Raw genomic sequence first — 72,089 nt, 5'->3', positions numbered from 1 at the left:
ACATAATAGTGTTTGCAGGGGCCACTAAGGGACATAATACTGTGTGCAAGGGCCGCTATGGGGCATAATAGAGTGCGCAGGAATACGTAGGAGGGGGTCGGTGGGGGGGGCATGTCAAAATTTCGCCACTGTTTTCAACTATGGTACAACGTGAACCGAAAGATTACTGCAAAAAGTAAAACAGTATTTTCCGCTTTTTGTCACAGATATACAGTATTACTAGCCTGCCATCCCAAGTAAAGAAATGCTCGGAAAATAAATAGCCCTGTGTCCAAGAAGAAATACTAAATCACCTTTAATGGTTAGAGTTTTTCCAGTCCATTAGTTCTGATCAATCATTGCTGCCATACAAGTAGTATAGTTAGCCTTACAGAAATAGTGTTATCATCCCCAGTAATCTCTAGCTGTACATGGATTCTATGTACCTTTGTCCATTTCACGCCCCACATTACTTATTTAACTGTTTTGTTTTTTTTCACAATAGGTAATTAGAAAGTGACAATCTAATATTTTGCAGAACACTGTACTAAAATAGAGCCTTTCACTTTGTCATTGTGGGGGCAGGAGAATTAGGGTATAGAACAGGGGTAGGGAACCTTTGGCTCTCCAGCTGCTGTGAAACTACAACTCCCAGCATGCTCCATTCACTTCCATGGGAGTTCCAAGAACAGCAGAGCAAGTATGCATGCTGGGAGTTGTAGTTTTGCAACAGCTGGAGAGCCGTACGTTCCCTACCCCTGGTATAGAACATCCTGAGATCAATAATAGATACTTTTTCCTAAGGCTAAGCTCACACCTGCACCCACATTCTGTTTGGGGTTTCCGTCCCCCGAACCCACTAAAAAATGCAGAGAGTGCAATATGGTGGCTCAGTGGTTAGCACTACAGCCTTGCAATGCTGGAGTCCTGGGTTCAAATCCTGTCAAGGGCAACATCTGTAAGAGTTTGTATATTCTCCCTGTGTTTGTGTAGATTTCCTCCCACACTCCAAAGACATACTGATAGGGAAAATGTACATTCTGAGTCCTATATGGGCTCACAATCTACAAAAAAAAAAAAAAAAAAAAAAAAATTTGCGGAGAGAAAAGGTATGCAAGCAAGGCTTTTCTCTCCACATTTTTCAGGAGGAAACCCAGCAGACCCCATTATAGATTATGGGCTTTCCGCGGGTAGTTGCTTTTTAAGCATGTTAGGTTTCTCTTTTTTGGTTCCACAAGTGAACCTGAAGAACGGAAACCAATGCATAGGTGCAAACATCTTAAGATACATACATGCACCAATGTCAGATTTCCTACAAGTGCCCACAGTGCTCATGTAGCAACACACACATGGCCCCTCATAAACAGACAGCCAAATAGGTTCTGTAAGATTTTAAAAATTACCTCTTGGAGGTCTCTATGTGTATTAAAACCATGTTATGGCCATAGTGGACCCGCTGTGCTACCAGACTGGTTTGGTTTTGGCCCACCTCTAAGCGAGTTATCCCATCAGACTACCTGGTTTTCACTCTTTGATCCCATATGGGGATGTGCTCTTTTCTGCGGGAAGTCCGGTAAGCTGCCTGGCAAGCTTGATAGCAGCTTGCCAGGCATATGGAACTGTGTAGCTGAATATCAAAGAAATAGAATAAAATGCATACTACAGAGTGTGCACAGAGACTAATACAAGAGGATTAGGTAAACCGCTAAAATCAAATAGGGATCGAAAATGGACAAACACAGATAACAGGAGGCCCAGGGGTCACAGGTAGCAGGAATGAAAACAGACTAGGATTAACAAAGGGCATGATAGAAAAAACAGAGTAGCGTAAAAGACAGAATCATGTGTGCAGATCAGGTACAGGACACATACAAGAACAACTCACACATAGCTCAGACACTGTGCTAAGGGCAGAGAAGGTATCAATATTTGGGAGCAGGCAGGGATTGGTTAAAGGGGCTCTATCACTGGGAAAAGTCATTTTTAACCGGTTAAGGACCGCTGGCCGTAAAATTACGGCCAGTGATCCTGGTACCTAAAGACCGGCCGATTGTAAAAATACGTCCGGTCTTTAGACTCCATTTTAGAGGGGATCGCGCGTCCCCCCGGCGACAGTCCCGCCCCCACTACCGGCGCGGGACTTGGTGAACATGCCGGGGACCGATCTGATTGGTCCCCGGTCATGTGATCGCTGTGACAGCAAGTCACAGCGATCCGTTCTATTTACTGTAGTGACGGCTGCTTCTAAGTCTCCTCCTTCTCCTCTTCTTCTTACACTTAGTTTCTTTTGTGAGGAGAAGAGAAGAAGAAGCGATATTTTAGAGCAGCAGCTGTCACAAAGCACTATACTTTGTTTCCACTGCCCAAAAACCCATCGATCACCCCATCCACTGCCCAAAAACCCCTAATTCCCACCCCATATCACCTTATACATAGATCATATATATATATATATATATATAAAAAAATAAATATATATATATATCTCTGTATATCAGATCTAGATAGGGAGATATATCTATATATATATACCCGCCATATAGGTATATATATATATATATATCTGTCCCCTGTATAGCGCTAACATATTCTGCGGCGCTTTACAGCCACTGTGCCAAAGAGGGCTCGCAGTAATCAGCTCTCTAGCTAAATACATACCGTATAAAATATATATATATATATATATATATATATATATATATATATATATACCCGCCATATAGGTATATATATATATATCTGTCCCCTGTATAGCGCTAACATATTCTGTGGCGCTTTACAGACAGTCAGCCAAAGTGTCAAAGAGGGCTCGCAGTAATCAGCTCTCTAGCTAAATACATATATATATATCTACCGTATAAATATATATATATATATATATATATATATATATATATATATACCCGCCATATAGGTATATATATATATCTGTCCCCTGTATAGTGCTAACATATTCTGTGGCGCTTTACAGACATTGTCAGCCAAAGTGTCAAAGAGGGCTCGCAGTAATCAGCTCTCTAGCTAAATACATATATATATATATCTACCGTATAAAATATATATATATATATATATATATATATATATATATATATATCCGCCATATAGGTATATATATATATATATATCTGTCCCCTGTATAGTGCTAACATATTCTGTGGCGCTTTACAGACATTGTCAGCCAAAGTGTCAAAGAGGTCTCGCAGTAATCAGCTCTCTAGCTAAATACATATATATATATCTACCGTATAAAATATATATATATATATATATATATATATATATATATATACCCGCCATATAGGTATATATATATATCTGTCCCCTGTATAGCAATTATGGCGAGGAGGTTTTATACTAGTGAGGAGGCATACGCCATTCTTTGGTCAGATGCATCAGATGCGTCTGACACTGAAACATTTGCAGACAATGAAAATGACAATATAAGTGTCAATTCCGATATGTCTTCAGGGGACGTTCTCCCTGATGACATTGACTCTTCAGATGGTGAAGGTGCAGGAACTAGCAGTGCGGCAGCACACAGTGACACTTTCCCACTAATTGATGTGCGTTCCCTCCAGTGGGCACCTGCTCCATCTTTTGCCCCTAGAGTCCACCCATTTACTGCATCTCCTGGCATAACAGTGGATGATTCCCAGTTTACCCACATGAATTATTTTAGTTTATTCATAAGCGACGACCTCCTCAATGAAATTGTCCTTCAAACGAATTTATATGCCACCCAGTACATAACCCAAAAACCTTCCTCTGCCCATGCCAAAGATTGGACACCCACAGATCTAGTGGAAATGAAAAAATTTTGGGGCCTCACCCTAAATATGGGTATTGTAAAAAAGCCCTCAATCAGATCATATTGGTCAAAAAGTCCCGCACAGTCAACCCCAATATATTCGGCAGTCATGTCCAGGCTTCGCTATGAGCGAATAATGAGGTTCCTTCACTTCAGTGATAATTCACAGGCCCCCCCAAGTGATGATCCAAACCGTGATCGGTTATTCAAACTGAGACCCCTCATAAATTATTTGAACCACTCCTTTTTACAACATTACACCCCAGAGCAAAACGTCAGTGTGGACGAATCCCTCCTTAGTTTTCACGGCAGACTGAGCTTTCGCCAATATCTCCCTTCCAAACGGGCAAGATATGGCATAAAGCTATATAAGCTTTGCGAAAGCAGTTCTGGCTACACCGCCGCCTTCAGAATATATGAGGGACGAGATAAAAAAATTAATTCCCCAGGATGCCCCCCAAATTTTCCCATCAGTAGTAAAATAGTGGTGGAGATAATGCAGCCCCTGCTACACAAAGGGTACCACTTGTATTGTGACAACTTCTATTCAGGTGTGGCCCTATTTAGACACTTGCATTGTGCAAGCACAGGAGCATGTGGAACCATGCGCAAAAACCGAATTGGTTTTCCGCAGCAGCTAGTGGGGAAGGGCATACAAAAGGGGGAGTCCTGTTCTTATTCTTGTGAGGAGCTGTTGGCGGTGAAATACAGAGATAGGAGAGATGTATATGTGTTGAGCACAATACACCCCACAGGAACAGTGGCAGTGAGGGAAAGAGGGGCAACAGCAGACAAGCATAAGCCAATAAGTGTGTCCGAGTATAACAAACACATGGGGGGGGGGGTGGATTTAAGTGATCAAATCTTACAGCCCTATTTGATAAAAAGGAAAACCAAAACCTGGTACAAAAAAGTGGCCATCTACCTAATACAAATTGGAATTCACAATGCCTTTTTACTTTATAAAAAGAAGGGAGGCACCGACAAATATCTGGATTTCCAGGAAAAAATAATTCACAACCTCCTTTTTGACCCTCAGGACCCCATAGAGAACCCCCAGTCTGAAAATGTCAAACAACTAACTGAAAGGCATTTTATCAGTCTAATTCCCTCCACAACAACACGAGCTAACGTGCAAAAAAAATGCCGTGTCTGCACCAAAAATGGGCGACGCAGAGATACCCGTTACTTTTGTCCCTCATGCCCCTCACAACCAGGCCTGTGTATTTCTTGTTTTGAGAGATACCACACTGTTGTTCATTATTAGAGCTCTTCCCCAGAAAATATTCCACTTCTAATTTTGTGGTTGCCACCAAGCCCCATTTTTTGCATAAACCTGCAAATTCCTATTGTTATAAACTCTAAATTCCCTAAATTATACCCCTAGATGAATACATTGGGGAACAAAAATACTAATTACATTTTTTGCATAAACCTGCAAATTCCTATTGTTATAAACTCTAAATTCCCTAAATTATACCCCTAGATGAATACATTGGGGAACAAAAATACTAATTACATTTTTTGCATCTTTTTCAACATTTCACAAAAAATCTAGATACTCTAAGAAGATGCTAAAGCACTTATTGAATGCCTGCAAACTATTCTAGCAAAATCTGGCCTACAAAATCCAATTAGCGCTCCATCCGTTCTGAGAGCGACCGTGTGCCCGTACATTCGGGTACCAGCACATATGGGGTATTGTCACGTTCGGGAGAAATTGGGTAACAAAATGTGGGGTGCAATTTCTCCTTTAACCCCTTGTGGAAATGCAAAATTTGGGGTAAAGCAACATTTTATAGCAAAAAATGTCATTTTCCCATTTGCTGGGCCAATTCTGTGAAACAACTGTAGGGTCAAAGTGCTCAATATACCCCTTGATAAATTCCTTGAAGGGTCTAGTTTCCAAAATGGGGTGATATTTTGGGGATTTCCACTGTTTTGGCACTTTGGGGGCTCTGCAAAAGGGACATGATGCCTGCAAACTATTCTAGCAAAATCTGGCCTACAAAATCCAATTAGCGCTCCATCCGTTCGTACATTAGATTACCAGCACATATGGGGTATTGTCACGTTCGGGATGAATTGGGTAACAAAATGTGGGGGTGCAATTTCTCCTTTAACCCCTTGTGGAAATGCAAAATTTGGGGTTAAAACAACATTTTATAGCAAAAAATGTCATTTTCCAATTTGCTGGGCCAATTCTGTGAAACTCCTGTAGGGTCAAAGTGCTCACTATACCCCTTGATAAATTCCTTGAGGGGTCTAGTTTCCAAAATGGGGTCATTTTGGGGATGTTTCTACTGTTCTGGCACTTCAAGGGCTCTCCAAATGCAACATGGTGCCTGAAAGATATTCCAGCTAAATTTGCCCGCCAAAATCCCAACAGCGCTCTTTCTGCTCTGGACCTTACAGTGTACCCATACATCACTTTACAGCCACATGTGGGGCATTTCTGTAGTTGGGGGAAAATGCGTAACAAATTGTGGGGTGCATTTTCTCCTTTAACCCCTTGTGGAAATGCAAAATTTTGGGTTAAAGCAACATTTTATAGCAAAAAATGTAATTTTCCAATTTGCTGGGCCAATTCTGTGAAACTCCTGTAGGGTCAAAGTGCTCACTATACCCCTTGATAAATTCCTTGAAGGGTCTAGTTTCCAAAATGGGGTCACATTTTGGGGGTTTCCACTATTTTGGCACCTTGGGAGCTCTGCAAATGGGACATGGTGCCTGCAAACTATTTTATCAAAATCTGGCCTACAAAATCCAATTAGCGCTCCATCTGTTCTGAGAGCGACCGTGTGCCCGTACATTAGGGTAACAGCACATATGTGGTATTGTCGTGTTCGGGAGAAATTGTGTAACAAAATATGGGGTGCAGTTTCTCCTTTAACCCCTTGTAAAGATGAAAAATTTGGGGCTACAGTAACATTTTATTACGAAAAAAGTAATTTTTCATTTTCACGTCTCAATGGTAAAAAAATCTGTGAGACACCTGTAGGGTCAAAGAGCTCACTATACCCCTTGATAAATTCCTTGAAGGGTCTAGTTTCCAAAATGGGGTCACATTTTGGGGGTTTCCACTATTTTGGCACCTTGGGAGCTCTGCAAATGGGACATGGTGCCTGCAAACTATTTTATCAAAATCTGGCCTACAAAATCCAATTAGCGCTCCATCTGTTCTGAGAGCGACCGTGTGCCCGTACATTAGGGTAACAGCACATATGTGGTACTGTCGTGTTCGGGAGAAATTGTGTAACAAAATATGGGGTGCAGTTTCTCCTTTAACCCTTGTAAAGATGAAAAATTTGGGGCTACAGTAACATTTTATTACGAAAAAAGTAATTTTTCATTTTCACGTCTCAATGGTAAAAAAAATCTGTGAGACACCTGTAGGGTCAAAGAGCTCACTATACCCCTTGATAAATTCCTTGAAGGGTCTAGTTTCCAAAATGGGGTCACATTTTGGGGGTTTCCACTATTTTGGCACCTTGGGAGCTCTGCAAATGGGACATGGTGCCTGCAAACTATTTTATCAAAATCTGGCCTACAAAATCCAATTAGCGCTCCATCTGTTCTGAGAGCGACCGTGTGCCCATACATTAGGGTAACAGCACATATGTGGTATTGTCGTGTTCGGGAGAAATTGTGTAACAAAATATGGGGTGCAGTTTCTCCTTTAACCCCTTGTAAAGATGAAAAATTTGGGGCTACAGTAACATTTTATTACGAAAAAAGTAATTTTTCATTTTCACGTCTCAATGGTAAAAAAATCTGTGAGACACCTGTAGGGTCAAAGAGCTCACTATACCCCTTGATAAATTCCTTGAAGGGTCTAGTTTCCAAAATGGGGTCACATTTTGGGGGTTTCCACTATTTTGGCACCTTGGGAGCTCTGCAAATGGGACATGGTGCCTGCAAACTATTTTATCAAAATCTGGCCTACAAAATCCAATTAGCGCTCCATCTGTTCTGAGAGCGACCGTGTGCCCGTACATTAGGGTAACAGCACATATGTGGTATTGTCGTGTTCGGGAGAAATTGTGTAACAAAATATGGGGTGCAGTTTCTCCTTTAACCCCTTGTAAAGATGAAAAATTTAGGGCTACAGTAACATTTTATTACAAAAAAAGTAATTTTTCATTTTCACGTCTCAATGGTAAAAAAATCTGTGAGACACCTGTAGGGTCAAAGAGCTCACTATACCCCTTGATAAATTCCTTGAAGGGTCTAGTTTCCAAAATGGGGTCACATTTTGGGGGTTTCCACTATTTTGGCACCTTGGGAGCTCTGCAAATGGGACATGGTGCCTGCAAACTATTTTATCAAAATCTGGTCTACAAAATCCAATTAGCGCTCCATCCGTTCTGAGAGTGACCGTGTGCCCGTACATTAGGGTAACAGCACATATGTGGTATTGTCGTGTTCGGAAGAAATTGTGCAACAAAATGTGGGGTGCATTTCCACTTTTAACCCTTAGTAAATGTGTAAATTCTAGGGCTAAATGAATATATTAGTGATAGAAATTGAAAAATGTAAATTTGACCTCCATTTTGTTTTAATTGCTGTGAAATGCTGAAAGGGTTAAAAAACTTTCTACCTGCTGTTTTGGATTCTTTCAGGAGTGCAGTTTTTAGAATGGGGTGACTTATGGGGGGGTTTATTACAGAGGCCTTTCAAGTTCCCTTCTGAACTGAACTGGTCCCTTGAAAATTGTGTTTTGGAAATATTCTTGAAAATTTGGAAAATTACTGCTTGACTTGTAAGCCTTATAATATCTGAAAAAATTTAGAGTGATTAAAATTTGATTGCAACATAAATGAAAGACATGGTTAATTAGATTTATGAAAAAATTTGGTTGGTATGACTTTCTATTTGGAAGACTTGCAATTTCAAAGTTTGAAAACTGCATTTTTTTCGAAATTTTCGCCAAATTTCATATTTTTTAATAATCAAAGACATAACATACCGACCAAAATTTACTATTGACATGAAGTACAATGTGTTACGAAAAAACAATCTCAGAATCACTTGTCTATGTTAAAGCGTCTCAAAGTTATTGCCATTTAAAGTGACACATGTCAGTTTTGAAAAAAAAGGCCTGGTCTTTAACATACTTTTGGGCCTGGTCCTTAACCGATTAACTAATAACATCCTTGCATAGCCTTTACAAAGGCTATTCCACACCTACCTTTAGTATATAGATTGCCTCAGTGATTTCTGAATAAGTCATTTTTTATTCATATGCTAATGAGCTTCCAGCCAGCACAGAAAGTTCCCAGCAGCACTCGTCTCTTCTATTATCTCATATGTGTGTGTGCTAACAGGAAGCTGAGTCATCATTATCATCAGCAGCAGCCTGTGCGTAGGAAACAATAGCAAAGGGGGTGCATGATGCATCGTGCACCGGTTAATTAGCATATGAATAAAAACTGACTTATTCAAAAATCACTGAGGCAATTTACATACTAAAGGTAGGTGTGGAATAGCCTTTCTAAAGCCTAATCAAAGATGTGATTAGTTAAAATTGACTTTTCCCAATGATAGAGACCCTTTAAGGAAATACCTGCAAGTGAGCTCGTAAGATTTTCAGATTGGAGGGAGGAACCTAATGGAGCTGTAGTTTATTATTTATTTATTATACTTATATAGCGCCATCATATTCCGCAGCGCTTTGCAGATATTGTCAGTCACTTTCCCATATAGGGCTTACAATCTACATTCCCTATCAGTATGTCTTTGGTGTGTGGGAGGAAACGGGAGTACCCAGAGGAAACCCACACAAACACGGGGAGAACATACAAACTCCTTGCAGATGTTGCCCTTGGCAGGATTTGAACCCAGGACTCCAGCGCTGCAAGGCTGCAGTGCTAACCACTGAGCCACTGACCACTGCCCCTGTTGTTGTGAAAGTGATAAAAGAAAAGAGAGAGACACCGACCGCCAATAGTGTAGTATTCCTGATAAGATGAGGCAATAGGCATAAATTAAAGCCCCTTACCTTGTTGTGTTGTGATGTGACAAATCACAACACTATTAGCACACAAAATTAAAGCGTGGTGCCAGCAGCTAGTCCCCTTGCGACAGCCAAGGCTCGCAAAAAATTAAATGTACAGGTGGCCCTCAAAATCCAAGACCAATCGGGTGGCAGAGGAGTGGGGTAAGGCGCACAGACCTATATGCACTTGAGAAAGGGCTAGTGCCTGAAACGCGTAGTGCCTTGTCAATAAAGTTTCTGGAAGAATTTATGTCCAGCTGGTTTGTATGCGCCTTACCTCACTCCTCTGCCACCCGATTGGTCTTGGACTTTGAGGGCCACCTGTACATTTGTGAAAGAGATGTCATGGGTAGGCCAAAAACATTTGACCAGCTCCTTCAGCATATCTCCCTGCTCCTTTCTCCTTTTGTAAGGTTCTTTCCCTCCTGTTCAACTGACTTTCACTCTGAAATCTTTTCTGATGGCCACATTCCAGCACAAAATAGAAGTCTGCTGAGGAGAGAAAGGAGAAGGGAATGACATTTTGTGTGATCTCTTCCATACATTGCTTCAAAATAAGTTTCTGTTTTTTTCCCATCAAATGAAAAAATGAGAAAGGTAGCAGAAAGTGAAATTTGCTTATTACCGTGAGTGGTTTTGGTCTTTTTTTCACCTCTTCACAGGGACTGAGCAGCAGATATTAGCAATGTAGAATTTTTAATACTGACAGGATCTGTCAAAGGAAACTCCATCTTCCTTTGGTGCAGCAGTGTCTACAAGCAAGTATATACATGCCAACATTACCAATTCATTGAGGAGATATTAGTCAATTTCTACATTTCCCATCTATTCCTGAGTGAAGCATCCAGGTCAGACTATGAACTGGCATCAGCTATTTTAACAAAAAGTTATGGTTGCCCTTCGGCTGTACAGATCTTGGAACGACAGTACTGAATTTTTCTATGTATGTCACTGAAATCTGTGGAGTATATCAACAATGTGCTCACTGCCCCATAAGATACCTTGCAATTACCAATTAAAAGATACTGAAATAGCAGGAAAAATGTAACCCAGGAACTCCGCAGTTGTGTAACCTGTAAGAAAGGGCATTGCATGCAGCATGACGTTATGTAGCTATCCTAAAGCTTCAATGTTCCTCTATCAGGTCCATGAAGAAACTGCTGGACAACAGGGGAATTGGCATTTAACCCCTTAAGGACCAGGCCATTTTTTGGTTTCGCATTTTCGTTTTTCCCTCCTCACATTTCAAGAGCCATAACTTTTTCAATTTTCAGTTCACAGAGTCACATGATGGCTTATTGTTTGCGGGACAAATTGTACTTTGTAATGGCACCATTCAATATGCTGTGCAATGTACTGGGAAGCTGGAAAAAAATTCAGAATGAGGTGCAATTGGAGAAAAAATGCATTTGCGCCATTTTCTTATGGGTTTAATTTTTACAGCATTCACTGTTTGGTACAAATGACATGTTACCTGTGTTCTACGTGTCAGTACGAACGCGCTGATACCAAATTTATATAGTATTTGAAATGTTTTGATACTTTTAAAAAAATGATAAACTTTGCAAAATAGAAAAAAAAATTTGTGTCATCATGTTCTAACACCTGTAACTTTTTCATATTTCCATGTATGGAGCTGGTTGTGGTGTCTTTTTATGCGGGACAAGATGACGTTTCTATTGATACCATTTGGGGAAAGATCTGATGGTTTGATCACTTTTTATTAAATTTTTTATAGGAGGCAAAGTGTTGAAAAAAACGCTTTTTGGCTGTTTTTATTTTTTTTGCCGCTACGCCGTTCGCAGTACAGGATAAATGTTTTAATATTCTAATAGTTCGGGCATTTTGGAGCGCGGGGATACCTAATATGTTTATGTTTAATGTTCTTTATTTACTTTTATAGCTAATCTAGGGAAAGGGGGGTGATTTGAACTTTTATATTTTTTTTATTTTTTTAATACTTTTAAAAACTTTTCTTTTTCTTCTGTTACATTTATGATCAGACCCCTTAGGTACCTTGAAACCTAGGGGGTCTGATCGCTCATACTATTCACTGCAATACTACAGTATTGCAGTGAATAGGAAAATCGCAGCACTTCCATTAGACGATGCCTCTGGCCTCTGGCATCATCTAATACATCTAGTGCAGAGACAAGCCTGGAAGCCTTCAATAGGCTTCCGGCTGTCATAGCAACCGATCACCGCCCTCATGTGACGTTCAGGAGGGCGGCGATCGGCGAAACATGGCGCCGCCCGTGCCGCCGGCGCCGTTTACACACTGCGGTCACTTTGACCGCAGTGTGTAAAGGGTTAACAGCAGCGATCGGCTCGGGCACCGACCGCTGCTGTTAGTGGCAGGTCCTGGCTGTATGATACAGCCGGCATCTGCCATGTATGGAGCGAGCTCAGCGTGTGAGCTCGCTCCATACATCCCCATGCGACCCTTGACGTACAGTTACGTCAAGGGTCGCTAAGGGGTTAATATTGACATTAGTATATCGGACTGGCACCCAGTTCTGGTAGCAGATATTTTCCAAAGTCAATGAAGAAATAAGTTTTATAAAAATAGAATATAGCACTCCTGCATATAATAACAGTGACAATATGAGTTTTGTGTATTGAAACTTGATCATGTGAAGGCTATAGTATATAGTCTCCAGGCGACATATTTGATGCCACTGTAGATGATAATTGTCACATAGTAATGTTCAGGACTTAATTCATACCATGAGGATATTCTGTAAATAGAATGGAACATACTAGGTCCGTGATCTAACAAAATAGACACAAAATAGTAATGATACAATTTGTAAAGAGTAATGAAATACATGTATTTGCAGATTCTTTGGAGAAATCCACTCAAATCTGTAAAGTCAGCTGTGTTATGGAGGCTACTTTTCTAAAGTGTATTAATCATAGCCAGGTTTTACTATACTTTTATTTTGTATTGCAGTATTTATGTATTAATTCCCTTTAGTTTTGAAAGAGCAGGTGTAACATCTTTGCCCGTTCTGGTTTTGGCGTCATCCTCCGGCCGCATGCTGTGGCACAGGAGACGTGTCCAGCTGTGATTTTTTTTTCTTTTGGGTTTATCTTGTATTGTCTGAACACTGTCCTATTTCCTCACCTTGATAATTGATTTTCCATCACACCCATCTCATTCACCTTGGTTTCCCTCTGCTCCACTAATAGTTAATTTTAGCCATAACTGGGTGATTGACAGTCTGTCTTCCTATCAATTCTAGGGTGGGTTCTTCCTCCTTATTTATTCTTGGCTCACATTGACATTGGTGCTTTCTATTGCCTTATGAGTGCTGGTTTTACTCTTGCTTATCTGTTACCTGATCTTTGGCTTTACCTTTGACTATTCTCTTGGATTACGATTTTGTACTGCGTTGCTCGACTGTTACCGGACCCTTGGCTAGCTGACCTTCCTTTGTTGTTGTTTGTTTTGTCTGCATTCTGTGTTGTCACATATATATAGGTAGAGCTTGTCAACCAGTTGTCGCCTGTGGCTTAGGATAGGACCGGTAAGCAGGAAGGGACAGCGGGGGGTTTAAGCTTAGGTCTCACTGTCTTGTTGTGCTCCTCCCCCCAGGGTTCACCAGCAGCTACTGGGGAATTACTCTCCTAGCAATTCCCATACAACAGTGGCATAACTAGGAATGGCGGGCCCCCGTGGCGAACTTTTGACATGCCCCCCCCGACCGACACCGAAGACCTCGACCGACCCCCTCCTACGCATTCCTGCGTGTTCTATTATGCCCCATAGTGGCCCCTTCACACAGTATTATCCCCCATAGTGGCCCCTGCACACAGTATTATCCCCAATAGTGACCCCTGCACACAGTATTATCCCCCATAGTGGCCCCTGCACACAGTATTATGTCCTTTAGTGGCCCCTGCACACAGTATTATCCCCTATAGTGGCTCCTGCACATAGTATTATCCCCCATAGTGGCCCCTTCACACAGTATTATGTCCCTTAGTGGCCCCTGCACATAGTATTATCCCCCATAGTGACCCCTGCACACAGTATTATCCCCTATAGTGGCTCCTGCACATAGTATTATCCCCCATAGTGGCCCCTGCACACAGTATTATGTCCCACTGTGGACACCCATAAACAATTATTATACTCTGGGGTCTTTTCAGACCGCAGAGTATAATAATCAGAGACCCGGGGGAATAAAAACATAAAAAAAACTACTGTTTCTTACCTGTTTCCTGGCTCCTACGCTGTTGGCCTCCGCTGCCGTCCTTCTTCAATGACGTCGGACGTCACATGACCCGGGATGCAGGCCGGGTTCATGTGACGTCAGACAACTAAGAAGGAGGCCTGGCCAGGATCGTGGAGAGGTAAGTAACAGTGTTTTTTATGTTTCTTACATCTCCCGCTCCGCCAATCATTATACTCGGGGGGTCCGAAAAGACCCCCGAGTGTAATGATAGCAGCAATAGCAGCTGTCACCAGGCCCCTAATGTCCTGTGCCCTGTGGCAGCTGCCTCTGCTGCTATGGCGGTAGTTATGCCACTGCCTTACAACATGATTGGGATTTTGAGCTAAGTGCATTACTACCACAAGAAAAACCCATTTAGAGACACTGTAACTTTAAATGGCTCTAACTTCAGACCAATAAAACCAAGATGATAGATTTAGAGATATCACATAAAGCTGCATATACAGTTAGGGCCAGAAATATTTGGACAGTGACACAAGTTTTTTTATTTTAGCTGTTTACTAAAACATGTTCAGAAATACAATTATATATATAATATGGGCTGAAAGTGCACACTCCCAGCTGCAATATGAGAGTTTCCACATCCAAATCGGAGAAAGGGTTTAGGAATCATAGCTCTGTAATGCATAGCCTCCTCTTTTTCAAGGGACCAAAAGTAATTGGACAATGGACTCTAAGGGCTGCAATTAGCTCTGAAGGCGTCTCCCTCGTAAACCTGTAATCAATGAAGTAGTTAAAAGGTCTGGGGTTGATTCCAGGTGTGTGGTTTTGCATTTGGAAGCTGTTGCTGTGACCAGACAACATGCGCTCAAAGGAACTCTCAATTGAGGTGAAGCAGAACATCCTGAGGCTGAAAAAAAAGAAAAAATCCATCAGCGAGATAGCAGACATGCTTGGAGTAGCAAAATCAACAGTCGGTTACATTCTAAGAAAAAAGGAATTGACTGGTGAGCTTGGGAACTCAAAAAGGCCTGGGCGTCCACGGATGACAACAGTGGTGGATGATCGCCGCATACTTTCTTTGGTCAAGAAGAACCCGTTCACAACATCAACTGAAGTCCAGAACACTCTCAGTGAAGTAGATGTATCTGTCTCTAAGTCAACAGTAAAGAGAAGACTCCATGAAAGTAAATACAAAGGGTTCACATCTAGATGCAAACCATTCATCAATTCCAAAAATAGACAGGCCAGAGTTACATTTGCTGAAAAACACCTCAAGAAGCCAGCTCAGTTCTGGAAAAGTATTCTATGGACAGATGAGACAAAGATCAACCTGTACCAGAATGATGGGAAGAAAAAAGTTTGGAGAAGAAAGGGAACGGCACATGGTCCAAGGCACACCACATCCTCTGTAAAACATGGTGGAGGCAACGTGATGGCATGGGCATGCATGGCTTTCAATGGCACTGGGTCACTTGTGTTTATTGATGACATAACAGCAGACAAGAGTAGCCGGATGAATTCTGAAGTGTACCGGGATATACTTTCAGCCCAGATTCAGCCAAATGCTGCCAAGTTGATCGGACGGCGCTTCATAGTACAGATGGACAATGACCCCAAGCATACAGCCAAAGCTACCCAGGAGTTCATGAGTGCAAAAAAGTGGAACATTCTGCAATGGCTAAGTCAATCACCAGATCTTAACCCAATTGAGCATGCATTTCACTTGCTCAAATCCAGACTTAAGGCGGAAAGACCCACAAACAAGCAAGACCTGAAGGCTGCGGCTGTAAAGGCCTGGCAAAGCATTAAGAAGGAGGAAACCCAGTGTTTGGTGATGTCCATGGGTTCCAGACTTAAGGCAGTGATTGCCTCCAAAGGATTCGCAACAAAATATTGAAAAAAAAAATATTTTGTTTGGGTTATGTTTATTTGTCCAATTACTTTTGAGCTCCTAAAATGTGGAGTGTTTGTAAAGAAATGTCTACAATTCCTACATTTTCTATCAGATATTTTTGTTCAACCCTTCAAATTAAACGTTACAATCTGCACTTGAATTCTGTTGTAGAGGTTTCATTTCAAAACCAATGTGGTGGCATGCAGAGCCCAACTCGCGAAAATTGTGTCACTGTCCAAATATTTCTGGCCCTAACTGTACTTACACATTTGGTGTAACCAGTGTGCAGGGGAACATAAGCAGCTAAGTGCAGGGAGAGGAGTAAATTATTTTATTTTCCTGTCCATCCCTTCAGATAACTCCTACAGAAGGGATACCATGGACTTTTGTTCATGATATCACCACCCTCCCCAGTGTCAATCAGAAGCATACTTGAATTTTAACCCCTTATATGTTGCGGTCAATGCAGCACCTAAGTTGTTTTTTTTTAGAAAAGAAGTAAAAATAGACTTTTTCCCCTTTGTCGATGAAAAAAAACAAAACAAAAAAACAACACAACCCCTATTATAAAATTAGTACGTTATTTACTCTACATAATAAACACCATCTCACCTCTCAAAAACAAAAAGTAATAAAAACTGATTAAAAAGCATTATATACAAGAAATGAGTGAATATACTCCATAGAATACCTCTGCCACATAGCTCCCGTTGCAAAAACACTTCCGGGGCTTCACATTTTTACTGCCCCTCCCACCTTCCCTGGCGTTGGGAGCTATGCAGTGGAGGTATTCGTGGATTATATTCACCCAACTCTATTGTATACCCACAAGATACAAGGTCTTACAAAGCCACATATTAAATAAAATGTAAAAAGTTTTGAACACGGGAATGCAGAGAAGGATGAAAGGTTACTGGTTTAAGGCTAAAATGTGTTAGATTGCTAAAGAGTTAAAATGCACATAAGACACCAGAGTTATTTTTCAGAAAAAAATTTGAGTCATAAATTCAAAATCTACAATAAAAAAGGTGACAATTTCAGGAAGGTTTTTGCTATTTTTAAGAGGAATTACTAAGGGGTACAACACTATTCAATAAAGAAGCTGTTGTGACAATCAGCTGCCATAGAATCAGCAGCTATTGATAGTGAGAGTGACTGAAGTAACAGACTTCACAGAGTTTGTTTGTAGTCTGTTACCATAAAGAAAGCATTGCAGCTGTAGAAGAAGATTATTTTTAATCAAAGCTATTTGTAAAATGGATTTATTTTAATTTTAGGCCCAATTCACATCAGTGTTCGGGTTTCTGTTTGGGAGTCCATTTGGGGACCCCCCCCCCCCCCGAACAGAAACCTATATGCATTAAAAAGTGGTTACCTAAGAAACTACATGGACCCAATAGACTATAATTGGGTCCATGTGGTTTCCACTCGTTTTCCAAATAAAACATGCTGTAAGGGAATTGCTAGAAGAGCAATTCCCCATTAGCTGCTAGTGAACTCTGGGGAAAGGGGCATGACAAGACTTTGAATCCTAAGCTGAACCCACCACTGCCCCTACCTGCTTGCCTCACTGCCCTAGGCGGCAGAGGACAACTGGTCAAGAAGCCCTTCCTATATATATATATATGTGGCAACACAGAATGCAGACAAGACAGACAACAACAAAGGGAGGTCAGCTAGCCAAGGTTCCGGTAACAGTTGAGCAACTCAGTACCAAATCATAATCCAAGAGAATAGTCACAAGGGAAGCCAAGGGTCAGTGGTCAGTAATACAATAGAAGTAGAAAGAGGACCTTAGCAGGGACAAAGTCTAAGGACAGAGTCACAATAGCCAGCAAGCCTGTGTGGGCTGATGGCCTGTATATAGGAAGCCAAAGAACCGCCTTAGGCTTGATTGGAAGGCAGGCTGTCAATCACACAGGCAAGGCTAGAATTAACCATTTGATGAACAGAGGGAAACAAGATGCAGGAGATGGGTGTGTTGGAAATTCAATTACAGAGGATAGGTAATAGAGCAGTGTTCACACAGTGCAACGAAAAACACTAAGCAAACAATCAAAAACTCTTGCGCCGCAGCATGCAAATGGAGAGTGGCGCAGTGACCCAAACAGGCAGAGATATTACACATTTGGAGAGAAAAGTGCTGCTTGCTCAAGCAGTTTCCCTGAACAGTAACACAAACGCTGATGTAAACTAGGCCTCGGATGCACTGGGACAAAAAAAATGGTTAGAATGGCGGACATTCCCTTTTGATACATATGAGTCGAATTCTTGGCTTGAAACAATCTATTATGGGGACAACTCAGCAGTTTGTTGTATGTCTACAGTTTGAAGACAGACAGTCATGTTGGATTTTCACATATTTAATTCAGGATTCTGCTGGGATTTAACTGGTGTTAGAGGTGTCTGGCAGTAAACATGCATGCTTGCCTAGTTCAAACATGTATGTTTATGTGGAACATTATGGTATGTATCTTGTGTTGGCACATGGTGTCCTATGATCATACTCAAATATGGATAAATTAACTATAAAGATACTCTCCACCTCATCTCCTACCATATTAAATTTTACATATGTAGCCACATGCTGACTAAGCATAAAAATAGTAATGTCTACAACTATACAATTTGGTAAGTCACCCAAATTCATTCTTTTTTTAACCTCAAGAGACAAAACAGACAGCTCATGCAGATCTGGTGCAGTATTCACTCTGAAATCTACAGTACACTATGGCGTATAAATTGACATGCTGTACATTTGTGTCCAGTTCCTGCTGCCTGTTTCTTTCTGAAGCATGTGGATGAGGTTTTAGTAAAATGAGGTATTGTAATATCCCGCATATTTTCTACATGCAACTCCCTGACAGGGCAAACCCTGAGAGTGGACCTCTTCTGATCCTGCTTTCTACTATGACAGTATCAATCCATATTTTTACACATCATTGGTGGGAATGACAAAGTGGTATTGCTAAAAACATTTAACATAAACAGACCGGAATCCCTGAAACTTGAGTTACAGTATTTTAAATGTAAAATCCATTCCAGACTATTCCAAAGAAGACAAATATTACACAATGCTAACCGGACTGTGCATACAGCTTTTACCCATAGTGCAGCAGTAAGGTGACCCTTTGATCAATTGGGAAATCACTGCAGTCTTTTATAAATACATCAACCAGCTTCCCACATTTACAGCACATACGACTTTGTATGAGACTGAACATCCTACAGGTAACATAAAATGCTATACCACCTGAGGACCATGCTCAGCGCTGCCTGGGGACAAAGCAACAGGTCCTTTGTTCGCCATTTACAGTAAGTTATTATGTTAACATACTATTTTAGGGATATTTGTTTGTATCAGAGTCTTTTTTTGCAACACTGCACACCATTTTTTGTTAATATAATTCAGTCGAAGCCTATGGCTACATTGTTGCTTTTTTGTGGCTATTATGTTACAGCTGCTGTGTAAATGAATGTATTGAGTTGTGTGTAAGCTTGTATGCCAACTATCACTCAATAGTGAAAATCAATCAGTAGCTGAGCTGTACCTAAGGCCACAGTGTAGCTCTGGTCTAAAGGAAGTTTCCGTAATATAGATTAGAGATAAGTATCTAAATAGGTAACAAAGGGACCATGAAAGGCCAAGTGCTAACTTGGCCGTGGATTTTTCCTGGATATTTAGACAACAAAAGCATATAGCAGTGAAGTTTCAACATCCACAATAAAGAATTTTAAAAAAATATTTGGTGGTGCCTTGGCCCCTTTTTGTATAATGGGTTGAATGTGCCTCACTAAGCCATTACTAGTAGATGAGAAACATTGTCACACAGACGTGTGGGGTCTCCTGATGCACCCACATCCTGCCTTAATAATTGGTGTTTAACAAGATAAGCTTAATAGGAATAGTTCTGCCACTTTTTACCTCTCTCCAACAAATTTACAACTCATGCCAGAAAACTGTTGTGCGTAATATAGTAAACCTACGCCAGGCCAGAACCTGTTAAGTAAGGCGCAGTTAACACCAGAGCGGGAATAGATTAGTACTGGCAATAATCCATGTATCCATGTTAACAAGGAAGTAATCTTTTCTAGTTAGATAACTCACAAGATCTGGAGAGTGCATAAATAGTATAGCATTATGGGTAGCAACAATGACATTGCCGTACAAGATCATTCATTGTAAGTCTGAGTCCATTATCTAGAGGTTATTGGTAACCAAGGGTAAATACAATGGTCTGATGGTTTAGCACTTACAGTTGTATCAAGGCTAAATATTACAATATTATAATGCTACGTTCTATAGTTATCCAGTGAATACCAGCATTGGAGACTGGCAGGGATATCCATCATTCATTGTCCTTCATCTGTCATTTTCCACTAGCGAGGGGAACGTATTAATTATTGGGCAGCATGCGATTAGAAAGACAGTGTACCTACAAAAGTATTCAGGATTTTTGTACACTGAAACAGTGGAACGTTGTAACTATGTTTTGCAAAAGTGAAGTTTTTCTATGAACACTTTAATATAATTAAACTATCGACATGTGGGGCAACATCCTGTCTGGTCACTTTATAAACCTACTAAGGGCATGCAGTCCCCCATACCACTTTAAAAATGTGGAGAGCAGGACTTTTCACTTCCCATTTTCCGGGAACTCCATTATAGTCAATGGGGTCCATAGGTTTCTGCAGGTAACTGCTTTTTAAGAATATTAGGTTTTCATTTCTCAGGTCCCCAAGCATACCCAAATAATGGAAAGCCAAACTCAGGTGTGAACCTAGCGACAGTCTTATTTAACTTACGCTAGAGTCACACTAGGACCGTGTAGTACTTTTCTCTCTGACGATTTTTGGTGCTTTCTGGAATGGAATCTCCAGTTCCGGGACAACGTACGCATAGGGTTGTACTAGGACAATAGTGAGGGCATCTTTGGGACTGTACATTATGTGGGTCAGGGCCAGCGTTTAAAGGGCCTGATAGGGTGAGCATTTCTATCCTCAGATGGCTCCCCTATACTGGTAGAGCATTCCTATGCTTCAAGGAGGTCTTTCCCTACAATTTTGGTAAGGCCATTCTTGTTATTTCCTATAACAGCCATATAATGGATATATACTCACTGTGCTCCACTATTCCATTGATTTGATACATGTGGTATTGTTTATATATTTTGCTTTATTGTTTCTTGTGGCATCTTTTTATCTGCTTACAAGTTATGTTTTATTTTTGTCTTTGCTTCCATTGTGTTTGAAATTGGGACAATGATCATATTTTTTAACAGCTGTGTCTGTATCCATGTTTGCTATTGCTTACCAAATCTTCCATGCATAAATATGCCCTCAGCAACCAAGCATTTAGTGTTGGTGTCTGGTCACCATCTTCCTCTTCCTGCTTGTACAATACTCATACACTACATTGCACACTTGAGCGACAATGCCTGATCTTTACAGTAGTGCAGTAACCCACTAAAATAAAAATAATTTGGGTCATTGCTTAGTAAATAGTCCAATCCAAATGTCATTCATGAAAAACTTCCCAATTCTCTCTGAGTAGTTACAATGTATAAACTCAGTTTACTAGCAGAGCCAATGGCAAGATTGGCTACAATAGGAATGGGAAATATATAGGAAGTTCTTAAATTTCTACCTTCTGCTCAATCCACTCCTGGATTTGGCTAAAAAAAATGTAGAAAAATGTGCACCAAAAAAGCTGCATTCCACAACGTTGGTCCTTAACCTTAATCTGCAACTCATTGTTGTAATCTAACGTATTAGCAGGAAATTCTTCATAACTATCTGTCTTGGTTTATTTAGTTTTTTTTAGGCTAAGGCCCCACTTAGCAGGCTGCAGCAAAAAACGCTGTGGGAAAAACCACATTGCCACTCTTCGCGGGTTTTCCCACAGTACTTATCACAGAAAGTCTACAGAGGTTTCCTCTGTGGACTTTATACTTCCATTATACCTATAGGGAAACCACCAGTGTTTCCATAGGTGTAATTGACATGCTGCGATTTCCCAATCCTTGATGGTTTTGGAAATCGCAGCATTTCAGCTGTGCGTATGTTTCTGCAATGTGTGGATGGGACTCGCTGCATTTTGCAGTGACTGTAAAACACTACGGATGTTTTCGTGGCTTTTCCACTGCAGGAAAAACGTGACATTTACGCCATGTGGGCTCTCAGACTTTTGTGATTTTATTATAGTGTTACACTCCTTTTGTATAATGTAATTCACATAACATAAAGCATAAAATCAACCATTTGATTAGACAAGACGTTAATGGTAAAGGTAAATACCTGCTTACTTTATACTAACGCAATTCTCCCAAGTCAAACTGAAATAGTATAATTTGTCATGTGCTGTGTAAGTCAACACAGTGTCACACTGTGTCAACAAAGAATGTGCAATCCTGTTTTATCTTCATCTTAAACCTATAGTAGCAGTAGCAAATTCCTGCTGCTTGCCAAACACTGTGCACACTGTGTCCTCATGTTCAGTCCATGTCTGAAGGCTTAATGCTCAGTCAGGCGTTTTACAATAAAAGCAAAAAAAGAAATTCTCTTTTACTTACATACAAATATACTGTCTGCCTACTGTCATTGTTTACATCAAGACGTTGAAAACTAAAGTATTATGCAAAAGTTCTAGGCAGGTGTGAAAAACATTATGTACACAGAATTGTTTAGGTAGTATTTCATCCTCAGTTTTCACAGATAGTATATGTATCATTCATTTCAATGTCCTTATTCAGACACCCGTTGTTTTTTTATGGTTTATTGTTGCACAATAGAAAAAAGAAACAGAAGTACGTTCACTTTTTTTTACTGATGCAGATGCATCACTGACAAATCCCATCAATGCAAGTCAATGGATCCATGAAAAAAAAAGGATGACATCTGTTTTTCATGGACAGGGAGACATAAAATTATAGAAAATGAAAAAATAAAAGTTGAAAAATTTTTCACAATCAACCATGACCAACCCTCAAATAATAGGGTGGAGTGCGGTCCTTGATTATCATAGGCATGGTTGTGTGAATATGGCCTAAGAATGCTTTCAAAATATGTTAAAGTATATAAAGTGTTAATAGTTTTATTTTCACAATCGAGCCTGAACCTGTGATGGGGAAAAATTATTATGTATGATAGACCACTAAGGGGGCATTATATTGTGTGAAGGCCACTAAGGCTAATTATACTATATGGGGAGCAGTGAGCCAATAAGGGAGCATAATACTGAGTGGGGCAACAGAGGGGACATTGCATTGTGTGGGGCCACAATGGTGACAATATACTGGATTGGGACTCTTTTTTTTATTTAGAAACATTATACTGTGTGGGGTCACTTAGGGGACATAATAATGTCTTGTGGGAACTAAGGAAACATTTCAACTTTGCATTATGCATTGAAGGGCATAATTTCTGTTTTTGATTAGAAGGGCACTAGTTAGGAATAAGCAGGGCCCCAGGGAGGGCGTCATTTTTGCTTACCTAAGCCAGTCCAGGACAAGCTGTCCTGGACTGGCTTAGCACCGAGCGGAGGATTGGGGAGGCCGCTGGAGCTGCGCTTTCGGGGCGGCTTTCTGTCGGCCGCCTCGGGCGGCGAAAAGGGGAAGGTTCATCCCTGGGAATAAGTGGGGTCAATGGGGACATGGTGACGTTTGTGGTATGGCTAAATCCAAAAAAATTTCTCTTTTCCATCTTAGTGTCCTCTAAAAGCTATGTCTGGTGGGGTGATCATTTATATAATACCTTGGCACTTGGCCAGCAATGTGTTACAATATCACTGTAAGTGCATCTCTGTGACCCCTGAATGTTCCCCATTTATAGATCGTCTACCAGCAAACTACAATTAAAAGGTCGTGATCTGTTAACACTGAAAAACTACAATGCTGAAGAAATAAAACATTTCCTGTGGGTGTCAGCGGATTTGAAGCAAAGAATAAAACAAAAAGGAGAGGTGAGAAGTGAATGATGAACATCTTCTAACATTGACCTTTCTTCATGTAAAGTTTTATGTTTAATAACAACTATATTGTTATACAAAATGTATAGAATTTTTTCAAAAATTGTCTCTAAGGTCTCTCTCATTGTACATAATGCAATATTCTTTTTATTAAGATCTTAGAAGCGCTCTTAAACGTTTATGACATCAATTGCATATCAATTGATAACAGTTGCTATATAGTTATAACATCCATTGGCAGTCACTTGTATTCTTAGAAATAAAATTACAATTGGATGTTGAATCCGCCTCAAAATCCATCTGCAAAAAAGGCTCCTATTCACTTCAATGGGAGCCGCTCACTTTTTTTCCTGATTTTTTTTTTCAGCTAGCAGGAAAAAGAAGCGACATGCCCTATCTTCCCGCAGATTCCGCGGCTGACTCAGCCACAGCGTCCACGGCATGAGACTCACTCCCGATTAGGCCCATTCATTTAGGCCTAATCAGGAGCGGGATCTCGTGACGGGATGCTGATGCACTGCATCGGCATCCCGTCGTGGCGAACCACAGTGAAAAGTCACACAGCGGAAAAGGTTTGAACATACCCAAAGTCTAACCTGCAGGACTTTTTCTTCCATTAGAAAAGTAAACATAGAAAAGTAAACAAGCAAGACAGAAGAAAGCTTCCAACCTATGTCTTACATGTACATGCAGTCTCAGAGTCCCCATCTGTATCAATCATTCTATTGGCATTTCCGCGCATTGTTTTGATTCCATGACGGATGAGAGCAATAGGCCGAATAGCAATAAGTATACACTAAACATACATGAAATAATTTTAGATTTATTTGTAAGCTTGTCTCATTTTTGTAACACCTCAGCATATGATATACTAGTATTAGTAATACTCTTACATTGCACACTGGTAATCTCTTTAGTTTCCCAAATTCAGTTTACATTATTTTTGTATTAAATATCTGAAGTTGGACAAATTGCATGATTCTTTTATATTATCATTTCTTTGAGATATGAAGAACAGTCAGGGTCAGTAACCCAGACTGTGACATGGGACAATCCTACAATGTGATCCAAGAGTCATCATCAGTTTGCAATTTAGTAATACATGGTGATGTTGAAATTGTAAAGATTTGGCTGGGGTTGAGTGCTGGGTCACCTGCTTGTATGTCAGTCAGGTCAGCAGATGACAAGTCACTTCTAAACCACCTTGGCTGTTTTTGGAGTTGTTGGTGTTAAAGGCAGTCTTGCTGCTGAGAAATCCAGCTTTTTATTCCTTATGCAACTGAGCCACCCCTTCTGGATTGCCATTTTCGTATGTGGTTGCTGCACATTGCTATCCATAGGACATGACAGTCTTTCTGTTTTCAGGCTGGCATTGGGTGACAACAACCAAAAAAAAATTGAGTTCTCCAGCATGGATGGCCCCAGTGCACAAAGTACATTATATGCACATGGAATAAAAGTTTTACAAGGAAGATATAGGCAGTATGTGACCAACCAGATCTGCAACAGCATATAAGTGGTTTAGAAGCGATTTTTGGCCATCAATATAAGCTACGAGGATACTGTGAGAACACCTGAGAATTCTGTAAATTGAGGTCTCATCGCTTAATTCAGCCATTCCTTCTTGTCCTTATCAGCACCACGTTTGTACTGTCTTTGAATGATTAAGGAAATAAAATTTCAGGTTGGAACAAGTTTTATATTTTTATAGTTTTGACATGTAGCTTTTGCAAATATTTTATGCTAAATGCTACGAAAATCAGGGTTTTTTTCTTTATAAGAATCACATGTTATGGTACAGTAACCTCTTGGTGTGTGGCTGCTTCCGGTTCATTGTTATCTTACTAATGTTGATTTGTGATGCTTAGTGCCTTGTATATTTTGTGCACAGAGAGTAGTTTTATGCTTTTGTGCTTACCAATATTTTTTTGCTTATGTAAGAATATTGTATAAATAATTTTTTCATGAGTATAACTCGTCCTAAGTATAACTTGTGCTTTGTTCACACTTTCACCTGGTATCCATCCGCTTGCAAACTGTCTAAAAATAAAAAATGGTTTTGTACAAAATGGATTGCAAACAGTTACACATCGGATACCCGACTCTTTCTTTTAGACGGATAGTCAATGGGCGTCCGTCAAAAAAACAGACCGTTTGCATCCATTTTTTTTTTCTTTTTCCTTCTTTATTCTGAGCATGCACAGCAGGAAAAATGGATTGCAAAATGATCTCAAACAGATCACTATCCATTGTAATCCGTTTGTAATCCACCTTTCCATAGACCTCAATGTTTAAAAAAAAAAAAAAACGGTTCTGAGGTGGTCCGCTTCGTATCCTTATTTTTTGTACGGACACAAAGTTCTGCAAGTCTCACTTTGGTCTTCGTTCTAAAGAATGGATACTCGGCGGAAAGACTCAACGCGTACACCTCTGAAATGAATGGGTTTTTAAACAAGCCGTTTCCAGTTTTTCTGAAGTGTTTTTGAAAACACAGAATTTCCGCTGCAATTTTTTTTTGCAATATGTGGAAGGGATTAGCCAGAATCCCACCCACTTTGCAGGTACTGTGAAATGGATCATGTCCATTTGTGTCTGTTTTTTTACAGATTCTTTTTTTTTTCTTTTTGGAGAGAGTCGCAGTTGTTAACATAGCGTTGGGTTGGTTTCGCACTAGCGTTGCAAAAAAGGTCACAGTTTATTGAGAGAAAAACTGAGTCTGTACACCAGTGTTGAATGTGTTTTCCTTCCAAGTCTGTCCTGCTTTTTTCTGATCAAGCAACATCAATTTGAATCAGTGTTTTCAGCTGGTAGAAAAAAAATTAAACTTATTTCAGTGTTTCCTAGCAACCATCCGTGAAAGACAGACTGAACACTCATGGCTCTTGCATACAGTCAGTTTTTTCAATGATCCTTTGACTTTAATTGGGCGTGTTCTCCGCACGATTGTGACACAAGTATGTTGTGATTGACCTAACATGTGAATATACATTAGCTGAATCTGTGAGTGTAGGATGCGAGTCCTGTCTGTTGTCAGTTTGAACATAATTTGGTTTTGAAAGAGCCCACCCTTATACTTCTTCATCCAGCTGGATCCACTTCTGACTGTGGCTAAAAAACTGCAACATAAACATAAATTAATATTGCCGGTGGCATAACTAGGAATGGCGGAGAACTTTTGAGCTTTCCAGACCCAAAGTATAATAATTGGAGACCCAGGTGAAGATACAAACATAAAAAACACTGTTACTTACCTCTCCCTGGCTCCGGCACACTCCCTGCTGATGTTGGCCATCTTCAATGATGGAAAAAATGCATAAGGACACAAGCCCCAATGCATGTGACGTCGCCAAGTAGGCCTGAAGCCTTCTGGAGCCCAGGAGAGATAAGTAACAGTGTTTTTTATGTTCCCTCACCTCTCCTAGCCCTCCGATCATTATACTCATAGATATGAAAAGTGATAGTGGAGTTCGCGGGCCTGCAGACTTATTTACCGATCCAGGCTCCAGGAACCAGGATATATAAGTAAATAGGGCCCATTACCTGCTGAAGTTACTCCATCAGGTAACGGCCTATTAAATGAAAAAAAAAAAAATTGTAGCGGCTGCCGCCGGGCCCCCTATTGTCCCAGGCCCTGTGGCAGCTGCTACCGCTGCTACCACGGTAGTTACGCCCCTGAATAGTGCATGTGACTATAAGAAACTTTGTAATATATCAATTAAGGAGATCTGTTTTCTTCTCCTAAGCTGTTCTTCTGTTCCTTACCTTCAATCTGACTGCTTGTTTACATTATAACCATCTCTGTATTCAGTCTCACAAATACAACTCTATGGAGCAGGGAGAGGGTGAGTAGGATTCTCCTGCTGGCTAGTTAATGGATTTATTGCCTCTTTCTGTGTACTAGCAGCCTCTTATCTACAACCTAGCAGTGCTAAAATCGCACAGAATAGAAAAGTGTAAACTAATATGAAGAAAGTAACCGCCTGATGAGTGAAGAAGAAAACCTATTTCTGTAACAAGATATATAAATTTACGAAAGTGGTTTATAACAGGTGTTATGCTGTAAACGAAAATACTGACAGATTTAATGACTTTTTTTGCATCTTTTCAGCACAATTCGTCCACATACAACAGTCGCTGAACTTACCTAGAGTCAATATGGAGATAAAAATGCACCTCTGCTACTCTAGTTAAAACTCGGCCTAAGCCCAAACCCCTACATATTGAAATGCAGCTAAAATACTCTCCATAGAATGTAGCAAAAACACAATTTTTTCAGTGTTTTTTATTGAGTTTTTCCTCTGCCTTTTTATTCCCCTTTTCATTATATAGGGAAAATGCTTGCAATTTCAAAGCAAAAATGCTGTCCTGAATTTTACGGCCCAGACTGTCAGCCCGAACACAGGACAATACACGGTTATGTGCGTGGGCTGATTAAAATGAATGGAACAGTGTGCTATCCGAGAAAAACCTAGGTGGCACACTGAAATGGCAGACGGTCGTCTGCAAGGGGCCTTACTGCAGACCTGATCTGGGTCTTCCGTAGTTAAGGCTTATTGCAATGTCTGTCGCTCCTCCTCTCTCTTTTTGAGAACACATTGCATTCAATGGCCATCAAAAAAATTTACACTTTCTTTGTCCATCAAAACTGACAAAGATGGAGCCTGGTCAATAAACTCATTAAACTTCATGAATTCTATAATGGTGATGTGACTGCCCATTCATTATTCACTGCTATTCATGGACTCAGTGGCGTAACTAGGAATGGCGGGGCCCCGTGGCGAACTTTTGACATGCCCCCCCCCCCCCCGTCGTACCAACGCCCCCCCCCCCCCCAGTCGTCGTACCGCCGCCCGAATGTGTCATGTGATTGTTCATTATGGGCACTGAGTGGTGTGTGGACTCCTTGTAATATTATCTGGTAGGGCTTGTGATGGAACAAAGTGTTGAGTTGAGACCCTCTAATCAGGACCCCTGCCCTTCCCCTATATAATCTGTGGACCACAGGTTATATAGGGGCAGGGCAGGAATCCACAGGTTATATAGGGGAAGGGCAGGGGTCCTGATTAGAGGGTCTCAACTCAACACTTTGTTCCATCACAAGCCCTACCAGATAATATTACAAGGAGTCCACACACCACTCAGTGCCCATAATGAACAATCACATGACACATTCGGCTCTGCTACGTGATGTTGCAGAGCCCAATGTGTCATGTGTGAATGCAACCTTACATCATGTAGCAGAGCAGACCCTCTGATCAGGATCCCTGCCCTGCCCCTATAAATGTCTGGAAGTTCTAGATCTAGACATATATAGGGGCAGGGCAGGGATCCTGATCCGAGGGTATGCTCTGCTACATGATGTAAGGGAGCATTCACACATGACACATTGGGCCCTGCAACATCACGTAGCAGAGCCGAATGTGTCATTATATATCTAGAACAAGTCAATTCAGCACAGCACTGTGAGGAGAGGGTTTGGGGACCCAGCGCTTACCTGGCTCTGGCTGTGTGCTTGCTGACTGTGCGGCGCCACTAAACATGGCCCCGCTTCTTCTTCAGAACTTAAGTCTCCGCCCCCCAGCGTCCGGTGGGAGGGGGGGGGGGAGCTTCTAGAGGTAAAAAAATAAATAAATAAAATTGTGACGTCGGGGGTCCCGGGCCCCCTGACGTGCCGGACCCTGTGGCAGCTGCCTCTGCTGCCTCAGCGGTAGTTACGCCACTGCATGGACTTCATTGGATGGACATGGGTGTTCTTCACTGGTATTCGGGATACCTTGTATCTATGGGATGGGAGCAGGTAGTATTATAGCTGCTTTCTGAATTATATACAGTACACAGTACTTATTGAACTCTGTGTATACAGAGAAGCAATGAGGGTAATAATCATTTTCTACCTTTTCTATGAGAATTCCAGTTGTCTCTGACATCATCTCTGTGCAGCTGCATATTTGTAATGGTGTCCAAAAATATCCTTGTAGAGATGCCTGCTCATCCTCCAGACTATTGATCAGCAAGTGGTTAAAAAGTAAAGCTGTTATGTGTGAACGTGGACCTGTATCCCATGCCATTTACCGTTATTTGTATTAGGCCTCTGGTGCAAAATACTTAGACTACATACACATAAGAGTGCATGTGCTGGATCCTTCATGGCCCTTTTCACTTCCTTCAATGAGACCGGGTTGTAAAATATACAGACAGAGGGCCCATCCTGAGCTTTGCCCTGGGTTCAGAGTCCCATGATACTACATAAGTGTGTGTATGGGCCAAAAAAAACAATGGGTCAGTGTGCTAAAAAAGAATACCAAATGCATTGACAAGCGTTGAGCTTATGAAAGCACATGGACCCCATAGACTAGACTATAAACACACGGACCTCATTATAGTTTATGGGGTCTGTGTGCTTTCATTACTCACCACTTGTCAACACGTTTGGTATTTTGTTCCGGGGGGTCCCCATGCGACTTCCCGAACAAAATACCGAATGCAGATGTGAACCAGGTCTGACTATTCTTAGAGAAATATATAAACCCAAAAACAGGATCCGACTCTGTCCTAAGCAACCAGCAAGGCCATTTTTATTGAGAGCTTTGAAGCCTTCTGATTTAGCAAGACAGATTCCAATCTTACCTGTAGTTTAAAGTTATGGCTAGAACAAAGTTATTACCTTAAAGGAAAGTGGGGAAAACAATGATTTCCTGCACTGGTCTGAACAGGGTTGGATTTGCTCACAATACAATAGATGGCTGGTTAACACTGATCTACTTTACTATAATGGAAGAGCCTGCTATCATCTACAGATAAGCGAATCCCATCCACATATTGCAGAAAAATATGCAAAGCGGAAAAAAGAGATTTACTAAACTTGGTTGCAGCAAGTGATCATTTTTATCTCCATACTGTAAGTAAGAAAAAATCCCGAAGTGTGTCCTTGACCGGCTGAATTTGTTTAGGAATGTGATCATATAGCTATACTTGTTTTGTGTTCTCAGCATGTTTTATATGATGATTTTTTTTTTCTATTTCTAGTACCTACCATTACTGCAGGGTAAATCTCTTGCAATGATATTTGAGAAGAGAAGCACCAGAACTAGACTTTCCACTGAAACAGGTAATGCGAGCTAAAGGATCGCTGTTATTTAAAATCTTATAAAAAAAACATTATTGTAGGACATTTTATACACTGAAGTACAAAACATAAAAAGGCAAAAAAAAAAAAAAAAAAAAAAAAAAGCATTAGGCTTCCATCAGGTCCCCTGCACGGAATGTCAAAGCAGATCCGAGATTCGGCATTGCACCGCAGCTTTGCACCAACTGATGCTAGTGTTTTTACTGCTTTTCCACTGTGTTTTGCATTTTTGCCTTTCAACATATAAGTGCTTGGGAAAATGCTACCTTTTATAGTCCCAGCAAAGTAAAAGAGATGTTATCAAACATTGCAGGAAATACACTGTGAAGATGTAATGTTTTCAAAAATGCAGCATGTTATTTTTTTGCCATAGACTGGCATATAGTGAGATATATGTAGGTGTATATTGCATAGAATTTGACTGGAAGTTTTATTGCTGCAGCATCTTTAGTATGACATATGGTCATGGCAATGGGATATCATATGTAGTCACTTATTCTGCCTATGATTCCATTTGGCACAGAACCAGGGTTACTGTGTCCTACTGTGTCCTAACCTCATTGCATTTCATGATGACACTACATGAATATATGGCCAGGGTTCTAAAACAGACTAAGGCTGGTTGCAGATGACTGTACTGCAACCAGACAGCTGTGAATTAATCCCGGGCAGGACACGAGGGACACGGGGATGACCACAAGTGCCACCTGTGCATGGACTGTGCTTCCGCAGAGCCTTTCATTAAATGAATAGGAGCGACAGAAGCATGGGCCACAAAATAGGACAACCGACCTTAGGCCTCTTGCAGACAACCATGGTGTGGGTCAGTGTGTTATCCGTGTATTTCACGGATGGCACACCGACCTATTCTTTTCTATGGGCCCATACACACGGTCCTATGTGCGGGCTGATAGTCGGGGCTGCAAAATATAGAACAGGTCTTATTCCTGTCCTCTTTTGCGGCACATGCTTCCGTAGCTCCTATTCATTTAATGAACAGAGTCACAGAAACATGGCCCGTGTATGGGCGGCACATGAAGAACATCTCTGTATCCAGCCCATGCTTTTAATTCATGGCAGACTGGTTGCGGCATGGTCGTCTGCAACTGGCTTTAGACTGAGGCCCCATGTTGCAGAAATGCAGCTTTTTTTTGTAGCAGATTTTGCTGTGTTTTTTGAGCTACAAAACTAATGGGAAATATATAGGAAGTTCTTATACTTCTACCCTCTGCTCAATCCACTCCTGTCTTTGGCTCAAAAAAACCTGCAGCACAATCTGGAACAATAAAAGCTGCATTTCTGCAATGTGTGTCTCAACTAGAGATGAGCGAACACTAAAATGTTCGAGGTTCGAAATTCGATTCGAACAGCCGCTCAATGTTCGTGTGTTCGAATGGGTTTCGAACCCCATTATAGTCTATGGGGAACAGATACTCGTTAAGGGGGAAACCCAAATCCGTGTCTGGAGGGTCACCAAGTCCACTATGACACCCCAGGAAATGATGCCAACACCTCTGGAATGACACTGGGACAGCAGGGGAAGCATGTCTGGGGGCATCTAACACACCAAAGACCCTCTATTACCCCAACATCACAGCCTAACAACTACACACTTTACACACTCAATACCACATCTCTGACAGTAGGAAAACACCTTGAAACATGTGTATTTGGCACTTGCAGTGAGGAGAGCTTGTCACCAGCGGTGAATTTGGCCCTTGTAGTAAGTTGAGGTTGGCACCAACATTTGTTTTGAAAATCAGGGTGGATTGAGCCTCTAACCAGCAGAGTTTGGGCAAATTCATGGTGGAGGGAGCCTCTAAACACCCCAGTTTGGGCAAATTCATGGTGGAGGGAGCCTCTAAAAACCCCAGTTTGGACCAATTCATGGTGGAGGGAGCCTCTAACCAGCCCAGTGTGGGCAAATTCATGGTGGAGGGAGCCTCTAAAAAACCCAGTTTGGACCAATTCATGGTGGAGGGAGCCTCTAACCAGCCCAGTTTGGGCAAATTCATGGTGGAGGGAGCCTCTAAAAAACCCAGTTTGGACCAATTCATGGTGGAGGGAGCCTCTAACCAGCCCAGTTTGGGCAAATTCATGGTGGAGGGAGCCTCTAACCAGCCCAGTTTGGACCAATTAATGGTGGAGGGAGCCTCTAAACAGCCAAGTTTGGACCAATTCATGGTGGAGGGAGCCTCTAAAAACCCCAGTTTGGACCAATTCATGGTGGAGGGAGCCTCTAACCAGCCCAGTTTGGACCAATTCATGGTGGAGGGAGCCTCTAACCAGCCCAGTTTGGACCAATTAATGGTGGAGGGAGCCTCTAAACAGCCAAGTTTTGGGAAATTCATGGTGGAGGGAGCCTCTAACCAGCCCAGTTTGGACCAATTCATGGTGGAGGGAGCCTCTAAACAGCCCAGTTTGGGCAAATTCATGGTGGAGGGAGCCTCTAACCACCCCAGTTTGGACCAATTCATGGTGGAGGGAGCCTCTAAACAGCCAAGTTTGGACCAATTAATGGTGGAGGGAGCCTCTAAACAGCCAAGTTTTGGGAAATTCATGGTGGAGGGAGCCTCTAACCAGCCCAGTTTGGACCAATTCATGGTGGAGGGAGCCTCTAAACAGCCCAGTTTGGGCAAATTCATGGTGGAGGGAGCCTCTAAAAAACCCAGTTTGGACCAATTCATGGTGGAGGGAGCCTCTAACCAGCCCAGTTTGGGCAAATTCATGGTGGAGGGAGCCTCTAACCAGCCCAGTTTGGACCAATTAATGGTGGAGGGAGCCTCTAACCAGCCCAGTTTGGACCAATTAATGGTGGAGGGAGCCTCTAAACAGCCAAGTTTTGGGAAATTCATGGTGGAGGGAGCCTCTAACCAGCCCAGTTTGGACCAATTCATGGTGGAGGGAGCCTCTAAACAGCCCAGTTTGGGCAAATTCATGGTGGAGGGAGCCTCTAACCACCCCAGTTTGGACCAATTCATGGTGGAGGGAGCCTCTAAACAGCCAAGTTTGGACCAATTAATGGTGGAGGGAGCCTCTAAACAGCCAAGTTTTGGGAAATTCATGGTGGAGGGAACCTCTAACCAGCCCAGTTTGGACCAATTCATGGTGGAGGGAGCCTCTAAACAGCCCAGTTTGGGCAAATTCATGGTGGAGGGAGCCTCTAAAAAACCCAGTTTGGACCAATTCATGGTGGAGGGAGCCTCTAACCAGCCCAGTTTGGGCAAATTCATGGTGGAGGGAGCCTCTAACCAGCCCAGTTTGGACCAATTAATGGTGGAGGGAGCCTCTAACCAGCCCAGTTTGGACCAATTAATGGTGGAGGGAGCCTCTAACCAGCCCAGTTTGGACCAATTAATGGTGGAGGGAGCCTCTAACCAGCCCAGTTTGGACCAATTAATGGTGGAGGGAGCCTCTAACCACCCCAGTTTGGACCAATTCATGGTGGAGGGAGCCTCTAAACAGCCAAGTTTGGACCAATTAATGGTGGAGGGAGCCTCTAAACAGCCAAGTTTTGGGAAATTCATGGTGGAGGGAGCCTCTAACCAGCCCAGTTTGGACCAATTCATGGTGGAGGGAGCCTCTAAACAGCCCAGTTTGGGCAAATTCATGGTGGAGGGAGCCTCTAAAAACCCCAGTTTGGACCAATTCATGGTGGAGGGAGCCTCTAAAAACCCCAGTTTGGACCAATTTATGGTGGAGGGAGCCTCTAAAAAACCCAGTTTGGACCAATTCATGGTGGAGGGAGCCTCTAACCAGCCCAGTTTGGACCAATTCATGGTGGAGGGAGCCTCTAACCAACCCAGTTTGGGCAAATTCATGGTGGAGGGAGCCTCTAACCAGCAGAGTTGTGGGAAAGCAGGGTGGAGGGAGCCTCTAACCAGCAGAGTTGGTGGAAATCAGGGTGGAGGGAGCCTCTAACCAGCAGAGTTGGGGGAAATCATGTTGGAGGGAGCCTAGTATTAGCAGAATTGTGCAACGCTTATGGTGGATGAGTATGAGGATGCGGAGGAATTGGAGAGGTTGAGTACAGACATGGAGTTTCATGTTGGGGTGCTTTACACAGGTGGGCACAAAAATGAAGGCTCTATCCAGTGGTGGTTCATTTTTATCAAAGTGAGCCGGTCGGCACTCTCAGCTGACAGACGGGTGCGCTTGTCAGTGATGATGCCACCGGCTGCACTGAACACCCTCTCAGATAGGACGCTGGCGGCAGGACAGGACAGCACCTCCAAGGCATATAGGGCAAGTTCAAGCCACAGGTCCAACTTCGACACCCAATACGTGTAGGGCGCAGAGGGGTCGGAGAGGACAGGGCTGCGGTCGGAAAGGTATTCCCGCAACATGCGCCTATACTTCTCACGCCTGGTGACACTAGGACCCTCCGTGGCGGCACTTTGGCGAGGGGGTGCCATCAAGGTGTCCCAGACCTTAGACAGTGTGCCCCTCGTTTGTGTGGACCGGTGAGAACTTGGTTGCCTACTGGAGGAACTGCCCTCCCTGCCGCCAACGTCACATGCTGGAAACATCTCCATCATATTCTGCACCAATTGCCTGTGGCAAGCATTGATGCGATTGGCCCTCCCCTCTACCGGAATAAAAGACGAGATGTTGTTTTTATACCGGGGGTCAAGGATAGCAAAGATCCAGTACTGGTTGTCCTCCATGATTTTGACAATACGCTTGTCGGTTGTAAAGCACCCCAACATGAACTCAGCCATGTCTGCCACAGTGTTAGTTGGCATGACTCCTCTGGCCCCACCGGAAAGTTCAATCTCCATTTCCTCCTCATCCTCCATGTCTACCCATCCGCGCTGCAACAATGGGACGATTCGAAGTTGCCCGGAAGCCTCCTGTATCACCATCACATCATCGGACAACTCTTCTTCCTCCTCCTCCTCCTCCTCCTCCTCCATTAAACGCAGTGAAGCGGACAGATGTGTGGACCTACTCTCCAGCTGTGACGGATCGGATGCTATCCCTAACTCCTCTGTGTGATCTGCGTTATCCCTGATGTCAATCAGGGATTCTCTCAGAACACACAAGAGCGGGATTGTAAGGCTCACCATCGCATCCTCAGAGCTCACCCTCCTTGTGGACTCCTCAAAGACCCGTAGGATGTCACAAAGGTCTCTCATCCATGGCCACTCATGGATGTGAAACTGAGGCAGCTGACTTTGTGGCACCCTAGGGTTTTGTAGCTGGTATTCCATCAAAGGTCTCTGCTGCTCAACCACTCTATTCAACATCTGAAACGTTGAGTTCCAGCGTGTGGGGACGTCGCACAAAAGCCGGTGTTGTGGCACATGCAGGCGTTGCTGGAGAGATTTTAAGCTAGCAGCGGCTACTGTCGACTTGCGAAAGTGGGCGCACATGCGCCTCACTTTCACCAGTAGCTCTGGAACATTGGGGTAGCTCTTTAGGAAACGTTGCACCACTAGGTTGAAGACGTGGGCCAGGCATGGAACATGTTGGAGTCCGGCAAGCTCCAGAGCTGCTACCAGGTTCCGGCCGTTATCACAAACGACCATGCTTGGGCCCAGGTGCAGCGGCTCAAACCATATTGCCGTCTCATCGAGGAGGGCATCCCTCACCTCGGAGGCAGTGTGCTGTCTGTCCCCCAAGCTGATCAGCTTCAGCACAGCCTGCTGACGTCTACCAACGCCAGTGCTGCAACGTTTCCAACTCGTAGCTGGGGTCAATCTAACAGCGGAGGAGGAGGCGGTGGCGGAGGAGGAGGCGGTGGTGGAGGAGGAGGCGGTAGAGGAGGAGGAGGAGGGGGGTGTTCTTCTCGTGTCCCTGCCAGGAATGTTAGGCGGGGAGACGAGGTACACCGGGCCAGTTTGGGAAGCAGTCCCAGCCTCAACTACATTCACCCAGTGTGCCGTCAGTGAAATGTAGCGTCCCTGTCCGCATGCACTTGTCCACGCGTCGGTGGTCAAGTGGACCTTTGTGCAAAGCGCGCAACTAAGGGCCCGCCTGATGTTGAGTGACACGTGCTGGTGCAAGGCGGGGACGGCACACCGGGAGAAGTAGTGACGGCTAGGGACGGCATAGCGAGGTGCCGCAGTTGCCATCAGGTCCAGGAAGGCGGGAGTTTCAACAAGCCGGAACGCCAACATCTCCTGGGCCAGCAGTTTAGCGATGTTGGCGTTCAAGGCTTGCGCGTGTGGGTGGTTAGCAGTGTATTTCTGCCGCCGCTCCAATGTCTGAGAGATGGTGGGTTGTTGTAAAGAAACGCCTGATGGTGCCTTTGATGGTGCAGGAGAAGGAGATAAGACAGGACCAGGGGAGGATGAGGTAGAAGTCAACAAAGTGGCGGAGGCAGATGAAGTGGTGTCCTGGCTCGTCCTCTGGAGTGCATCGCCAGCACAGTCAGCAGTGGCAGTGGCAGAGGCAGAGGCAGTGGCAGAGGCAGTGGCAGTGGCGTGAACGGCAGGCGGCCTTTGTCCTGCCGTTGCTGCCTGCCACTGATTCCAGTGCTTGGATTCCAAATGACGGCGCATTGAAGTGGTGGACAGGTTGCTCTTCTCAGAGCCCCTAATCAATTTCGAGAGGCAAATTGTGCAGACAACACTATATCTGTCCTCGGCGCATTCCTTGAAAAAACTCCACACCTTCGAGAAACGTGCCCTCGAGGTGGGAGTTTTTCGGGGCTGGGTACGAACTGGAACATCTTGGGAGATTCCGGGTGTGGCCTGGCTTCGCCTAAGCTGCTGACCTCTGCCTCTGCCTCTAGCTACCCTTTTTGGTGCTGCACCTGCCTCAACATCCACACTACTTTCCCCGCTTGACATCCCCCCTGTCCAGGTCGGGTCAGTGTCCTCATCATCCACCACTTCCTCTTCCAACTCCTGTCTCATCTCCTCCTCCCGCACAATGCGCCGGTCAACTGGATGCCCTGACGGCAACTGCGTCACATCATCGTCGATGAGGGTGGGTTGCTGGTCATCCACCACCAAATCGAACGGAGATGGAGGAGACTCTAGTGTTTGAGCATCTGGACACAGATGCTCCTCTGTTAGGTTCGTGGAATCGTGACGTGGAGAGGCAGGTTGAGGGACAATGAAAGGAGCGGAGAACAGCTCTGGGGAGCAGGGACAGTTTGGGTTATTGTTCTGTAAAGCTTCGGAATTTTGGGAGGAAGGAAGACAAGACTGTTGGGTAATAGGAGGAGAGGAGGCAGAGTCTGACTGGCTGCTGGACAATGTGCTGTAAGCGTTCTCTGACAGCCATTGCAAGACCTGTTCCTGGTTCTCGGGCCTACTAAGGTTTGTACCCTGCAGTTTAGTTAATGTGGCAAGCAACCCTGGCACTGTGGAGTGGCGCAATGCTTGCTGCCCCACAGGAGTAGGCTTGGGACGCCCTGTGGCTTCACTGCTACCTTGCTCCCCAGAACCATTCCCCCGACCTCGCCCACGGCCTCGTCCACGTCCCTTTCCGGGAGCCTTGCGCATTTTGAATTCCTAGTTAGAAATTGGCACTGTATACCAGTAGTAAAAATTGTGGGTGCACGTAACCCCAATATATTCTTTGAATTCCCAGTCAGACACTGACACTATATGGCAGTAGCAAGAAATGAGGGTATTTGTATTCCCAATATATTCTTTGAATTCCCAGTCAGACAATGGCACTGTATACCAGTAGTAAAAATTGTGGGTGCACGTAACCCCAATATATTCTTTGAATTACCAGTCAGACACTGGCACTATATGGCAGTAGCAAGAAATGAGGGTATTTGTATTCCCAATATATTCTTTGAATTCCCAGTCAGACAATGGCACTGTATACCAGTAGTAAAAATTGTGGGTGCACGTAACCCCAATATATTCTTTGAATTCCCAGTCAGACACTGGCACTATATGGCAGTAGCAAGAAATGAGGGTATTTGTATTCCCAATATATTCTTTGAATTCCCAGTCAGACAATGGCACTGTATACCAGTAGTAAAAATTGTGGGTGCACTTAACCCCAATATATTCTTTGAATTCCCAGTCAGACACTGGCACTATATGGCAGTAGCAAGAAATGAGGGTATTTGTATTCCCAATATATTCTTTGAATTCCCAGTCAGACAATGGCACTGTATACCAGTAGTAAAAATTGTGGGTGCACGTAACCCCAATATATTCTTTGAATTCCCAGTCAGACACTGGCACTATATGGCAGTAGCAAGAAATGAGGGTATTTGTATTCCCAATATATTCTTTGAATTCCCAGTCAGACAATGGCACTGTATACCAGTAGTAAAAATTGTGGGTGCACGTAACCCCAATATATTCTTTGAATTACCAGTCAGAAACTGGCACTATATGGCAGTAGCAAGAAATGAGGGTATTTATAACCCCAATATATTCTTTGAATTCCCAGTCAGACAATGGCACTGTATACCAGTTGTAAAAATTGTGGGTGCACGTAACCCCAATATATTCTTTGAATTCCCAGTCAGACACTGGCACTATATGGCAGTAGCAAGAAATGAGGGTATTTGTATTCCCAATATATTCTTTGAATTCCCAGTCAGACAATGGCACTGTATACCAGTAGTAAAAATTGTGGGTGCACGTAACCCCAATATATTCTTTGAATTCCCAGTCAGACACTGGCACTATATGGCAGTAGCAAGAAATGAGGGTATTTGTATTCCCAATATATTCTTTGAATTCCCAGTCAGACAATGGCACTGTATACCAGTAGTAAAAATTGTGGGTGCACGTAACCACAATATATTCTTTGAATTCCCAGTCAGAAACTGGCACTATATGGCAGTAGCAAGAAATGAGGGTATTTATAACCCCAATATATTCTTTGAATTCCCAGTCAGACAATGGCACTGTATACCAGTAGTAAAAATTGTGGGTGCACGTAACCCCAATATATTCTTTGAATTCCCAGTCAGACACTGGCACTATATGGCAGTAGCAAGAAATGAGGGTATTTGTATTCCCAATATATTCTTTGAATTCCCAGTCAGACAATGGCACTGTATACCAGTAGTAAAAATTGTGGGTGCACGTAACCCCAATATATTCTTTGAATTCCCAGTCAGACACTGGCACTATATGGCAGTAGCAAGAAATGAGGGTATTTGTATTCCCAATATATTCTTTGAATTCCCAGTCAGACAATGGCACTGTATACCAGTAGTAAAAATTGTGGGTGCACGTAACCCCAATATATTCTTTGAATTCCCAGTCAGACACTGGCACTATATGGCAGTAGCAAGAAATGAGGGTATTTGTATTCCCAATATATTCTTTGAATTCCCAGTCAGACAATGGCACTGTATACCAGTAGTAAAAATTGTGGGTGCACGTAACCACAATATATTCTTTGAATTACCAGTCAGAAACTGGCACTATATGGCAGTAGCAAGAAATGAGGGTATTTGTATTCCCAATATATTCTTTGAATTCCCAGTCAGACAATGGCACTGTATACCAGTAGTAAAAATTGTGGGTGCACGTAACCCCAATATATTCTTTGAATTCCCAGTCAGACACTGGCACTATATGGCAGTAGCAAGAAATGAGGGTATTTGTATTCCCAATATATTCTTTGAATTCCCAGTCAGACAATGGCACTGTATACCAGTAGTAAAAATTGTGGGTGCACGTAACCACAATATATTCTTTGAATTACCAGTCAGAAACTGGCACTATATGGCAGTAGCAAGAAATGAGGGTATTTATAACCCCAATATATTCTTTGAATTCCCAGTCAGACAATGGCACTGTATACCAGTAGTAAAAATTGTGGGTGCACGTAACCCCAATATATTCTTTGAATTCCCAGTCAGACACTGGCACTATATGGCAGTAGCAAGAAATGAGGGTATTTGTATTCCCAATATATTCTTTGAATTCCCAGTCAGACAATGGCACTGTATACCAGTAGTAAAAATTGTGGGTGCACGTAACCCCAATATATTCTTTGAATTCCCAGTCAGACACTGGCACCATATGGCAGTAGCAAGAAATGAGGGTATTTGTATTCCCAATATATTCTTTGAATTCCCAGTCAGACAATGGCACTGTATACCAGTAGTAAAAATTGTGGGTGCACGTAACCACAATATATTCTTTGAATTACCAGTCAGAAACTGGCACTATATGGCAGTAGCAAGAAATGAGGGTATTTATAACCCCAATATATTCTTTGAATTCCCAGTCAGACAATGGCACTGTATACCAGTATTAAAAATTGTGGGTGCACGTAACCCCAATATATTCTTTGAATTCCCAGTCAGACACTGGCACTATATGGCAGTAGCAAGAAATGAGGGTATTTGTATTCCCAATATATTCTTTGAATTCCCAGTCAGACAATGGCACTGTATACCAGTAGTAAAAATTGTGGGTGCACGTAACCCCAATATATTCTTTGAATTCCCAGTCAGACACTGGCACTATATGGCAGTAGCAAGAAATGAGGGTATTTGTATTCCCAATATATTCTTTGAATTCCCAGTCAGACAATGGCACTGTATACCAGTAGTAAAAATTGTGGGTGCACGTAACCCCAATATATTCTTTGAATTCCCAGTCAGACACTGGCACTATATGGCAGTAGCAAGAAATGAGGGTATTTGTATTCCCAATATATTCTTTGAATTCCCAGTCAGACAATGGCACTGTATACCAGTAGTAAAAATTGTGGGTGTATATAGCCCCAATTCTATTGCTAGGGGACTTGCAGGGTATTTCTGGGGTGAAGGTGGGGGGGCACACCGTTGGAACGGGTATCGGGGTATATATCGGGTATACGGGAATACACTGACAGTGTATTCCATTCAGGATCCTGGGAAAGCTGGGTTGCGGCGATTGAGCCCGTCAGTGCCACGTTACACTGACAAGCTTCTCCCTGGAATTTAGCTCTTATAAGAGCTGTTGGTTGTCTTCTCCTTCCTATCCTAGCCTGTCCCTGCCTACCCAGAATCTAACCCCTAGCTAGCTGGACGGAAACCTCCGTCCTCGGTGAATTGCAAGCTCAGAATGACGCGAAGCTGGGCGGCGCTGTTCTTTTAAATTAGAGGTCACATGTTTTCGGCAGCCAATGGGTTTTGCCTACTTTTTTCAACGTCACCGGTGTCGTAGTTCCTGTCCCACCTACCCTGCGCTGTTATTGGAGCAAAAAAGGCGCCAGGGAAGGTGGGAGGGGAATCGAGTAATGGCGCACTTTACCACGCGGTGTTCGATTCGATTCGAACATGCCGAACAGCCTAATATCCGATCGAACATGAGTTCGATAGAACACTGTTCGCTCATCTCTAGTCTCAACCTTAAGACTGAACCCCCACTTTGGGAAACACTGCATTGTACAGTACCCGCAATGGGAATGGGATTCTGGCTAATCCCATCCACACATTGCATTAAAAAAAAAATCAGCAGTAGAAAAGCTATACTTTCAAAAATGCCCACATAGGTATAGGTATAATAACAGCAAAAAGTCTGCAGAGTGAAGCTCTGTAAAAAATGCTGCAGAAAAAAATGTTATGGGATTTTTTTCCACATTGTTTTTTTTCTGCATTTCTCTATGTGGGTCCTTAGCCTAAAGGGGTTTTCTACTGTGATTTATCTAGAACAATACAAATCTCCACTCAAATGAAAACAGGTAAATGTCCAAGCTTTGCAGACATACCTTTCTATTTTCCCCAAAAACCTGAACAATGTGTTTGTTTTCAACTGCAGAGTTGTCTTTGGATTATACAGAAATAACAGAGACACTGACCAAGCACATCTTTTTTTAGGGCTCAGCAACCAAGAGCAATTTGCAGAGAGAAAATAAGTAATGAAAATATAGATGTCCAGGAACCAGGGCTGATGTCATCAGCCCAACCACTAAAGCTAGATTAGAGAGGTGGTCTGAAACCTAGACAACAAGCTGTAAACACTGAAGAGGCAAAATGAACAACATCTGTAACATCTCTGCCTGTTCGGGCCTCTGCGCCACCCTCTGCTCGCGTGCTGCGGCGCAGGAGGCGTGTGCAGTTTGATAATCTGCTTAAAGTTTTTAGTTGCACTGTGTGAACACGGCTCTAGTTCTGTAATTGGATTTGCACCACACCCGTCTTCTGCCCTTGTTCCCTCTGTCCATTCAGTGGTTTGATTTTGTCTTGCCTGTGATTGACAGCTTTCCTTCCTATGAAGTTCAGGGCGGGTTCTTCCTCCCCTATTTAGTCTTGGCTCACAGTCACACTGGTGCCGGTTATTGCGTTTTGCTTGCTGGTTTTTCTTGCTGTTATATTACTTGTATTCTTATCCTTGACCTCTGGCTTCCCTACTGACAATTCTTTTGGACTCTGATTGGCACCGCATCGCTCTCCTGTTACCGAACCCTGGCTAGCTGACCTCCCTTTGTTGTTGTTCGTCTTGTCTGCGTTTTGTGTTTCACGTATTCAGGGAGGGACTGTCTTCGTGGTTGTCGCCTATTACCTAGGATAGGGTCTGGCAACAGGAAGGGAAAGTTGGGGGCTTCAGCTTAGGGCTCACTGTCCCTTGTGCCCCTTCCTCCAGGGTTCACCAGCAGCTTCTGGGGAATTATCATCTGGCTATTCCCTAACAACATCTCATCAAGATAAATAAACCAATGTATTGGATAAAGCACTTCAGTTACTTTAAGCTACAATATTAAATACGATCTTGGAGATGGGAATACACATGCAATTCTTTAGTACAAATTATCTTTTTACCAGCCCCTCAATTTTCCGGTTTTGTAGCGTTTGCACAAAACTCTGGACCATATTTATTAATCCTGTCCAACTTCTAGACAGTACAAAGTTAGACTGGGAAGTCTAACTAAGGTATCAGATCTATCAAAGTGCCTGTTGCAGGACAATAAATCTGGCTATTTTATCCTACTGTGTGTGAACCACACTTAAAAGGGTTATGATCTGAAAAGTATTTATCCTCTACCCATAGTGGAGTCCCCCCACTGATCCTGAAAACGGGGGTGGGGGGTATTGGTGTAATTCCCCCATTACACATACAGCCTGACCACAGTCATGTTGATTGTAAGTGTTTCAGATAGTGGACGGCGCTCACATTTATTTCAGCCAAGTGCTATAATTCGGGTACAGGGGTTGTGTCATCAATGGACTGTGAGCCCAAACCCATTCACTTGTGTAAAGAAAGTGGATCCCTTTTTCTAATTCTATATAACCCCATTTATAGTTCATTTACTGGTATAAAAAGAATCTGCTTTAGATTTGGTTGTGAGATATGTAATATATTCTTTTATTGAAACATTTTTCATAAACTGGCTAATGTAAGAGTGAATGAAACATATTATCAAGCAGATTTTTCTATAGGGAGACATTGCCATATGTCCAGCTATGTAGAGTCTGTGCATAGATTGACGTACATGGTGGTATCTCTGCATGGAAGCCGTTGGCTTTACTAAAACACTTTTGAGTCACTTCACTTTCCAGTTTTAAAAATAATCTTCCATCTCTATATTCTACTTACAGGATTCGCTTTACTTGGAGGACATCCTTGTTTTCTCACCACACAGGATATTCATTTGGGAGTGAATGAAAGCCTGAAGGACACAGCAAGGTCTCTTTCATGTTGTCTGTTCCCCACAGATTTATCTGTTTGTAAGAGAGAAATGCAGTTTTGTAATAATCTTCGCTACATCGCCAGAATAATATCTAGAACTGTGCTTCCAATTAAAAAAATGTCAGAATAATAAAATAACTACCGCCAGGAAAATCTACTTACTATACATGATGCACGGCCCAATTAATCTATGTAGCATAGATAATGCCGTGACTACTTATAGGCAACAAACAAGTTCTTATTACAGCAAGTAACTGTGCAAGGTTGCTATTTTAAAGAGGACCCTTGACCACCTCCACCAAATCCAACTTTTTGCATCTCTCAATAGGTGCTTCTTCACTGATGTCAACACATTTGGAATTTTTTCTCCAGCACCCACCATTCCTGAGCTGTCAATGCTGTTAATTTCAGCACCCAATATGCTAAATAGGCTCTCTACTGTCAGGTGGGCAGTCCTAAACTGTAGCAGACAGCCTGGGACCACCTACCACCAGTAGGGAACCTATTTAGTATATTGGGCGCTGAAATTAACAGAAATTATTGCTTGGTAACTGTGGGTGGTAGAGAAAAAAATGTCAATGGTGCAGCACCTTTCGAAGGATATATACTGTAGAGCTGAAGTTGGTGGAGGGTTGAAGGCCCGCTATAAGAAAGCATTCAGACAGTGAGGTTGGGTGCAGTTAAAATGCATCAGAATTGTTTAAAAAACTGTATGTATTTTTTTTATATCTCAGGTGAGATGTGCTTTACTTGTGCAAATAGAAAATTGTACCAGAAAACACATCATACTGCTTAACTGCACAACAAGTGAATTCTGAATGGCCCAGCTATTATATATACTGTATATACTCCAATATACTGACTTACATGTGCAATGAAATTCTGGATAGTTAGGACATCATACGGGGGGGGGGGGGGGGGGTGCTCCATTAGGAATTATTCACTATGAGGGTGACTATTATTGAGTTTGCACCTCATTACTAGCGCGTCTTTGTGGCTTTTCAATCTTTGTTTTATACCTTATTTACCAAATGCTGAGCCATTTTTATAGTGACTTGCTCCTATTGCATCCTTTTTCAGGACTGTCTACTGATGTGATGTAGGGATGGTTGACATGGTGGATAGGTTTAATACAGGGGTGTTGTTATAGGGGGTGCAGAAGTAGCAATCACTCCCAGGCCCAGGACACAGAGAGAACCCCAAGGTCTCTCTGCAACATAAGAAGTCACTAGTGTTATAGAAAGCACATGGTAAGTGGGGGCCCTATTACATATTTTCTACTGGAACTGCAAGCTAGGCCCATGGTTTATAGGGGCTCTATCGTTCAGAAAACTCATTTTGAGTTAAGCATATGCCTGAATAGCTTTTAAAAAGGCTATTCAGGTAGTTCTTCCAAAGACCCCCCACACACACTGTTTTTGGTAAAAATTGGTACAAACGATATGCTAATGAGGCTCATTGAGCACCCTGGACGTTCCCCAGGGCCAGCGAGCACCCTCCCACATCATACTTCAGTAACTGTTATGCTCCGTTATGCCCTCCTCCTCCTCCTCTAATCCTCCTCCACAGTGGCTGTACCGCCCACTTCCTCTGTTGTCTCACTCCTGGCGCTTCAAATCCCGTGCATGTGCAGTAATGATCCGTTCTGAGAGCTACTGCGCATGCCCGAGCACCATTTTCTTGCAGCTACCTATGGAACTCAGAATACTGCTCAGTATGCTGTTCTATAGCACCTTATACCAGGGAATTTGGTCTTCATATCAATAAAAACAACACTCTGGTCACTAAGAAATAAGTTTTCCATTGTTATATTGTTTTTGCTCTTTGGAAAACTTTAATAAAACTATTGAAAAGAAATAAGTGTTAAACATATAAAGCTACAAACTGGAGATTCTCTCTAAAGGAGACCTACAGATGTGTCCAAGATCCCGCAGTAGTTTCCCTAAGAAGACATATTGCCCAGAGGTGCAATTTGAAACTTATAGGCCTCAATGCAAAAATCCGTAATTGGGCTCCCACTGCTATATATAATACTGATATTTCCTTATATTATAGAGTAGGCCCAGTAGTGATTGCTACCGCTGCACTTCCTATAGCTACATCCCTTGTAGTATCGCTTCTGACCCCTGTTTATCACCTCACTCTCAGCCAGTTTGTATCCTGCTTCACACTGACAATAACCTCTGTCTGCGGATGGGTATTTCTTTCTATTGGATGATATATTCTGGCTTGGTTTTGTTCCCAGATCATGCCAATAGGTTTCGGGACTACAAAGCATTAATCTATAGGGAGCTCCCTTTCAAGGGTTGGTGTTAGAGGAAGACTTATTTGCATATGATTTTCTCAAAACCCTTAGCAGGTTACGTATAGTCAATACAATGCACAACCCAAAGGTGGCCTGAAAAAGCAGTGGTCTCCCTGAGGAGGCATAGTATTCCTTCTGACCCACTGTTACCTCAGTTTAATTTGATTAAAATGTAACTAAACTATTATTTATTTTTCGTTCATAAATCCATAGTTCAGGTGAAGATAACAATACTCCAATATAGTTTATTAAAGACAATTCCCTATTTACTGCCTTATTTGCCTTGTTCTGCCTCTGATCGAATTTGTACAAAAAAAGTCTATAGAAAAAGTAGGGGGAGGAAGAAGAGAGCTCCTCAAAGTAGTGAGATACGTCCACTATAGGGAGACAGTGGAGACAGTTCTTTTTCACAATATAGTAGTGTCAGGATACGGAGTCGCCGCGGTCTCCTTGCTGTGCTCTCTCTGGGAGACGTGTTAGGAGTTCTATTGGGTGTGCTTAGGTCATTAAGGGTTAATCTTTTCCTTGCCTTCAGTCTCCATGCCGTTAGCCATCAGGTGTGTTTCTCTGCTGCTATTTAATCCCCACCCAGGCATGGATCCTTGCCAGCCATTCACTTGTGTTTCCTGGTTCCCCTGCTCAGTCTGATTCCCTGTCTATTTGTATTCTATCTGTTTCTTGGTTTGTATACCCGGCTTGTATTTTGACTATCCCTTGTCTTTTGATTTGGTACCTTTATTATATCTCCTGGCTCGACCTCTTGCTCGTCTGACCTCGCCTTCTCTTCTGTGTCTTGCTGGGACTTGTGGTCCTCCCTGGTTCCATGCTGTTTAGTCTTTTGTTTTGCATTGCAGTTACACTGTGCTTTCTGTTTAGGTGTGACCCTGTGACTCCAGTCCCTAGGACTTTCAGGGCCTCCTCTTCCCTTATCCTAGCCGCTGGGATAGAAGTGTAGGAGTTGTGGTTGTCATGACCTGATTGTTTGTGTTGGTGTATTGTTCTGTCGGGGATTTGATCTGGGCTTCTGTGATCTGCTGGTGGGTTCCCTACCATTGAGCCATCAGTGTCCACATAGTGTTCTGGTCTTCTGAACACACTTGAGGTTATAGGAGTCTAACCTCAGGTGTTATGTATCACCATCATCCTATGGGAGGATCTGGGGGCCTTTATTAGAAAGAGGGCTGGCTCCACCAGTTGCCGGTTTTTGTGGTCCCAACTTAGAATTCTTGGCCTTAGGAGGAGGAGTGTTCTGCTTGTGCTTACTGACTAGAAAGGAGTTTGAGTGTTGTTTGTGGGTGAGTTGGTTTTTCCCTCCACACTTCTACTCTGCCCTGCCCTTCACGTCTGTTTGTTTGGCACTATCTGGTTGTTTGAGGTGGGTTCCAGTTTATTTTACCCCAGTCTTGTGTTTACCTTCTCCTCACCTCTCCACTGTCCCTCTCCTCATTTCTCTTGTTTTGTATTGTGTTGTGCTGCGTGTCAGTTGTCCTGCACCTCCTGTCCTGTTTATTTGTCTGCAGCTGCACCTTTATTTCTGTAGGGGTCACCACCACAGTATCCCCAGTCCCTAGCTTTCTTGCAGCTCTTGCCCTGTCTGTCTGTTAGGTCTTCGTGCTAGAGAGCCAGGAGTCGTCGGGGCCAAGGTTAGCTTGGGGACAGCTGACCACCACCCGTAGGCAGGGCCTAGCTAGCCACCGTAGTGCCAGGGATAGTCTCCTTCCCCTGTCTCCTTAGCGGTGCAATCTGCAGCCTGGAATCTGTGTCTGGACTCTGACACGAACGTGACAGTGGTAGGCGCACTTCAATTAGGAAGTGCATTGGTCTGCCTCATCTCATATATTACAGCATAGTTGTAGCTGCAGGGCCTGCGACCCCTTTTAGTTGCACAGTGTTGCTTTCCAGCTGTGTCACTTTGCACTGCCTGACCCTGACTCCAATCCTTACAAGTAGTTATCAGTTATTCTTCCTTCTTCCTCACCTTTACCCTTGGTTCACATCTGCATTTGGTAATCCATTTGAGGAGTCTTTATGGGGACCCCCGAATAGACTACCAAACGCATTTGCAAGCGGTGTACAGTAAAAGCACATGGACCCCATAGACTATAATTGGGTCCGTGTGCTTGCCACAAGATTTCCGCAAGGAACATATGGACAGAAAAGTAGATTATGAAGTACTTTCCTGTCCGCATGTTCTCTGCGGAGATCTCGTGGCAAGCACACGGCCCCATTATAGTCTATGGGATCTGTGTGCTCTCACTGCACACCGTTTGCCATCTGCGTTTTGTATACCTTTTGGGGGGTCTCCATGCGGACTTCCCCAAACAGATTACCAACACAGATGTCAACGAGGCCTTAGTTGGACATGTCCAAATATGCATATCACCAAATAGCTATCATTTTAGAAGGATACTGTTCTGTGAAATTATATCAAAAGATGATATGCTACTTGTCCATTTGTGGCTGCCCATTACTTATTTTGTAAATTACAGCCGTTCAAGGCATTTAGTGATATTGTATTCATGAGAAGTTGGACCTATGTTAGTATAAGGGTGGACACATTCGTACATCTCAGGATATATTGAGCCAAGATGAAAGGTAAAGATTAGAGATGAGCGAACACTAAAATGTTCGAGGTTCGAAATTCGATTCGAACAGCCGCTCACTGTTCGAGTGTTCGAATGGGTTTCGAACCCCATTATAGTCTATGGGGAACATAAACTCGTTAAGGGGGAAACCCAAATTCGTGTCTGGAGGGTCACCAAGTCCACTATGACACCCCAGGAAATGATACCAACACCCTGGAATGACACTGGGACAGCAGGGGAAGCATGTCTGGGGGCATAAAAGTCACTTTATTTCATGGAAATCCCTGTCAGTTTGCGATTTTCGCAAGCTAACTTTTCCCCATAGAAATGCATTGGCCAGTGCTGATTGTCCAGAGTACGGAACTCGACCAATCAGCGCTGGCTCTGCTGGAGGAGGCGGAGTCTAAGATCGCTCCACACCAGTCTCCATTCAGGTCCGACCTTAGACTCCGCCTCCTCCGGCAGAGCCAGCGCTGATTGGCCGAAGGCTGGCCAATGCATTCCTATGCGAATGCAGAGACTTAGCAGTGCTGAGTCAGTTTTGCTCAACTACACATCTGATGCACACTCGGCACTGCTACATCAGATGTAGCAATCTGATGTAGCAGAGCCGAGGGTGCACTAGAACCCCTGTGCAAACTCAGTTCACGCTAATAGAATGCATTGGCCAGCGCTGATTGGCCAATGCATTCTATTAGCCCGATGAAGTAGAGCTGAATGTGTGTGTTAAGCACACACATTCAGCACTGCTTCATCACGCCAATACAATGCATTAGCCAGTGCTGATTGGCCAGAGTACGGAATTCGGCCAATCAGCGCTGGCTCTGCTGGAGGAGGCGGAGTCTAAGGTCGGACCTGAATGGAGACTGGTGTGGAGCGATCTTAGACTCCGCCTCCTCCAGCAGAGCCAGCGCTGATTGGCCGAATTCCGTACTCTGGCCAATCAGCGCTGGCCAATGCATTCTATTAGCCCGATGAAGTAGAGCTGAATGTGTGTGCTAAGCACACACATTCAGCACTGCTTCATCACGCCAATACAATGCATTAGCCAGTGCTGATTGGCCAGAGTACGGAATTCGGCCAATCAGCGCTGGCTCTGCTGGAGGAGGCGGAGTCTAAGGTCGGACCTGAATGGAGACTGGTGTGGAGCGATCTTAGACTCCGCCTCCTCCAGCAGAGCCAGCGCTGATTGGCCGAATTCCGTACTCTGGCCAATCAGCGCTGGCCAATGCATTCTATTAGCCCGATGAAGTAGAGCTGAATGTGTGTGCTAAGCACACACATTCAGCACTGCTTCATCACGCCAATACAATGCATTAGCCAGTGCTGATTGGCCAGAGTACGGAATTCGGCCAATCAGCGCTGGCTCTGCTGGAGGAGGCGGAGTCTAAGGTCGGACCTGAATGGAGACTGGTGTGGAGCGATCTTGGACTCCGCCTCCTCCAGCAGAGCCAGCGCTGATTGGCCGAATTCCGTACTCTGGCCAATCAGCGCTGGCCAATGCATTCTATTAGCCCGATGAAGTAGAGCTGAATGTGTGTGCTTAGCACACACATTCAGCTCTACTTCATCGGGCTAATAGAATGCATTGGCCAATCAGCGCTGGCCAATGCATTCTATTAGCTTGATGAAGCAGAGTGTGCACAAGGGTTCAAGCGCACCCTCGGCTCTGATGTAGCAGAGCCGAGGGTGCACAAGGGTTCAAGTGCACCCTCGGCTCTCCTACATCAGAGCCGAGGGTGCGCTTGAACCCTTGTGCACACTCTGCTTCATCAAGATAATAGAATGCATTGGCCAGCACTGATTGGCCAGAGTACGGAATTCGGCCAATCAGCGCTGGCCAATGCATCCCTATGGGAAAAAGTTTATCTCACAAAAATCACAATTACACACCCGATAGAGCCCCAAAAAGTTATTTTTAATAACATTCCCCCCTAAATAAAGGTTATCCCTAGCTATCCCTGCCTGTACAGCTATCCCTGTCTCATAGTCACAAAGTTCACATTCTCATATGACCCGGATTTGAAATCCACTATTCGTCTAAAATGGAGGTCACCTGATTTTGGCAGCCAATGACTTTTTCCAATTTTTTTCAATGCCCCCAGTGTCGTAGTTCCTGTCCCACCTCCCCTGCGCTGTTATTGGTGCAAAAAAGGCGCCAGGGAAGGTGGGAGGGGAATCGAATTTTGGCGCACTTTACCACGCGGTATTCGATTCGAACATGGCGAACACCCTGATATCCGATCGAACATGTGTTCGATAGAACACTGTTCGCTCATCTCTAGTAAAGATAACATCTGTAAAAAGGTAATCGCGTGTTTGTCACTTTAATTAACGTAATAAATCTTTTTTTCTTGTATATTATTCTTGCTTTAGGGTTTTATCTGGCATGACAGATGCTGTCCTAGCTAGAGTTTATCGTCAGTCAGACCTGGAATTGTTGGCTAAAGAAGCGTCAATACCCATAGTGAACGGATTGTCCGACGACTACCATCCCATCCAAATCCTCGCAGATTATCTCACCATTCAGGTTAGCGGCAATGACTATTGCACTTTCTACAAATGAATACCTGAGACTTGCCAGTCAGGTGTAAGGCGCACAATCCTGGGAATTCCTCTGAATACTTAGTACAACCAACGAGGGCTGCATAAGAATCAGGCTCGCTCTCAGTGGGAGTTATGTTGCAGTTCTTGCTGTTGCTAAGCAATTCCATAGTGTGACTAATAACCATTGCAAGCACATCAATCCCTGCAAATTCTGTCCTATAGGTTTCAAGAATGAGAAACATTGTTCACTTGGACTGCGTATCATTTCTATAAATTGGAGGAAGTCATACTGGCTGTTACATAGATTTTTCCTATTCTTTTTTGTTAAGCTGTAATATTTTAGAAGGCTGGAGATTAATGTATGTAATGTAATGTATTTTAATGGACACTTTCATAACAGACTCCAACGGTAGAGTGAACTCTACCTAGTTTTAAAATAAATGTAAAACTAGGTTTATATATGGGGTTTTTTTATAACCTTTTAAAAAAAAAAAAAAAAAAGTTTCAACATGCTGTGTGTATGGCTATATTTGTACTATGTTTGCAATATATGTTCGGCACATACAGTAGGCCAAACGTCCATAGAGTGGCAGGACACCATCACACCTTTTTACATTGGAAGCCTATAAACAATGTTTATTTACCTATAAGGGTCAGTGCGGGTCGGTGAACACAGAGTTTTTTGGCGCTGATTTTGACACTGAATCTGCCTCAAAATCAGCCTAAAAAAAAAGCCTCCAAATAGAGTTCTATTGGGAGGCTTTTTTTGGAGGCTGATTTTGAGGCAGATTTACTCAGAGAGGACTCAAATGCATTTTGCATATAGCCTAAGGCTTAAGTCCCATGTTGCAGAAACTGCTGCATTTTACAGTACCAGCACAGTGAATGAAATTCCAGCTAATCTCATTCACGTATTGCAGAAATAAAACGCTACAGAAAAACTGCGTTTTCAAAAACGCATTAATTTATTATAAACGCAGCCTATCAATTTTAACTGCAGAAATGCTTGCATTTTTCCTATAGATTTAATATGGAAGGAAAAACCACAAAAAAAATTAAATCAGCAAAAATACAATGAAAAACTGCTGTGAAAAAAATGCAAAAATTTGCTTTTTTCCACATAGTTTTTTAGCTGTATTTCGCAACATGAGGCCTTAGCCTAATAGTTACACCAGTTGAAATAAGACAAATAACTGCAGGTTCAAGAACTATTAGAACCAGCTATAGTGGTCAGAAGATCTCATGATCTTGTACCCTTATAGGATTAAAAAAGTTTAATGTTTTAAAATGTAAAAAAGAATAAAAAAAAAGATAAAAACAGATTTAGAATCATGGCAATGTTCTTTATTATGCAAATAATTAATAAAAAATAAAAATCCATGCGTATGTAGTATCGCCGTGTCCATAATGAACCATTCCATAAAAATAATGCACTATTTATCAAAAACTGTGAAAAATAATAATTTTTTTAAAAAAGCACCAGAAGTGATGCTTTTTTGGCCATATAACTGGACATAAAATTGAATAAAAAAGTCATTTGTTTACAAATGGTACAGCTATGCACAAAAAAAACAAGCCTTCAACCAGCTCAGTTGATGGAAAAAAAAAGTTATGGCTTCTAGAAAATGGTGGCACGAAACCAAATAAGTTCTATCAAACTAAGTTTTTATATTGTGCAAAATGAGTAAAACACGAAAAGTCTATATAAGGGTGAATTCACACTGAGTAAACGCTAGCTTATTCTGAACGTAAAACACGTTCAGAATAAGCGGCGTCTAAAGCAGCTCCATTCATTTCTATGGGAGCGGGGATACGAGCGCTCCCCATAGAAATGAATGGGCTGCTTCTTTCACTCCGTGCAGTCCCATTGAAGTGAATGGGGAGTGCCGGCGTATACGGCAAGCTCTGCTCATGCCGGAGCGTACACGCCGGCACTCCCCATTCACTTCAATGGGACTGCACGGAGTGAAAGAAGCAGCCCATTCATTTCTATGGGGAGCGCTCGTATCCCCGCTCCCATAGAAATGAATGGAGCTGCTTTAGACGCCGCTTATTCTGAACGTGTTTTACTTTCAGAATAAGCTAGCGTTTACTCAGTGTGAATTCACCCTAAGTTTGATATTGCTGTCATGACACTGACTCAGAATAAGTATATGCTATTCATGTTGTATTACAGTGTGAAAATTGGTAGTTTTTTCCTTCCTCTGAGGAAGGGTTTAATATTACTGTTGATTTATAGGCAACTGAAAAAGGTGCCACTTGTTGTAAAAATGGAAAAAGTTATGGCGAAGACTGGCTGCCTCCTTAAGCATGAGGTCCCTTTTTTATTGCAGATTTTGCTGCGGTTTGGATTGCAGAAGGTAGAAGTAAGGGGCTTGTTTTATAAAGACAAATTCTGTCCTTAAGCCCTATTAAGGTATATAAACATCATACATATGGTTCTCCTCCCATAGAGATTTGCACTCCTGTTCTTGTGTACTTTAATGATCCTTGTACTAAATGGACGACAAATCATCTGAATGATTGCCATATAATACTATATCCCCTGCAAATTCTTAGCTGCAAAATTAGCTACTTACCATAGCTGTTCCCTATGTTCAAGGTGCAGCCTTAACAACATTACATAGGAAAATATGTAATACAGCATAGTCCACATACATGAGGGGAATATGCTGAGAGTAGGACATAATCTTTCCTGCTAAACACTTGCTGGCTAGGATGCTAGGATTAGCCCAGCCGCACTTGTAAATAGGTCAGGGTGAATACTTTAGCCACTGACTATGCAAGCTTAACCCCTGCTTTCATTTTGGGGCATTTAGTGGTGATTCAGGGTTAGTGGAGGCAATTATCTTAAAGTGTGTCCTATAACATATGGGCATACCTCTAATCTTTCTACCCCTGAGCACCAGTAGTAGTTTATTTGTGGATGATTTTAGAATCTTTCTTTTTTATATATCACTATTAAAAGTTATGTTTTATTTATTACTCCTTCAGTGATTACATTTTAGAGTCTTGGTAACTTGTGCATTACTGAATACAGACTATGGCTGTATTCACACAGAGTAACGCCAGGCGTTTTTTGTGTGTTTTTTGCACATAGCGCCACGGTAACGCCGCGTATACGCCGCGTTAACGCCAGTCAATGCCACCGCAAAATAGCGCTGCGTTAACGCTACGCGGCGCTACGCGGCGTTAACGCGGCGCTATGTGCAAAAAGCACACAAAAAACGCCTGGCGTTACTCTGTGTGAATACAGCCTATTATAGCTGCTTTTATCATCAGGATTACAAAGAGAGACTCAGTAATAACCATGTTCTGTAGTGATAGGCAAATGTTCTTCTTCACAGGAACATTATGGCTACCTCAATGGACTAACTATATCCTGGATTGGTGATGGAAACAATGTCCTACATTCGTTCATGTTGAGTGCTGCAAAATTTGGAATGAATTTGCACATTGCAACACCAAAGGTAATGTCATAATGTCTTCAATGGTAAGTTTTTCATCTCTTTGTTAGATTTATTAACTGCCTGTAAGAAAAGATTTATTTATGAAGCAAAATTAGTGAGAGTTTAGATGGAAAGTGGAGACCATATTGTACAAATATTATGTGTTATAGACAACTATCATTTACTGTGTTTTAAAAGAAAAAAAGAAATGTATTGAAGAAAAAATAAAATCTTCCAAATGTATTAACAGTACATAAACATTTTATATGCCAGTCCAATGGTGTAAGGAAGGGGAACCATAACTACAGTCAGCTATCTACCTGCACCACTTGGTAAACAAGGTGCATCATGCACTGACTTAAGTGAAGTTAGGCCGCTAATAAATGATGGTATCATCACATGAGATTTATGGAGATTGGAATGGGGGCACTTGTACCCAAGCCCCCATACCTCCTATTTGTTTGACTGCAGTGGCCACACATATACAATATGCTACCACTCCAATAAAACGATCTGAGACAATATAAACAGCCAAGCATACTGTGCTCATCTTTTTCATCAACCTCATAGACATGTCATTTTGGCTGCACGCCGTAAAAAAAAAAAAAAAAAAAAGTCGCAGAAAGTTTTTCTCCAATTCCACCTCCATTCTGATTGGTTTTCCAGTTTCCCAGTACAAAATACAGAATATTAAATGATACCATTACAAAGTACAATTTATCCTACAAAAATTAAGCCCTCATATGGCTTTGTGAACGTAGAAATAAAATAAGTTATGGCTTTTGGAAGGTAAGCAGTCAAAAATCGAAAAGTGTATTGGTTGAACAATCAGCAGTCCATGGAACAGGGATTCCCCTGGATTAAAGGTGCTCTATCATTGGGAAAAGTAATTTTTAGATAAGCACATCCTTGCATAGCTTTTAGAAAGGATATTCCACACCTACCTTTTGTATGTAAATTGCCTCAGTAGATTTTGAATATGTCCGTTTTTATTCATATGCTAATGAGGTTCACCATGCACCGGAAGTGTCACTGTGCACTGTCTGCTCTATGTGTACGTACAGCAGAGGCTGCTGTGCTGATGACTCATCTCTGCTATACATACACATAGAGCTGTGATCACAGACACTTCCGGAGTGCACGATGGAGGCTAATTAGCATATGAATAACAACGGACTTATTCAAAATCTACGGAGGCAATTTACATACAAAAGGTAGGTGTGAAATAGACTTTCTAAAGGCTATGCTAGTATGTGCTTATCTAATTATAAGCACATTCCCATGATAGAGCACCTTTAAAGGGGCTATGCCATGAAAAACATTAATTGATAGAGGATAAATAGCTGATTGGAGGGGGTCTGTTTCTTGAGACCCCTACCAACCCTGAGAGGTGTTTAACCATATTGTAAATTTAGCTACCCACTGAAGGTAGGCATGTGTCTTGCTGGACAGGACGCATCTGGGTTCTCACTCACTTTAATGGGAACAACAGATGGAGGACAAATATTGTTTGTGGCAGAACTCCTTTAACTCATCCTCCTTTTATCCGTGTATTTCTATAATGAAAACATATTAACTGCATAAGCAGATGTGTATATACTTGTTCCATATTGCACCTATATATTACTCATCACTATCTGCTATAATTGTTATTTCAGGGGTATGAACCTAATACATCGGTTATTGCCGCTGCTAAGCAATTTTCACAACAGGTAATTTATTTTTGGTACATGTTACGTGGGAGTAGTTGGTATCCTACACATCTTACACAACGCTGTAGCTGACAGCATAGCAAATATAACCACACTGACTGCAATGACACTGATACATGCTTTCAGGATTTCTACATGGGGTCCACTTCATTATTTTCTGACAATGCACTCAATAATCATATCATTAGTTGTCTCTCAGGACTTGCTGTTATGCTAATCTGTAGTCATGAAAATCCCTGATATCAGCATTGCTCAGTAAGATATAGAAAGCTGTCTGATCCGCACATATTTCTGTCTTGTAGTCTGGAACCAAGCTGCTTATGACAAATGATCCACTTGAAGCTGCCAGTGGAGCCAATGTGTTGGTTACAGACACGTGGGTGAGCATGGGACAAGAAGAGGAGAAGAAAAAGCGTCTGCAGGATTTCAAAGGTTACCAGATCACAATGCAGGTACATGATGGATGATGTTGGTATTTGTAAGACAAAATGTACACAGTCAACGCTGTAGCGAAAAGGAAGGATCAATATTTGGCAGCGCATTGCTCACTCCGCCATGTCACTTGTTCGCAAGAAGCCTTTTCCATGCTTTACTCTACACTCTGTATACCTGTAGATAGGAGAACTAAACCTAAAGTTGTAACATTGCTGGAACAAGAGATATAAAAGGTAAAGTAACAAGGACTTGTCTGTCACTCCATTGAAGAACACTACAGTCGGCTTTTTTTCAGCTGAAGGCAAGGGCCACATGGGAGCAAAACACAAGAATTTCCCTATGGGAAATATTACAGCTCTTCCTCTGCAAGTCTTCACGGCAAAAACAACCCAAAATCGGTGAAATCCTGCTGTGGGATTATAATCTGGGTTTTAGTAACATTGTAACATTTGTGCTGCTTATGTAGATCGCGGTGTTAATCAATAGTGAATTGGAGGTGGCCACTTACCTACAATGTATTCACTGAAGGAGTAATAAAATAAAACTTAACTTTTAATAATGATGTTTAAAATAGGATTCTAAAATCACCCACAACCTGTATACTCATGGTGCTCAGGGGTAGGTAGATTAGAGGTATGTCCATGTAGTAAGGGCCATACTATTGATAATTGCCTCCACTATCCCTGTTGCACCACTACACACCCCTAGATACAAGCAGGGGTTAAACTTGTATAGTCAGTAGCTTAGTTTTAGCTCGGACCTGATTGCAAGTACGGCTGGACTATTCCTAGCATCCTAGCCATTAATGTTTTAGCAGAGAAAATAAAGTTCTGCTCCCAGCATATTCCCCTCAACGCGTTTCTTTAACCCTATTACGGGTCAGGTCATCAGGAGGAGTAGTGTACTCAATCGTACTAGTTGTAGTGCGGTAAGAACCGCAATTCCCCCGTCCCGTATGGTAGGACGGAGTACTGGTATATGCCGCCGACCGCGGCGTCTCTCTGGGATATAAATCCAAAACTCCGCCCATACACTCACGCCCCTCGTGACGTGGCGCTCCATCATTGGTCGCGCTCATATACTGAGACGGAGGCTGTGTGTATGGGTCCGATATCGTAACACTATTAGCCCTGAACGCTGTAATCCTAAATAGATCACCGGCGTGGTGATAGCTCGCTGGTAAGTGAAGCATAATCATGTAAATATGTACCAGCTTATCTTGTCTCATCATTGATATGGTACATTAGTTGGCATGTTTGTTGCACAACAAATCGCATCATCTACAAAGGCGCTGACCATATTTATTTTATTAATAAAAACAAAAGGATATTAACTCACAAGTATCTGCACATCGCTACATTGTATAAGACTAATGCTAAGCCATGATGTTGTTAGAATCATATAATATAGTAAGTTCACTCACTAATCAACCAGATACCGGAGGTAGTGTGAACTACTACTAATATGATGGTAAGTATGCATATAGTATAGCAAGCTAGAGATATCGGAAAACATTATTTAGGATGCAAGAGAAGTACACCCCAACCTAAATGGCACTTAAGTTGTAATAAAGGCCGTTCCTACAAATCTCAAGTATAGTAAAATGGTTAAATTAATACTGAACTGGTTACAACCAGATATATAACCAGAAGGGAGAATGAAAATTATTTTAACCCTTTATAACTACATGCAAGTGAACTATATTCATGTGAGCGATTGCATCTAGATGAAGCAAGTATAACCAATATTTTCGTTTAACCCTTTAGGGCTCAATGATTGCATCCTGTAGATCCAGGCCGCCTCTTTTTGTAATATCCTTTGATGTAAATCCCCCCCCCTCTAGGATTAGGTCTAACAATCTCAATGCCTTGGAACTGTACAGCCTTAATGTCACCCTCATGGTGATCCCAGATGTGTCGGCTTAAAGGTCTATCTTCCTTCCGCCTAATATTGCCGATGTGATCTAAAATACGACGGCGTAACTGGCGTGATGTCATGCCAACGTAGTTCTTAGGGCAGCTACATGTTGCTACGTATACCACTCCTTCACTAGTACAGTTAACAAAGCTACGGATATCATATGTTTTTCCGGTGGAGACACATGAGAACGTAGGGCCCGTTTTAATAAAATCACACGCCTTACATTTTCCACATTTAAACATTCCATTAGGCACATTTTTGTTGAGCCAAGTAATTGCAGGTATTGGAGTCATATGGCTGTGTATCAGCCTATCCTGAAGATTTCTACCTCTCCGAAAAGTGATAGAGGGTATATCCTGCAATAATCCTGCAATATCTGTATCTAGCTTTAACACATTCCAGTTGGAATGAATAATAGATCTCACTTCTCTATTCAGATGGTCAAATGTTCCAATGATTCTAATTTGGTTGTTCGCATTATCTCTAGGACGGGGATTGAGTAGGTCAGTGCGATTCTGTGTACGTGCATAATTATAGGAATCGGTCAAAACTGATTCCGGATAACCACGTGTTTTAAGTCGGCTGGAAAGGTCCTTTGAGGCATGTTGGAATGAAGAAAATGAGGAACAATTACGCCTCATTCTCAAAAATTGTCCCTTGGGAATACCCTTTCTCAAGGGAAAAGGATGGTGGCTGTCCCAAGAGAGGATGTTATTAGTGGCAGTTTCTTTTCGATATACTTCAGTAGACACGTCACCCATTTCATCGATAGTGATTCTCAAATCCAAAAATGTAAGTTGGCATGTATTCACCTCAGCGGTGAATTTGAGATTAAGATCGTTCTTGTTTAATATATTGACAAATTCATTAAACTGTGCCTCCGTTCCTGCCCAGAAAATCAAAATATCGTCAATATATCTAAGCCACATCTGCACCATTGACGTCCACATTTCCATATCCTCAGAAAAAACGTACCGCTCCTCCCACCATCCCAGATATAAATTTGCAAAAGTTGGTGCAGCGGGACTGCCCATTGCAGTCCCGACGGTCTGGAGGAAGGAGCGGCCGTCGTACGTAAAATAATTACGTTTCAGAATAAACTGTAGGAGATCCAGCACGAATTGACTGTGCTGGGCATGTGGGCCCCCACGTGTCTCTAAGATTTGTTGTGCAACAAACATGCCAACTAATGTACCATATCAATGATGAGACAAGATAAGCCGGTACATATTTACATGATTATGCTTCACTTACCAGCGAGCTATCACCACGCCGGTGATCTATTTATGATTACAGCGTTCAGGGCTAATAGTGTTACGATATCGGACCCATACACACAGCCTCCGTCTCAGTATATGAGCGCGACCAATGATGGAGCGCCACGTCACGAGGGGCGTGAGTGTATGGGCGGAGTTTTGGATTTATATCCCAGAGAGACGCCGCGGTCGGAGGCATATACCAGTACTCCGTCCTACCATACGGGACGGGGGAATTGCGGTTCTTACCGCACTACAACTAGTACGATTGAGTACACTACTCCTCCTGATGACCTGACCCGTAATAGGGTTAAAGAAACGCGTTGAGGGGAATATGCTGGGAGCAGAACTTTATTTTCTCTGCTAAAACATTAATGGCTAGGATGCTAGGAATAGTCCAGCCGTACTTGCAATCAGGTCCGAGCTAAAACTAAGCTACTGACTATACAAGTTTAACCCCTGCTTGTATCTAGGGGTGTGTAGTGGTGCAACAGGGATAGTGGAGGCAATTATCAATAGTATGGCCCTTACTACATGGACATACCTCTAATCTACCTACCCCTGAGCACCATGAGTATACAGGTTGTGGGTGATTTTAGAATCCTATTTTAAACATCATTATTAAAAGTTAAGTTTTATTTTATTACTCCTTCAGTGAATACATTTTCTTTGAGTAATTACCCCTCAGTGATACATATTTAAAAATTTGGGGAATACTTACCTACAATGGTAACTTACAGTAGGACAGAGTTTAGCTCTTGTGCCCCTATTTCTAGTGGTTGTCAGACCAAGGATTTTCAGATTCACATTTATGTTATTTTTTTTTCAGTTTGCAAAGGGTTTTGGAAAAACTGACAAAAGTAGACTACGTGATAAATATTTCTACTATGTTAAAGATTAAAGGCAGACTGTCAACTATAAGACAAGAGTCAAGATTTCAAGAAGAATATTTAGCGCGGGGAATTGAATACATGTGGATTCTCTTTTCACTTCCTAATATTTTCTAAGAGTAAAGGGACATTGAGTGACTACTGAATGCAAAGGCATGATGGTGATGCATACACAATTTATGCTGTCATGTTGTTTGCCATGGGTATTGAAATGATTGTTAATATATTAATGCAATGTTTACTGTGAATTCCTCATCTGAGATTTCCATCAATTATCCAAAGCAGAAGACCAGGTACAAACAGCATCTCTTTGGAGGACCTGACAGCATTAAAAAGGCAGCTATTAAATTGGTCACCATGTAATGTCTTTGTAGCCACCTATGGCTGTGGCTGGAGATGTCACAGGTGGGAGTAGATCCAAGATGGTGGCCTTGCTAGTCTTTGTGGCTTTTGGCACACAATCTTACAAGCCTCAAGCTTGCACTGTGGGTTGCACTCAGGTGAAGGTGTTGGAACCACCAAGGCACCCCCTGTTTCTCATCTCTCAATTGATGATGTTTTGGGGTGTCCTTGATGTTAGGTGTGAATGAAGGCACAGGAGACAGTATGGGAAATAAAACAGGCACAGCTCACAGTTCAGTTTATTTGGAATCAATCATCCAGTTAAAGAACAAGATGGCGGCACAGTTAACTTACAGTAACTGGTGGCACAAATATGGCATACACACAGATAGGAATGGCTATGTTCTTCACTCCTTCTTCAGTATTTTCACCCTTTCTCTCGTTGCAATCTGGGGCTATACCCAAGACCTAGTCCTCCTTTCCAGCCACGCAAAGAAAGTGTTGGCTGTGAATGCCTAAGTTTCTATACTGGTCAGCAGTGGAGATGGTCAGCAGGTTATTTCTGTGAGCCTGGGGGTCCAATGACATGGGACTGCCTGTTACACCTGAGCACTATCTAACCTGCACAGATGAATCTGTGCTCTCTAACACTAGCTATGTTTTAACTCTGAGGTGAACAGGAAGTTTCTTCTGGCTAAAGACTTCTTCTTCTGGCTTCTAGAATCACTAAGCTCCCTGCACCCAGTGTTGGACTGTGATGTCTAAGGCCATTGGGTGAAATTGATTCTAAGGACCTATTCTACTACTACTGGCATACAATCTCTAAAAAAAAAAGTAATGCTACTTTCCTGGACCCATCAGATTCATCATAATTTATTCCACGGTATAAAGCGCCCTTTCCTTGAACCTACACATGATATAACACCTATCCTTCCCCTTTAAGCTCCCCTCTCACAGTGCCTCCTTTTACTCAGAGTGCTTCCTGTCCCTTTAATATACATTGTACTCCATATATTAATTCCCAATATAATATTTCAGGGTAAGCCATCAATATTACATCTGCAGGGATCTGACAGCCAGGACCCCAGCAGATCAAATGTACCAAGAGCAGCTACAGGTAATAACATGTCAGGAGCTGTGCTACTCACCCGCCATACGATAGGCACCACTGCAGTACATAAACCCACCGCTACACACTGTATGGCAGAGTAGCTTCTGGAATTTTTAACATCACTGGTAGACACACTGTCCTGGAAAAGCTGATCTTCAGGGGTCCTAGACCCCCCAAATGTAATATTGATGTCCTATCCTAAGGAAAGCCCATCAGTATTAGAAAGGTGGATAAACTATTTAAAGGGGTTTTCCAGGAATTGAAGTAACCCATATGTTTTGTGAGGAGGTATAAAATAAAAAAACAAAAACATACTCACCTCTCCTCAGTACTGTGATGTCTGCTGCCAGTGTCCACTCAATCTCTTGCAAGCACCTTCTTGCCAGATGTCCTGTGCCTCCTGAGACCAAGTAGTAGCCTCGGCCACTGGTGGGTAACTAATAAGGTATATGAGTGAAGTCAGTGGTCCCTCTCCAGCAATATGGAGCCACTTCTGGGGCCCGTCCTGTACACAATATGAGGCCAGAAGCAAAAAGCTCAGTTCACTCTATAGTGTCAGATGCCTTTATTGCAGCTTAGCTACCTCTGACTTCTGAGTGCTGAGATGCAGTGAAGGTGTCTGACCACTAGACAGGGCATGGAGCTTTCTGCTTGTGGCCTTGTTTTGTCTACAGCACAGGCACCAGAGGAAATTCTGTACGGGGGCTGTGTATTGGACCCCTACTAATCAGGTACTTATGGCATACCCTGAGGATAGGCCATAAAAAAATTAAGCCCAGACAAGTGCTTTAAATAGGTGATAAAAAACCAAAAACATACTTACCTGTCCTCGGTGCTATGTTGTCTGCTGCCAGTGTTCATTCTCCCCAGTTCTACAATTCGGTTGTATTTTTAACAACCTCATCAGCAGAACCAGGGAAAACTGGCTGCATTCACTTATCTATGTCCCCACTCCTGCCTACGCCCCCTTTTCTGCTGCCCCCTTCAGCCTTCAATGGGCCCTGTGTGCTGCACATCATGTTACAACATGATGACATAATGGAAGTGGAAGGCTGCAGTGGGCAGAAGCAGGATAGGTAAGTTAATAGGGGCTGTTACTGGCTGAAGTGATACTATCAAAAAAACAGTGAGGTTCTGGTCGGCACAGGAACCACCAGGAAATTCACTAGTTCCTCTGTGGGCCATGGGATAAGCTTCTCTGCAACCACAGCAATACAGGAATTGCAAATTAAATCCAAAGTGCAAACAGCCAGTTGCAAATAGTATTAAAATAGCACAAAATTCACTGGGGCAGCTTTATTACGCTTTATATGACAGTTTTCTGGCGTACACGGCATAAAAAGTCGCAATTTTTTACACAAATCATTTTTCATTTCTGCGGCCCTGCCAGACTTCCTATGATTTATGCCAGAAATCGGGCGTAAATGATGCATGAAATGTACACAGCTATAGGCTGACATACTTGTCCCTCTAGGCACACAGCCCAGCAGAGGGAGCGCCTCATTTACCAACTCAGGAGTTATGAATACTGGTGTTGATAATGTTTAGTCTAGTCTACGTTTATGCAACTTTTCAGTTGGCCTACTTTCAGCCAAATTATTATGGCACAAATTTTGGTGCATTTTAGGTCCAATGTACCATATTAAAGCAACACCTCTTTTTTTTCTGAGAATCTACACCCATATGCCCAGTAAGTTGAAATTTTTTTAACCCAAGTTTGATATGCCAAGATGTGCCACATTTATGCCAGCGTCTATTCATAACCACAATAGTATATCTAGTCCACTGTATGGATATGCCATAAAAATCTAGTATGTGTAGGCCCCACCTCCTATAGAAGGTGTTAGCATTTTTTGAGTATGCTATAGTCTGTTTTTGTTTCATTAAAAGGTCTAAGCTTAATGAATTAAGCCGTATTTCTTACTTTAATATATATTTTTTTTTATACAGACAGGAAAATTGGCAGCACCCAACTGGACATTCCTCCACTGTTTACCAAGAAAGCCTGAAGAAGTTGATGATGAGGTTTTCTATTCCCCTAAATCACTTGTTTTCCAAGAAGCAGAAAATAGAAAGTGGACAATCATGGTATGATAAAAATGTTTTAGGAATTAACATTTGAAGAAAAACAAATCTTGGAAGAACAATCTTTAACACCTAAAAGGTTAAAAGAGTTGCCCATCTCACGGTCTCAGCAGGTTTGCCTGCTGCGTTTTCATATCACTTTCTGTATTCTTCATCAAACAGTCAGAGCCGCCTCTCCCCACCTTGCTGAACTGGACACTATGAATTATCACAAAATAAGATTTGTCTTTTCTATGAGAGATTATTTATGATTACTAGAAATCTGATATAAAAGCACAGTAAATGCAATGCATTACATTACACAGGTTTGTATAGAACACTTGCCATGCTTCTAGAGAATGGACTCAGTGTTATCTCTGTGTCTACATAGAGAGATAAGAGACAGGGCTTTATCAGCAAACTGCAATTAGTTGAACTGATTGTCCTTCTGGCAAAGCTGTAGATAACAGTGAGCAGTGAGAGCACTCAACCCTTGCCTTTCTCCCCCCCCTCTTCCCCCCAGGGTGTAGTGACTGACATCATTTGTCCTAGCTTATCAGACAGGTCTTGCTCCATGGAAACTATGTGTAAACAATGGGAGGAATAATTTCACAGAGCAGGCAAGCAAAGCATCATTGCTAAACAATGTATTTAGGAAACCTTCAATTTACATAAGCTACCAGTATAGATAGGGTCCTTGAGATGGGACAACCCCTTTAAAATTTCACTCATCACTGAGATACCACTGATTTTCTTTTTTTGGGGGGAGGGGGGCTATATTGCAGTTGAGTTTATTTCTACACTCACACCACTCACTCTGATTTTCAAAAGTAGGTTGGAAAATGGGGCATAGTTAGCCATTCTAGCACAATTTGTCAAGGCATCTTTTTAAAAAGTCACAAAAATTGTCACAATTTCACTACATTAAAGGGGTGAAGTGAAAAAAACTGGAGTTACATCTCAGGACAGAAATGATACACAATGAGTCATTCAGCTATCTCCAGTGGTTCTCACTCAACTGAATGTAGTGGTACAAAATAAGAAGCCAGAGCCTCTTTACAAAATAACTTGAGCCATTCAGTCAACTTCTTTCCTACACCATTCTTAGGAATTGCATATGATACGCCAGTCTTAAGAATTGTTTGAAAAAGGACCAAAGAAACAAAAAATCCCAGGAAATTTTTACAAAGAAAAACAAAACAAAAAATAAAAACTATGTTGTAGATTTTTTTGGAAATTGCTGTATACTATCCTGGAACACATTTAGGGCTAGTTCACACGTGAGTATAAGGGGAGGTTTTTGACAGCGGATTTCGCGTCCAAAACCTCCCCTTATAATGGTGGTCTATGGAGACCGCCGGGCTTCTGTTCTCCGCTAGCGGCGAGCTGCTGCTAGCGGAGAAAAGAAAGGACATGTCCTTTCGTCAGGCGTAAGCCGCGCTGTCTCAGTCGCGCGGCTTCCGCCCCCCGCAGCTCCCTCCTATGTCGGCTCATTCATTTGAGCCGACAGCAGAGGGTTAAGCCGCGACAGCGATGGTCGCGGCGGGCGGGTTTTGACAAGAGAGAGACGCGGCTCGCCGCGGCTCTCTGTGTCAAAACCCGCGCGGGCAGTTCACGTGTGAACTAGCCCTTACTGGCAAAAAATTTACTCATATAGAAAATGAAAAATTTTGCAAAAAATCCATAACTGAAGCATGCAAACACTCTTTCAAGGTATTTAAGTAGGTTTCCTCCCACACATATACTGATAAGTAAATTAACTTCCCACGTGAGTGTTAGGGATGTGCGCCTGTATAGAAGCCACTGACTCCACAACTCTACCTGTGGTTTGAGACCTTTGGGGGCATTCACACGGAGGAAGTTGGTGCTGATTCTGGCACAATAACTCACATCAGAATCAGTGCTGAAAAAAGACTCCCATTGACTTCAATGGGTTCAGTTTTCCGCATGGAACCCATTGAAGTCAATGGGAGTCTTTTTTTCAGCGCTGATTCTGATGCGAGTTATCGTGCCAGTATCAGCGCCAACTTCCTCCATGTGAATGCCCCCTTTATGCGAGAAAAGTAAATTACAAATGTTTGACATTGCATTGATTATCCTCTACATGGTGCATATATGATATACAGAATAATTGTGTAAAGCTTCAGCAGGGCCAGCCACGGATGTTCTAAATTCATCTATACCCAGTATTTTCGAGTAATGCCTGTTTTTGTCTCTTAGGGTGTGATGGTGTCTTTGCTGACTGATTACTCGCCACAGATGCCAAGACCTACATTCTAATTCCTGGGATCTTTCAGGAGGATGATAATGGCGGAACAATCCTTAAGAATGAACCCCAATTTTGTGCAAAAAAAAAAAAATAATTGCCTTAGCATATGTTTCTTTCCATATGGTAGACTATAACATGTCTAAGATTATGTAGCGTGCTCCATATTTTATTAGAATTTCTAATATTCGCACATTATGTGTCAGAAGTGGGTACATGAGCCCTTCATACTGTTAGGCCATCATTCAAGCCCATTTGGCTGCCTAGAGCCGGCTTGTTGATTTTTCAGAGCTAAAATCCCAACTCTCAGGAGGTCACTCGGGATACTTCATTTTAGAAATCAGATGGTAGAACTCTTCAGAAAGTATGGAAAATTTTAAAATTGTTTCTAAATTGCTGAAGTTACAAATTAAACCGTTACAATATTTAACATTTCTTGTTTTCCGATTCATGTTAAAATTTTGGACTTGTTAAATCTCTTGGGCATTTTATACTATTTATTCAAAGTGGGAATTAGTCATTTTCTTCAGCTAATGGCACAAGCAATATGATTGACCTGTCTATGCATTATTAATTACTAGGTCTTTTATTAATATTTATTTATAAAGCACCATTGATTTCTTATGGCTTTGCTTTTGAATAGGGGTTTACGTACAAAACGCAAAATAGTGACCTACTGGTATATTGGGATAGAGTTCCCTGTACGCTAACTATCAGGGAAGAGGGAAAGAGGTGAGGGTAGATAGTGGGGTGGTGGCAGCAGGGCTATTGAAGGTTGTGGATTTTCCTTAAGAGATTCGTCTTCAGGGACCTCTTGAAGGTTGCGATTGTGGAGGATAGTCTTTAGAGATGAGCGAACAGTGTTCTATCGAACTCATGTTCGATCGGATATTAGGCTGTTCGGCATGTTCGAATCGAATCGAACACCGCGTGGTAAAGTGCGCCATTACTCGATTCCCCTCCCACCTTCCCTGGCGCCTTTTTTGCTCCAATAACAGCGCAGGGTAGGTGGGACAGGAACTACGACACCGGTGACGTTGAAAAAAGTAGGCAAAACCCATTGGCTGCCGAAAACATGTGACCTCTAATTTAAAAGAACAGCGCCGCCCAGGTTCGCGTCATTCTGAGCTTGCAATTCACCGAGGACGGAGGTTTCCGTCCAGCTAGCTAGGGCTTAGATTCTGGGTAGGCAGGGACAGGCTAGGATAGGAAGGAGAAGACAACCAACAGCTCTTGTAAGAGCTAAATTCCAGGGAGAAGCTTGTCAGTGTAACGTGGCACTGACGGGCTCAATCGCCGCAACCCAGCTTTCCCAGGATCCTGAATGGAATACACTGTCAGTGTATTCCCGTATACCCGATATATACCCCGATACCCGTTCCAACGGTGTGCCCCCCCACCTTCACCCCAGAAATACCCTGCAAGTCCCCTAGCAATAGAATTGGGGCTATATACACCCACAATTTTTACTACTGGTATACAGTGCCATTGTCTGACTGGGAATTCAAAGAATATATTGGGAATACAAATACCCTCATTTCTTGCTACTGCCATATAGTGCCAGTGTCTGACTGGGAATTCAAAGAATATATTGGGGTTACGTGCACCCACAATTTTTACTACTGGTATACAGTGCCATTGTCTGACTGGGAATTCAAAGAATATATTGGGAATACAAATACCCTCATTTCTTGCTACTGCCATATAGTGCCAGTTTCTGACTGGTAATTCAAAGAATATATTGGGGTTACGTGCACCCACAATTTTTACTACTGGTATACAGTGCCATTGTCTGACTGGGAATTCAAAGAATATATTGGGAATACAAATACCCTCATTTCTTGCTACTGCCATATAGTGCCAGTGTCTGACTGGGAATTCAAAGAATATATTGGGGTTACGTGCACCCACAATTTTTACTACTGGTATACAGTGCCATTGTCTGACTGGGAATTCAAAGAATATATTGGGAATACAAATACCCTCATTTCTTGCTACTGCCATATAGTGCCAGTGTCTGACTGGGAATTCAAAGAATATATTGGGGTTACGTGCACCCACAATTTTTACTACTGGTATACAGTGCCATTGTCTGACTGGGAATTCAAAGAATATATTGGGGTTATAAATACCCTCATTTCTTGCTACTGCCATATAGTGCCAGTTTCTGACTGGTAATTCAAAGAATATATTGGGGTTACGTGCACCCACAATTTTTACTACTGGTATACAGTGCCATTGTCTGACTGGGAATTCAAAGAGTATATTGGGAATACAAATACCCTCATTTCTTGCTACTGCCATATAGTGCCAGTTTCTGACTGGTAATTCAAAGAATATATTGGGGTTACGTGCACCCACAATTTTTACTACTGGTATACAGTGCCATTGTCTGACTGGGAATTCAAAGAATATATTGGGGTTATAAATACCCTCATTTCTTGCTACTGCCATATAGTGCCAGTTTCTGACTGGTAATTCAAAGAATATATTGGGGTTACGTGCACCCACAATTTTTACTACTGGTATACAATGCCATTGTCTGACTGGGAATTCAAAGAGTATATTGGGAATACAAATACCCTCATTTCTTGCTACTGCCATATAGTGCCAGTTTCTGACTGGTAATTCAAAGAATATATTGGGGTTACGTGCACCCACAATTTTTACTACTGGTATACAGTGCCATTGTCTGACTGGGAATTCAAAGAATATATTGGGGTTATAAATACCCTCATTTCTTGCTACTGCCATATAGTGCCAGTTTCTGACTGGTAATTCAAAGAATATATTGGGGTTACGTGCACCCACAATTTTTACTACTGGTATACAGTGCCATTGTCTGACTGGGAATTCAAAGAGTATATTGGGAATACAAATACCCTCATTTCTTGCTACTGCCATATAGTGCCAGTTTCTGACTGGTAATTCAAAGAATATATTGGGGTTACGTGCACCCACAATTTTTACTACTGGTATACAGTGCCATTGTCTGACTGGGAATTCAAAGAATATATTGGGAATACAAATACCCTCATTTCTTGCTACTGCCATATAGTGCCAGTGTCTGACTGGGAATTCAAAGAATATATTGGGGTTACGTGCACCCACAATTTTTACTACTGGTATACAGTGCCATTGTCTGACTGGGAATTCAAAGAATATATTGGGGTTATAAATACCCTCATTTCTTGCTACTGCCATATAGTGCCAGTTTCTGACTGGTAATTCAAAGAATATATTGGGGTTACGTGCACCCACAATTTTTACTACTGGTATACAGTGCCATTGTCTGACTGGGAATTCAAAGAGTATATTGGGAATACAAATACCCTCATTTCTTGCTACTGCCATATAGTGCCAGTTTCTGACTGGTAATTCAAAGAATATATTGGGGTTACGTGCACCCACAATTTTTACTACTGGTATACAGTGCCATTGTCTGACTGGGAATTCAAAGAATATATTGGGGTTATAAATACCCTCATTTCTTGCTACTGCCATATAGTGCCAGTTTCTGACTGGTAATTCAAAGAATATATTGGGGTTACGTGCACCCACAATTTTTACTACTGGTATACAGTGCCATTGTTTGACTGGGAATTCAAAGAGTATATTGGGAATACAAATACCCTCATTTCTTGCTACTGCCATATAGTGCCAGTTTCTGACTGGTAATTCAAAGAATATATTGGGGTTACGTGCACCCACAATTTTTACTACTGGTATACAGTGCCATTGTCTGACTGGGAATTCAAAGAGTATATTGGGAATACAAATACCCTCATTTCTTGCTACTGCCATATAGTGCCAGTTTCTGACTGGTAATTCAAAGAATATATTGGGGTTACGTGCACCCACAATTTTTACTACTGGTATACAGTGCCATTGTCTGACTGGGAATTCAAAGAATATATTGGGAATACAAATACCCTCATTTCTTGCTACTGCCATATAGTGCCAGTGTCTGACTGGGAATTCAAAGAATATATTGGGGTTACGTGCACCCACAATTTTTACTACTGGTATACAGTGCCATTGTCTGACTGGGAATTCAAAGAATATATTGGGGTTATAAATACCCTCATTTCTTGCTACTGCCATATAGTGCCAGTTTCTGACTGGTAATTCAAAGAATATATTGGGGTTACGTGCACCCACAATTTTTACTACTGGTATACAGTGCCATTGTCTGACTGGGAATTCAAAGAGTATATTGGGAATACAAATACCCTCATTTCTTGCTACTGCCATATAGTGCCAGTTTCTGACTGGTAATTCAAAGAATATATTGGGGTTACGTGCACCCACAATTTTTACTACTGGTATACAGTGCCATTGTCTGACTGGGAATTCAAAGAGTATATTGGGAATACAAATACCCTCATTTCTTGCTACTGCCATATAGTGCCAGTTTCTGACTGGGAATTCAAAGAATATATTGGGGTTATGTGCACCCACAATTTTTACTACTGGTATACAGTGCCATTGTCTGACTGGGAATTCAAAGAATATATTGGGGTTATAAATACCCTCATTTCTTGCTACTGCCATATAGTGCCAGTTTCTGACTGGTAATTCAAAGAATATATTGGGGTTACGTGCACCCACAATTTTTACTACTGGTATACAGTGCCATTGTCTGACTGGGAATTCAAAGAGTATATTGGGAATACAAATACCCTCATTT

General features: G+C 42.3%; 1 protein-coding gene across 1 annotated transcript; it reads left to right on the top strand.

Annotated features, from left to right (window-relative positions):
• The first annotated feature begins 29,493 nt into the window (after positions 1 to 29,493).
• OTC (ornithine transcarbamylase) lies at positions 29,494 to 67,809 on the top strand. The gene is made up of 9 exons (XM_075263978.1): positions 29,494 to 29,629; positions 30,859 to 30,940; positions 44,427 to 44,514; positions 51,784 to 51,937; positions 55,302 to 55,424; positions 57,062 to 57,115; positions 57,418 to 57,567; positions 65,020 to 65,157; positions 67,354 to 67,809. The coding sequence occupies exons 1-9, from the start codon at positions 29,570 to 29,572 to the stop codon at positions 67,411 to 67,413; spliced, it is 909 nt and encodes a 302-aa protein (XP_075120079.1). The 5' UTR covers positions 29,494 to 29,569; the 3' UTR covers positions 67,414 to 67,809.
• The last annotated feature ends 4,280 nt before the right edge of the window (positions 67,810 to 72,089 follow it).

Source organism: Leptodactylus fuscus, chromosome 2, assembly GCF_031893055.1.
Source record: "Leptodactylus fuscus isolate aLepFus1 chromosome 2, aLepFus1.hap2, whole genome shotgun sequence".
NCBI classification, from domain to species: domain Eukaryota; kingdom Metazoa; phylum Chordata; class Amphibia; order Anura; family Leptodactylidae; genus Leptodactylus; species Leptodactylus fuscus.
The sequence above is the reverse complement of the archived record's forward strand: the minus strand, read 5'-3'. Positions and strand labels throughout refer to the sequence as shown.

What these genes read in the sequence shown, in the direction of transcription:
- OTC (XM_075263978.1), top strand. Translation starts at nt 29,570, where the DNA reads ATGGACATGGGTGTTCTTCACTGGTATTCGGGATACCTTGTATCTATG. An exon ending in TATCTATGGGATGGGAGCAG is followed by an intron (nt 29,630 to 30,858) that starts GTAGTATTATAG and finishes TTCTATTTCTAG; the next exon opens with TACCTACCATTACTGCAGGG. An exon ending in CTAAGCAATTTTCACAACAG is followed by an intron (nt 57,116 to 57,417) that starts GTAATTTATTTT and finishes TCTGTCTTGTAG; the next exon opens with TCTGGAACCAAGCTGCTTAT.